Raw genomic sequence first — 72,089 nt, forward strand, 5'->3', positions numbered from 1 at the left:
TGTGAGGACACGCAATGCACTAATTGGGGTCCAAGTGCTCAGATGTCGTCATTGACACACAAAAAACATGAAAAACGTATTGTTCTATTGATATGTTAGCGGGTTCCATAACGACCTTTTGTCAATCTATTGACCATACCTCCCAACTTTTTGAAGTTGGGAGGTCGGGACGTTCGCGCTCCCGAAAAGGGGGCGTGGTCTCAAGAAAAGGGGGTGTGGCCTCACGGGGTGACACGAACTCCGGCCACGCCCCGTTTTCGCCGCTCGTCGGCGCTGAATAGACGCGTCTATTCTCGGCAAGCTGGGGGGGCTCCCAACTGTCCCCCCCACCGCGGGACAATGGCGGCCCCGGGCGGGACGCGGGAACGTCCGCGAATATCGGGACGTTCCTGCGGAAAGCGTGACAGTTGGGAGGTATGTATTGACTGTTAACATATGATTTATCCCCAAATGCTGACATTCGGTTTAGAGTTAGGGACCTACTTACTGCAGTTACGGATTTTTTAGAAAAGTGAGTCCTGAGCTACTTTTTGGCTTTGAAACAGAGGAAAAATCCTTCCATGGTAAGTGACCAGTAACGATCTTACCTCTGTGCGGGTGCCAGTGTACACTTCCCGGGGGATTTGGGCAGGGGGGTATATTTGCCGGGATGGAATTAACCTGCTCGCTAGGCTCTGAATAGTTGCAGCCTAGCGAGCATGGCTGAATTACCCCCAAAGTGGCTGATGCATGCAGAGTTACTGTGACATGTGGGCCCGGACTATTCTCTGAAATATTCATTCCAAACATTCCGGATATAATTATTTTCCTATTTAAATGACACTGATTATCCCCAGCCTTGACGGCTTTCTGGCTGCCCCCTCTGGGAGCACTGTGTGCCCTGGTTAGGTGGCTGGTCATTGTCATGCTCTCATGACACTAATACCCCTTTTACACCAAAAACCCTGGTCCGACCCTGGTCTTTGAACGCTGGAGTTTCCAGGGTCTGACCCTGCTTTATACTGCATTTACACAGCACTTCGACCTGGGTCGGACCAGGGTCTGCACCATTTACACTGGACCTGGGTCAGCCCTGCCTTGTCATTACAAATGGCCTGCAGCAGCAGCACCACATCACCCCCTGCACATCATCACCCCCCCCCCCCCCTGCAGCATCACATCAATCCCCCCCTGCACATCATCACCCCCCCTAGCAGCACCCCCCCACCTGTACATTATCACCCCCCTGCAACATCAAATCACCCCCCCCCCCCCCCTGCACATCATCACCCCCCTGAAGCAGCATCACCCCCCTGCAGCATCAAATCACACACCCCCTGAAGCAGCATCACCCCCTGCACCTTATGACCCCCCTGCAGCATCAAATCACAGGCTGCTGAGGGGGGAGACGGAGGGGATGCTCCCCGCTGCTGTAACTCCCCCCTGCAGCCGCGGGGCCGGGAGTGGGGGCAGCGGGAATCAGCAGTGCAGGTGGGCAGGGGACATCATCACCTGTAGAATCATATCATCACCCCCCCAGCGCGGGGTCCAGCCTCCAGGCAGCGGGGTCCGGCAGTGCAGGCGGGGGGTCCATCCAGCGTATACGAAGTTGCCGGCGGGGTCCCCCCAGTGTATGGGAACTAGTAGCGGCAGTTCCCAGCCGCCGCAGGGACGCTCGCTGGTTACTTCCCATACGCTGGAGGGACCCCGCCGGCAACTTCGTATACGCTGAATGGATCCCCCGCCTGCACTGCCGGACCCCGCTGCCTGGAGGCTGGACCCCGCGCTGGGGGGGTGATGATATGATTCTACAGGTGATGATGTCCCCTGCCCACCTGCACTGCTGATTCCCGCTGCCTCCACTCCCGGCCCCGCGGCTGCAGGGGGGAGTTACAGCAGCGGGGAGCATCCCCTCCATCTCCCCCCTCAGCAGCCTGACAGTTCACCCCAGGCCCTTAGCAGCCGCAGACACCCCTCTCCTCCTGCAGCAGCTGGGGACAGCTTCCCCAGCGCTGCATGCCGTGCACGGACCCGCTGCGGGTGCCTGGACCCGCAGCGGGAACATTTACACCGGCCTCTACACGGGTCCTAACCGTGTTCTACCCAGGTCAGGACCTGGGTAGAGGACCCGTGTAAATGGACACGGCTTGACCCCATTTACACCGCCGAAGGTCCGGGTCTGACACGCCACTGAACCGGATTTTTCAGCGGTGTAAAAGGGGTATTAGTGTATTTGTACGAGGAGGCCTGGAGCTGTAGTTGTTCAATTGTTAATTCAGCTCTGACAAAATGGTACACCACATAGAAATGTACTAGCAAGTTTACCAGGTGACATTAAAACTAATGCATTTCCTAATATGCATTGTTGTCTGGAGAACACTTGTTAAGTACTTAGCAGTAGGACAGACTATTTCTGGGCATGCAATCTTTTGTGGTTATGCTCCAGGAGACTCTGGGTGACATTCTATGCTATGCGATTTTCTGTTTGTGGCGTTATTTAGACCACAAAATGGCGATATCGCATTTTTCTGCGAAATCGCCAATTTAACGTGATGCGTTAAGGGACAGAAATCGCATATTTTGTGCGTAAAGGTATGCGGACCAAAAGTGCGAGATTAATTCGCACTTTTATCGCATCCAGATGTTTTCCAATGCAAAACTATACAAACCGCTTATTTAATGCTATGCGCATTTGCAAATCGCACTTTTGCGGTGTCTATTTATCGCACTTTTTTCAGACCTGGTTCTGTTTGGCGCATTTGCACACACCTCATTTTGGTCAAGTGCGCACATGGTTAATTTCAACACAGGTGCCTTCATTATCAATCCCAAACCCCCCTACCTTAACCCCAACATTAATAAGGACACCTGTGAGGGTTTAATTCATGTAGATTTGTATGACTATTTTAAAATTGGTTATCTGTCATGTGTCCCAATTGGAGGGCAAACGCAGGAGGGAGGAAGGTGGGCAAAAGATGCTGGTTGCCCCCCCACTACTGGGTACCCCACGTATGTATGGTGCTCACCTGTACCTGGACTACCTGTCGGACCAACAGGTTGTGGGGATGGTTACGCTGAACCCCATTACCCTGTCGGAGTTATATGAGCAGGTGAGAGATGCTTGTGCCCATTTTGTGGGTGCCAACTATGTAGTGTCTGTCCAGCAATAATGAATGTGTGCCCTCTACTATTTGTCCACAGCCTCCACTCAGTCTGTGACCTCATGGGCCTTGGTGCTATCACAGGCCACTTTGTCTAAGAATTGTACTGTACTGTTACTTGCTATAAAGAAGTTGTTGCAGACATACATCACCAGGCGTAGCTTTTCTGGTAAGCACATGTGGCCTGTACTCCAAAATGTACCAGTGTTGTAAGTGTACTCATTAACAAATAATTGACCAGTACCACCGCTTTCCACCCATATTTAACCTAACACCAGTCCACAACAGATGCACATGGTGGTGCTGACCTATCCCTTGCTGATATCTACCTTCTAAGTACTCTTGGTCCATGTAACAATTAAGTTTTCTGTGAAACATGGCTCACTGGTGTTGTGGAACTACATGTTCCAGCATGCCCTGACACACTACAACCATTACAGTCCAAACCATGAGTGTCAGAGCCTGCTGGAAAATGTACATCCATAACCTTTGGCAGCCAAGGAGTTATACCACACTACTTTACTGCAATCCCATAGTCATATACCATTACAATATGTTATAAATCACACATTAATTTATATAGCGAAAAAGACACAAACACAATGGAATGCGGTTTGCAAATTTTACTTGTTATGAAGTAAACCATTCTGCAATGTAACATGTGCAAAATACAAACTGTGGGGCCATGTAGACAGATAGTTGGCCTTTTTTAATGTAGAAACACTGATGTAGCAGCTACCTTCGGCCAGCATCAGGCAGCCCTACACCACTTTTCGAGGCGGAACTAAGCCCACCACGGGTCCTCACACTACGACGGGGTGGGGAAGTGGGGGAGACACTTATTGGGGTGCTGGAGACACTGCTGAGGGTTGAGGTAGTGCCACCTCCCACATTGCCTTCCTGCTGCTGCTGTATTTGTGCCTGCATAGCTAGGAGGGCATTGGTCTGCGCTGTGCATGTGTGGGTTAGGGCTGTAAGACTTTGTGCCAGGCTCCCAATATGGCTATTCTGCTCACGTATTGCAGAAGTTAGTTCTGCAAAACGGCTGTCAAGACTGTTGGCAATGCGCACTTGAGTGCCTACAGCTACCCTTACACTACGGGCCATTTTGCGCAACTGCAGGAAGGTGTCACGCATGTACCCCTGTATATTTCCCATTTGGAGGCTTTGGGAGGCCATGAATTCAAGCTGCTTGTCCTTGAAATTCACCAAGGAGTTAGCTACTTGGGAAGCAGTAGCTGGTGTATGGGGTTGCTGGGTGGTTGGGGGTGGGTTGGGTGGCACCCCACTTGGGGGAAGATCACTCTGGGACGAGCCCGGCATTTCTTCCTCTGCCGCAAAGGTGTCGACCGGATCAAGAATGATGTCCATTTCGTCTAGCACCAGTATTGAAGAATCTGTTTGGTTTGACCCTAGTTGTATAGCACCTGTGGATACAGAGAAGAGGTAAGTACTCATGCATATATAGGCCACACTGTCCTCTATACTGTTTTACATAGGCCTATAGATGGCTGACGCCCATACCTAGGGGTGTTATGCACTTACACATGTACCCCGATACTGCATGCAACAATGACACTATTAATATGTCACATGCCTAGCTCAGATTACACTCATGTCCGTTGCAATGTAGCAGCAGGAGCAGAATGTAGTGTGAGATCTTGTTGATGTGATATGGGTGTGTGTACTGTATGTGTAATGGGGTGTTGTTTAGTCATTTACCTGCTTCCACAGATTCTGCAGCAACGGGCCTTCTTCTCTTAGATGCTGCAGCACTTCGGGACGGACAATCTGTACAAGGAAAGATGGCCAGGCATTATGGACCTTGCAATGGAGATGCATTTTCAGAAAACATGCAGTGAATTCACAATAATGGACAATACCCAATAGAAAAGGGCAGCATTATATCTGGACCACCCTTTGTTTAGTTTTCAGGCCAATCTTTTATTTCAGACTTAGTAGTAAACTAGTGTACACATGACAACTATAGGATATTCGGTGGTTTGTAGGCATGCCAGCTAAACCTCCATTACACCACAGGGTTTTTGTACACATACATGTTAGTCTGCTGCAAAGAATGGTGCACTGTTAATCAATCAGATTAGTTGTGGAACTACAAGGGCCAGCATTATCAGCAATTTCAAAGCAGGAGCAGCCATTTTCTTGTGCATGACCTTGCTGGGCTATGTAGTTCCACAGCAGCACTTTACAAAGCATAACAATACAAGTGCACATTACAGGTATAATACATTGGCATGTATGTTACAGTTTGCATGGGGTCACACTTACCAGCTCGCGGTGGCGTTTGGGCCCTGTCGGTATCCGCCACATGCATCCCAGGCAGGACCTCAGGGGGGATGATGCGCTTCAGCTTCACCTCATATGCATTGTAGCTGACAGTGGTGGGGCTTCCTCCTCCAGTCCTGGTGGCCTCCTCCATCTCCAGGGCCATTTTATGCTTCAACTGGCGTTTTATATCGTTGAAGCGCTTCTTCACATTGCGCACCAGGCGCTTGTGATTACTCACAGCGTTCACCGCCTGGGTGATGTCCTTCCATATAGCGCGCTTGCGCTGGGCAGTGGTTTTGTAGTTGCTTTTGCCAAGCAGCCTCTCGTACACTGGCATGATAGCCCTCACAAGTGCCACATTTTCCTCATAGGAAAACCTGACCATGCGGCCACTTTTGGTGCGACCAGCTACCACCTCCTCCTCCTCCTCCTCCTCATTTTCTGCACCAGCCATGTCACCCTCCTCCTCCTCCATGGCAGTGTCTTCCTCCTCCTCACCAGCATCTTCCTCCACCTCTGACATGTGGCCCTCCTGCAGCTGGTGTGGGGTATGGTCTAGGGCTTGGCTGTAGGATGGGGATGCCAGCGGATCCTCCACCTCCTCCTGCTGGGGCTGGACGGCCAGGGTCTGAGCTGAGGCTGGCCTTGCTGTGGCCATGCTGCCTGCCACACTGCTGCCTCTCCCACTTGTCTGGCTGCTGCCAGTGCTCCCTCTGCCAGTGCTCCCTCTGCCAGTGCTCCCTCTGCCAGTGCTCCCTCTGCCACTGGTTCCTCTGCCAGTGCTCCCTCTGCCACTGGTTCCTCTGCCAGTGCTCCCTCTGCCACTGGTTCCTCTGCCACCAACTCCTCTTCCTGCACAAACGCTTCCACTGCTCCTCTCCATGCTCCTTACTTCCTATCAAAGAGTGAAATGGCGCCAATGCCCCTTTATATAGGGGGTGTGATGCATAATGGAGGGGACATAGGTGGGCCAATAGGTTTGGGGGTTCTTAGTCATGCGGAGACAGGTTTGTAAATCGCACTCCGGTTGGTCCAAAACTCGCACATGACCAGCGGAAGAAATGGCGCGTTTTTCGGACTAAAAATCGCACTTTTTTATGACTAAAATTCGCCGCAAATCGCAACTCTTCGCACTTTTCAGCCTCAAATGCGCATCACATTAAATAATCGAATTTGGACTGAAAAGTGCGAGTTAGAAAAATGCGATTTGCGGCGATATAGTGTGCGAATTAAACATGCGCATTTAGCGCATAGCATAGAATGTCACCCTCTGTGTGCTGACATCCAGAAAAAGTGCAGAACGTTTTTTTCAATATTGATAGTGCAAAATAATTACCTTAAGCTATACAGGGTCTGATGTGCATGAATATTCAGAAATATAGTACCTTTAGCATATACTTGCCTGCTTTTGAAAACTAGTTTCAGGGAGTTTATAGTTGGTAGTAGAATTTTGCACAGTGCTCCATTGAGGGGGCGTGTCATGTTCCACCCATAGGCCGTGTCCAGTTCCATATATGGAGAGATTGTGAAAAGAGATTCTAAACGTGGCACCTAGAAGCGTGGCTGTGTACTGCTACTTCTTAGAGGAATCATTTAAAATGACTTATATCCAAATGTAGATGAGCCCCAAAGCAGTTAGTAAGAGCTACTATACTTGGTAAAATGCTGGGGAATGGTGCTGATGATTCAATGTAATTGTATCTATCTCTCATTCCTATTTCCCCCAAAAAATGTAACAGTGTAGTGTGGCTATGTGAAATGAGGGAGATTGCTAGACTAATGAGGGAGATTGCTGCTATTTCAGGGGGTCTCCTGCAGAATGCAGGAGGGTAGGCAACTGCTTTAGCTTGTAGTCATAATGTCACAGTTTGTGATCTCCAAATAGATGAAATGTCTACATTAAACATTTCAGCCATGTCAAACGCCAACATTCTGCAGGAACCAGCAGTGGAAAGTTAGGCTGCAGAAGGGGAGGTTGATTTAGGCACTATGGGTAAGGGTTAGTCTTATAATTAGCACCAGAAGCAATAAAAGATCCACTGGAAGTCATCCTGATGGGATTGATACAAAATCCCGTCGGTCAGAATCCTGGCATTCCAAATCCCGATGCGGGCATCCCGACTGCCGAAATCCCGACAAGGGGGGACCTGGATGCGGGCTCGCTGCACTTGCCACGCAGGGGCGGATATTGGGGTATGAACAGGTCGGGAGGACGCGCAACGCGTCCCCCCGCGAGCCTCGCTGCGCTCGCCACGCTTCGGGCTGGCATGGATAGTGGGGATGTTTCAGGAACACATTAACACCCGTCATGTCAGGCAGGTTAAAAATGGTCAATGGTTCCCGCACAATGTAATAAGTGCTGACACAATGCTGACTGACTACGCTAACTATATGTACACACAATCGCAGACACAAGCTGACTACGCTGGCTGCGGGAACATTACACTGACTACATAAGTGGCACCGTGAAACTACACAAGTACCGCTAGCTCTTCCTGAATTGTGGGAATGGTCCCTACATAGAGGTGCTTGTAGCTCTATAGATATCCTATATGAAGACCTCAGAGAGCTTGAAAGGAACAAGCTCTTGGCTAAAGGCAGGGCTTAAAGTGGTCCTAGAGAGAGGTGGTGGATCTCATCTCCCTCTGCCACCGAATTTCCCCCCCATTGGGCAGAACCAGTGCCAGTGGTAGTTTTGTTTTTGGCAGGGTAAAAGTTGAACTATTTCCACCTCACCATTACATGTGGTGGAACTCGGTTGCCCCCCCCCCCCCCTACACACACACACACACACGCCACCACCACTTTAACCCCTGGTTTAAGGTAACACAAGGGTTCTATTCACCATATGCCTTTGTAATCTTCTTACCTGTACGGTAAAATGTTCCTTAACCTACAGATTTTTAGTGATTACAGCTCTTTTGTAGTCTGTGGTACTCATGATCGCTCAGCCTTTATTCAGATCTGAGCTCAGTATACATTTGTTTGGAAAATGGGCAAAACCATGTGCACTGCAGGTGGGGCAGATGTAACATGTGCAGAGAGAGTTAGATTTTTGTGAGTTATTTTGTTTCTGTGCAGGGTAAATACTGGCTGCATTATTTTTACACTGCAATTTAGATTTCAGTTTCAACACACCCCACCCAAATGTAACTCTCTCTGCACATGTTACATCTGCCCCACCTGCAGTGCACATGGTTTTGGCCATTTTCCAAACAAATTTGTACTGCGATCAGGGCCAAAATTAGAGTAGAAATGGTGATCACAAATATGTAAAACCCTGGAATCTATTGCTAAAACATAGTTTGTTGTAAATGTTTTTGTCTTTTGAAAATAAAAAATAACCCCAAATATACCCCAACCGAATAAAATAATAAACTATTTCTATCCACCGTTTAGTATCTACATTTTATGACTGTAAAAACATTTCTCAAATAATTTTAATTAGCAGAAATTTTATGCATCATAGCAAAGCAACTAAACAAATGTCCTTTAGCAACTTTTGTGGGATTGCTAAAATAAAAGTAAAAATATAAAAAAATATAGTAGCCAATCAAAAGAGTTCTCTAATTCTAGGCTTATCCTAATAGGGCCAATTCAGGTTGGGCTGGCAAGATGCGGACATCTAATGATTTCTCCTGCCTTCGCAAATAATAGTCAGTGAGATAAAGTCATTGAAATAAAAGTCAGTGAAAAGGGACTTTTATTTGCGTTTGCCTGGCCAAAGATGGGGCGCGTACCCATGGGAACGTCCTTAAAATGCTGGGCGTTCCCATTGGCGAGCCCCATTACCCCCACCATCCACCCCTGGCCTATGCAAGTCGCCGAAGCCATTTGCATAGGTGGAACTGCACATGTGCATAATAGACAATGCCCATGCACAGTCCCCAAAACATCGGGACGGGGCGGAACACGCTATATAGCGAGTCAATCAGAATTCCCCTCCTATATCCTTTATAAGAGACACCTACAGTATGGGTTACACAGGTTCTGTGGCTGGCTAAATTCAAATGGTTTTAATCAGCCACAGAACCTGTGTAAATAATACCCCTTTTACAACAAAAGTCCCGGAACCGACCCGGCATTTGGAAGAAGGATCCAAGCCGGGTCGGATCCGGGATTTACGCCGTTTTCACTGCGGTGCCCACCCGTAGTGTAGACGGAGGTGGCGCTTGGAGATGACATCATCTCCAAGCGCCGGGACCGCGTGATCCCCGCCGGAAACACCGATCGCTGTGCTGCACCAAGGTAAGCTGCTGGGCTGCCCCCCAGCCCGCGTGCACCCCCGCAGCCATCGTCTGGGAGGTGAATGGATGCCACACACAGGCATCCATTCACCTCCTACGCTGCCGCAACTGCTGTCTGCAGAGTATAGCAGCGCAGGCTGTCTGTGCCCCCCCCCCCCCCCCCCCCCCTGTCCAACCTGCGGAAGCTGTGGTACGCAGGTTGCACATCCCCCATTAATGTAAATGGGGGCCGGGTCGGATGACCCGGCGTACCAATGTACACCGCCCTCTACCCAGGTCCTCGTCGTGTTCTACCCAGGTCCTCGTGTAAAGGGACACGGCGTGTACCATTTACACTGCTGCTGACCTGGCTCCGACCCACCAAAGACCCAGGGTTTTGTGGCGGTGTAAAAGGGATATAATAGGTGTCCCAAATTAACGGCATATTATACCAAGTCTATCTATTTTACATATTGATTACCTTTTAATTGTTATAAGCAAAATACTCAATGTATTCTGACAGTAGCAGAGCAAGCGGAAATGTCAAATGTAAAAGCACAGCAAAGCTTTAGGTGGAGGCTGTACGTATACAATGTACACAGAACACAGACTGCCTCATGGAAAGTTACTCAACTCTTTGTTTCACTGAAAAGTGAAATAGTCTCTGAATCCACAGACAAATATTTTGCATCGAACATGACGCATTGAACCTGAACCACAGACACACATAGCAACCTAGACAATGTTTTTTTGTGAAAGCATGGCCCCAGGCCTAGAGAGAGGGTGAAGGATAACCCATAGAGAAACATCACAAAGTCAACCTGATGTAACCTGACTCAGAGACGATACGGAAAGGGGTGTTTTGTACAGAGACTATTTTGCCATGAGACGCATTGCATTGAGGTCCATAATCCGCACCTGAGACAAGGTCGCAGAATGTACATGTAGGTATGTTTTGTCCTTACTGGGCATCCCATCGCACAGCACATAAAGGTGGAAATTTACTAAGATGTGTATTATACTTCACATGTGATGTTGCTATGGGCAACCAATCAGAATCTACTTATTTATTTAGCACCCTCTAGAACAGTGATTTTCAACCTTATTACCTTGCGGCACACTAAATAAGATTTTAAAATTGCCAAGGCACACCATGAGATCCCCACAGGGCAAAACACATTGGCCCCCATATAAAAAACAATCACACTGGTCCCCACAGGTGACAAAAATAAAATACATTGGCCCTTTACAAAAAAAAAGCATGTAAATAACAGTTGAACTGGTGGTGGCTGTAAACTGGTTTGGGCATCTCTAGATCTGGGGGCACACTTGAGAATAGCTCAAGGCACACTAGTGTGCCACGGCACAGTGGTTGAAAAACACTGCTCTAGAAGATACGAGACAGGATCTGATTGGTTGCCCATAGCAACATGACATGTGAAGTAAAATACACATCTTAGTAAATTTCCCCCAAAGTCTGTGCAGCCCGTGCTTTTAGTACTTGCCTCGAGGATGGAGTGCCCTTCCTGTGCTAGTTAGCAGCGCATCAAAACAATGGAACCACATAACAGTAATGTCAGTAACGGCGGTTGTGGTCATCCAAATGAAGCAACACTTGAATTGCTTTGTTGGGCATCATCTAAAAGTGAGACGCGGCATTAGCTTTTTATTATATCAGTCATATGATAAGCCTACTAAGGTTAAACAAACTTCCTCTAACAAAAATGTATTGGAGGTCCCGGCCCATCTTCATCCAAGAAGGACCACTGCTATCGGGAGCACTCACTTCAAGTGCAGTCTGCAGCAGTTGGACCATCCGTTCTGTAGGACTTTGGTGAACTCTATTTGATCTGTCAAATTTTACATTGTTCAAAGGTTTAATCCCATGTTTTCATATTGAAAATTCAAAATTCATGTGCTTCGTGCTGGGCTGCATTTCAGATTTGATAAATCACTTAAAGTGGTTGAAAAGGTTTCTTAGGAGCGGAATTTGGGCCTAATTCAGACCTGATCGCAGGGCAAATTTGTTCTCAAAAAGGGCAAAACCATGTGCACCGTTGAGTTGATCCATAGTCAGATAAGTACATCTATATGTTCTTAAAGACAGTCACATGATGAGATGAGGTGATAACAGTGGCGTAACTATAGCTCCGCAGCCCCCGCGGTGGCGGGGGGGGGGGCGCAGAGAAATTGGGGGCGCCGCCGGGGGGGCTGCGGGGCTATAGTTAACCGCAGTCTGCGTCTCGCCCGGCTCTCTGTCGGGACCTTCCTGACGTCACGGTCCCGGCCGGCTCCTGCTGCAATGAAAACTGACAATTAGAAAATGGCTGCCCCCATACTGCAGACAGTTTTCTGTCTGCAGTATGGGGGCAGCCATTTTCTAAGAGTCCGTTTTCTTTGTAGCAGCAGGAGCCGGCAGGGACCGTGACGTCAGGAAGGTCCCGACAGAGAGCCGGGCGAGACGCAGAACGCGGGTAAGAAGGGGGGGCAGGTTAGGTGCGGCGGAGGGGGCGCCCCCCCACGTGTGGCGGGGGGGGGGGCGCTAAATAGTTAGTTATGCCCCGGGGTGATAATTCTATCTCTGTGCATCTATCCTTTTTGTCTTATTACATTCAGGTTAAAGAGCTTATCCTAATCCTCTACAATTGCCGCTGCATCCCATGTGCATACCATGATTGCGCATACCCATGATTGTGCCCGCGTTGCCCCCTTCACTGGAATGAGCTTCCTCGCTTTATTAGACTCTGCCCAACCTTGCAATACTTCAAACGTTCACTGAAAAACCACCTATTCCTCAAAGCGTACCCTCCTGCATTACCTAGAACCGAGGCCGCTCCCCCTACCTGCCGCCTCATGACCTGGCAATCCCTGCCACACTTTTGCCTACAGGCCTACTTGTCTGCACCTCGTGTTTCCTGTCTGTCTGTCTATCCCCCTGCCTCTAGACTGTAAGCTCCCTCTTACCCACCTACCATCTATACCCGCATCTCTTCTCTCTTGTGTTCAGTCATCTCTGCCAATGACAACTTGCCCCATGTAACTTCCAGACTGTTCCTCTGCTTCCCTGCATCTCAGCTGTATTGTGTACTAAGAATTGCGCTGATAATTGTTACCTGTGCTCTGCTTTAGTTCTTCAGTTGCTGTTATATTTAATCCTGTGTACCCTGTACTGTACTGTTCTAATGTGCACTATGTACGGTGCTGTGAATCACTTTTGGTGCCTTAAGTTATAACTAAATTGTAATAATAATAATAATAACATTAATAACTTACACCTGTGGAAGATAAACTTCACTTTTAATTAAGGTCTTTCATAGATCCATAAGAACTTAATTAATCAATTGAGGGGGGGAGTTATTCAATCTATGGGGGATGCGAAGCTGCCCGATGTACCAACATCAGGCAACCCGGCTTCGCATCCCTGGGCTATCGCCATTCTGGGATGGCGACAGCCCATTGTAGCCTATGGATACACATCACACTTTCGAGCGGGGCAGTGCGGTCAGAGAGGTTACGGGAGGGTCATGCATTCACCCCCAGGCTTCCGGGTCAATGCTTTGCAGGGACAGGCTCCTTTCGGAGCCCTGTCCCTGTGCCCTCAAAATTGATACATTCTGCCGGTGTGATCGCATTTTACAATGCGATCCTGGACGGTAATATTCCACCCAGATCGCATTGTAAATGCAATAATGGTAAATGTGCCCTATTGTTACTCTACTTACTAATATCCCCACAGTTTCACCAGCTAAAGTTTTATTATAAACTATACCACTATATTGAAGTTGTATCAGTTCTTCTAGAGTTTAAGGTACAGCTAAACAATACATAGATCTAGAGTTCAAAAAGGGGGTGGGAACAACCCAATAATTACTCAGATTTAGTAATCATGGGCCTAAAAATAGAATTTGGCCATGAGGTAGGATGCTTTCACAAACCTTTTACTTCTACCTTCTGTATAATTTGTCTCTATTGCAACAAGGGAATTGTCATTCCCCTGTTCTCCGAACAAGTATATAACATATACTATTAACCAGGGCTTAAAGTGGTCATGCAGAGGTGGGGGAACTCATTTCTCTATGCCTTCTAATTGCCCCCCTTGCAAACTAGAATGCTTTTCTGTCAAAATTACTGTGCAGGGCCAATGTGGAGGTTAAAATGTTCCACTTCACCATTAGAGGTGGTGGAACTCAGTTCCACCTCGTTCCCCCTCAATTTAACCCCTGCTATTAACACTATTTGGGCTGAACTACACAATATTAAGGCCCAAAGAGATCTGCCTGCTTTTGGCCCAATCAGGTTCATAGTCCAAACTTAATTCACTGAAGTGGGTATGATCGTAATATCTTGGTTCCAACGCCTTTGTCACGTCTTTTCACATAGACTCAATCGCCTGGCTGAAGACCGTATGGATTGAGGTCTGCTTGTGATTCTGGGAGGGAAAAGAAAGCTAAAAAAAAGACATGCGTTAGTCTGGTGATCAGTGACTTCATATAAGCAGTTAAATCACTGTGCGTATGCTGTAACTATTGTGGATAGTTACTTCCTAATCTAGGCATGCTACCATATGGAGACAACCCTGTCTTCCTGTTTGGGGTGGTTCTCATGCTAAACAGAGCTAACACTTAACGTTCTGGTCATGATTTCTACTCAACTGCTAAATATATATATATATATATCGGTGCAGACTAAGTCGTATTTATAGCCTCCTGGTTTGGGTAGCTGTACATAGTCCATCTGTAGCCCCTGGAAAGGAAAGATGCTCCTTGGGATTGTCCCTTTTCCTGGATTTGTTATGCCACAAATCCAACATGCTTGTCAATAGAAACCTGGATCAATCCATCTTTCTGCTACTAGATTCCTCATCTGATCTTTTCTGACATGTGTCTGTCCATGTGCTACCTGGCACATTACTGTAAAGAGGCTTCTTGGTAAACACAATTTCCCTTCAGACTGACATAGGCCTGTATCTCTGTCTTGTGTTGTTCATTTCCTTTTCCAATAGGCTTTTTCATTCTAGCTTGTTCCTGAAATTTCTTTCATGTTTGTAGATCTGGCATCTTTGCTTCTTCTTTCTCTTGAGTTTGCGCTGTTTATGCAATGGTCTTTATTGCTTCTTTTGCTGCTTTCTTTGCCAAATCATTTCCTTTAGTTTCTGAGGTTTGGTTCTTTGTGTGGGCCTGGATCTTGATTATTGCCACTTTGTTTGGGCCTTCCGGGGCCCTAAACAAACTTCTTGTTAAGTCTGCATGCTGAATTGATTTTCCTGTTACAGTCTTAAAGTGTCTATTTTTCCAAATATGGCTGAAGTCCAAAGCCAAGCTCAAAAATATCTGGAGTCTGTGTATATGGTGGCTGTGGTTCCTTCCTCATAAAGCAATGCTTTGTAAGTGCCACAAGTTCAGCTGCCTGTGCTGATAGGTTTGCTGGTAGGGCTTCTGCTTCCACAACTTCTATCTGTGTGGTGACCGCATATCCCGTATAGCAGGGGTGGGGAACCTTTTTTGTGCCAAGGGCCGTTTGTATGAGGAAAAAAATCCTTCGGGGGCCATAGGACTGGCGGCCTCCGCTGAATAGGACTGGCGGTCTCTGGCTGCTGTTGATTAAAAGGAATCTCGCAAGAACTACCGACCTCTCGTGAGAATCCACCTGTACTTGACTCCCAGAAAAGCCGCCGTGCGGGTGGGCGGGCCATTCAGACCGGCTACGGGGGCCGCATACAGTCCCCGGGCCTGAGGTTCCCCACCCCTGCCTGAAGATCCCCATCTTCATAGTATCTGGACCCATCAACATAGAGTTCATGCTGGGCATTAGGCAGGGCTGTATCAATGACATTGGGCAGAGGCTGTGTTTCCTGTTCCATAAGAGCCAAACAATCATGAAGAATAGAAAAATTTGAGTGTGCATCTAATGTCTCTTCTTGATCAGCTGCTGCTTCCGCATGATGATGATGCACTCCATTCCTACCATTCCCTCCTTTTGAATCTTCTGATTCATCAATCATAGCTGGGAGTAGAGTGGCTGGATTCAGGTGGTACATCTTTTGATGGTGACATTTGTTTCACTCAGCAGATCTACTTCATCTTTGGTAAGTCTTGCTGCTGACAGGTGTTTTGTTCTGACGTTGCAGGATTTCAGCCTCTGCATTTGCTACTTGAATGCAGAACGCATGATTTAGGATGATGTCTGTGCTTTTGTACTTCAATATGGCTGCTGCAGCCACTGCTCTGAGGCATGTTGGTGCTCCTAGGATAATTTTATCCAGTTTGGCAGAGTAATATGCCACCGGCCTGTGCTTGGTTCCATGTGGCTGTGTGAGAACTCCAAGTGCATGGCCATGCTCTTCATAGCAGAAGAGGGTAAATGGTTTGCAGCTGGACTGGTGTCCAAGTATTGGTGGATTCTGAACGTCTATCTGTGGGTGTACTATCGCTGGTGCATGGTATGGAGGTGGGGTAAGGAGCCTGTATGCCCCATCTACCCCTCCTCAGTCTGCCACATTTATTTTCAGTGTCTTGATGCCCCTTCTTAATTATCCAATTTATATTTGACTCATAAAACCTTTATAAAACCTTTGCAATAGTTAATGTATCAGCGGCAGGGAAACCTTGCTCGGTACCTGTTTCCTAGAACGGCACCCAGATTTTCTACGTAGGGCACCGTAGGGAAATCGCATTATAGCGGCATACGATGTGATTTTTTTATGTAATTTTTTCAATGCTCTTTGTGCCCCACTATATCACATCGCATTGCATCGCACCTCCCGCAAAATCGCATTCGATTTTATAGGGAGTGTGATGCCATTACATTAGCTATACAATGATATGATTGTATGACCTAAAAATAGGTTTTACGCACCCCCCCCCCCACTATCCACGCCACCCCGAAGCGTGGCAAGCGCAGCGAGCCCCGCGAGGGGTGGTGGAACGCGTCCTCTGACTTTTTAATACCCCCACTACCCACGTCGGCGTGGAATTGATTTTATATAGTGTGGCGAGCGCATGCGGATTACATGTATTCCACGTCCCCTCGTGGGGCTAGCTGCGCTCGCCACGCTTCGGGCTCGCTGCGCTCGCCACACTATATAAAATCAACTCCACGCCAACGTGGATAGTGGGGGTATGAAAAAGTCGGAGGACGCGTTCCGCCGCCCTTCACGGGGCTCGCTGCGCTCGCCATGCTTCGGGGTGGCGTGTAGAGTGTGGGGGTGCGTAAAACCTATTTTTTAGGACATACAATCATATTATTATATACCTATGTAATGGCATCGCACACCCTTTAAATTAGCATGGGATCGCATGCGATTTTGCGGGAGGTGCGATGCGATGCCCTGGGACACACATAGCAGTGAATAAATTACATGAAAAAATCGCATCGCATCGCACATCGCATGGCACTAAAAAGGCCCATGCGATGGGATGCGATTTCCCTACGGCAAATTGCCTAGTGGGCACCGTTCTAGGAAACAAGTACCCCTTGCTCTTCTTAGGACAGAACCTATGCCCTTCGAGCCCACCCTGCCTTAATTTCTGACAACTTCTAGAGGCGGTCAATTCCCTAGGCTTGCTGTATCTGTGCTCCCATTGTCTCAGTAACATTTATGAGTGAGTGATCAGCTCCTCCTAGACAAATCCTTATTGGGATACAACAGTGTATATAACCATTTACACAGGCAGCCTCTTTAAACATTAAAATAATTTTGTCAGTTTTTTCTTCTTCTGAGCATGCTGTGCCACTGCACATTAGCCTCTTACTCCCCTGAGAGTCCTTGCATTCTAGCAGGAGATAATATCTTTCTGAACTTAAAATACTAAAGGCTTATGGACAAATGATGTACCTTTTGATAAGAAATACAATTATCTGGTAAATTTTCTAGACATTTGTGCCACGGCTGACCAACAACGTTTCAGGACAGTCTCATCAATATGACAATCAACTATTAGAGAATATTTGTCATGTTCGCCCACAAATATAAATTCCTGCTTATCTAATACAGCTAAAAATTCAGCTCAATTTATAGTCTTATCCCTATCATACCAGAATAATGCAGAACACTTACAACTTAGACATGTCTTTTAAAACCAATTATACACAAAAATGCATTTTGTTTTGACAGATCATGAGTTACTATAGATAACGTATATCATATACTGGAGTGAAATAGAGTACCAGTTTAGCAGACAATAGAAACACACAAATAACTGATTAGCGTAATGGTGGTGAAATCAACCAATCCAATTACTCACCCGTTTTCATCAGTATTTGTGGATCAAGAGTCCGATCAACTGTTTTCTGCTATCTTCACTCGCGGTAATATGCATCAGTTATCCTGGACATCAGCCACCAAGTAATGTGGAAGATAAACTTCACTTTTAATCAAGGTCCTTCATAGAATCCGTAAGAACTTGATCAATCAATTGAGAGACAAATGAAGTGCGCACACACAGGTTTTGATTCCAACACACGTCTGGTCTTTCGTTTATTTTGTCCAGGGATATATACATGCATATACAGTTTCCATACTTCATATTAAGATAAGTAATACATGAGAGTCTTACCGCGTCAGAACGGACGGGAACCTGCCCGTACGCACCGATGTTATTGGTGAATGTAAAAGTGACATGTATATTTATATTAGTGATAGGAAGTTCTGTCCATTGCTTGCAGTGTAAATGTGTTTCAAAAATGCAGCATATATTTGTGTGTTTAGTAATGGTCCATTTAAGCTGCAATGGTTCCAATTGAAGCAATGACAAGAGTGTTATTAATGAGTAATGAGTAAAGGAGTGGATTGTATTGTGTTCAGCTGACATTGGTTGAGGTGCGCCCGTACTGATTGGGCATTCCGAATGCCTAGCGCATGACCAAGTGGTGTCCGCAAAGCAATACTTGCTTTTGAAGACCGCATGTTTCCTGACTTTTTGTTCGTGTACATTCGGTGTGCTGTCCGAATGTACGCATACCAGAATTAGTGCACTCCCTCGTGTACGCCCATGTTTACGCCCAGTTTAGCCCACTTTGAAACTACACCCCTGTGTAGTTCCGAATGACGCCCATAATACGCCCATAATTCACGAGTGAATGCGGTGCACATTTCTGTACGGTATTGGTGAGAACAAGTACGAGACCTTGCGTGGCACATGCGCATAGCGTTGCCCACGCATGCGCAGACGGCTAAAAAAACGCCATCCGAAAGAGTTCGGGTAAGTACGCACAGACCAGAATAAGGCCCATAGAATTTGACGGCAGATAAGAACCACTTGGCCCATCTAGTCTGCCCCTTTTTTTAAACATGTTACCTCAAACCATATTTGATCCTTATTTTTTTGTAAGGATATCAATATGCCTATCCCAAGCATGTTGAAATTGTACTACTGTATTTGCGTCTACCACCTCTGATGGTAGGCTATTCCACTTATCTACTACTCTTTCTGTGAAGTAATTCTTCCTCACATTTCCCCTGAATCTTCCTCCCTCTAGTTTCAGTGCATGTCCTCGTGTTCTGTTGCTCCTCTTCCTGTGAAGAATGTCTCCCACCTGTACCTTGTTAAAACCCTTGATATATTTGAAAGTTTCTATCATGTCCCCCCTTTCCCTTCTCTGCTCTAAAGTATACATATTAAGATCTTTTAGTCTTTCCTGGTACGTTTTGTGATGTAGGCCATGCACCATTTTAGTTGCTCTTCTTTGTACAGTCTCTAATGTATTTATATCCTTCTGGAGATATGGCCTCCAGAACTGAACACAATACTCTAGGTGAGGTCGTACCAATGACCTATACAGTGGCATTATTACTTCTTTCTTTCTACTGCTGATACCTCTCCCTATGCAACCAAGCATCTGACTTGCCTTTTTAATTGCTTTGTTACATTGCCTACCTGCTTTTAAGTCCCCTGAAATAGTGACATCTAGATACCTTTCTTCCTCAGTAGTTTCCATTATAGTGCCATTTATACTATATTGAGTCTTTGGATTTCTGAGACCCAAGTGCATGATTTTGCATTTTTTGGCATTAAACTGTAGTTGCCATTCTCTTGACCATTTCTCTAATCTACCTAGATCCTCAATCATTTGTTTTACCCCTCCTGGTGTGTCTACCCTGTTGCATACCTTTGTGTCATCTGCAAAAAGGCACATTTTACCCATTTGCAATATCACCAATAAAGATATTAAAAAGCACCGGTCCAAGTACAGATCCCTGGGGTACTCCACTTGTAACCTTTCCCTCCTTTGACTGTACTCCGTTTACTACAACTCTCTGTTTTCTGTCCTGCAGCCACGCTCTTATCCATTCAACTATCTTAGAATCCAATCCCAAGCTTTCAAGTTTATTTAACAGTCTGCGATGTGGGACAGTGTCAAAAGCTTTACTAAAGTCTAGATAAGCTACATCTACAGCCCCACCTTGATCTATTACTTTAGTCACCCAGTCAAAAAAGTCAATAAGATTTGTTTGACATGATCTTCCTCCAGTAAACCCATGCTGTTTTGGATCCTGTAAATTGCTGGTTTTGAGATATTCTACAACACTTTGTTTTAAGAGTGTTTCCATCAATTTCCCTACTACTGATGTAAGGCTCACTGGTCGATAGTTGCTTACCTCTTCCTTGCTTCCACTTTTGTGCAGTGGGACTACATTCGCTGGTTTCCAGTCCTCTGGGATTACTTCAGTAGCTAGTGACTGGGTGAATAATTCTGTTATTGGTTTTACCAGCTCCCCTTTAAGCTCTTTTAGTATCTTTGGATGTATCCCATCTGGCCCCATTGATTTATCCACTTTCAGTTTTGAGAGTTCTGTGAGGACTTTCTCCTCTGTAAATGTACTTGTCTCTCCCTCAGTTTTCTGACTATACTTGCAACTTAACTGTGGCCCCTTCCCCTCTCTTTCAGCAGTGAATACTGAGCAGAAATAATTATTAATATTATCTGCTATTACATTGTCCCCCTCAAGAAAACTTCCACTCTCTGTCTTCAATCTAATTATTCCACTTTTTGTTTTTCTCCTTTCACTTCTATACCTAAAAAAATGTCCCCCTTTACCCACTGACTGGGCCATTTTCCTCTTCAGCCTGTGCTTTTGCACATCTGATTACCTTCTTAGCCTCCTTCTGTCTAACAAGATACACCTCTTTCTCCTCATTCTGTTGCGTCTGCTTAAAATTCTTAAAGGCCAACTTTTTTGCTTTCACAATACTTGCTACTTCTTTTGCAAACCACAATGGCTTTCTTTTTCCTGTGTTTTTCCTAACTCTTTTGACACGAAGTTCTGTTGCTTTTAGAATTGCACTTTTTAATTTTTCCCACTTATCCTGCACTTCTTCCAAGTTCTTACACTCTGCCAAAGAATCCCTTACAGAGTTTCCCATCTTTACAAAATCAGCCTTCCTAAAATCTAACACCTTTGTTTTTGTGTGCGATGAGTCAGTCTATGTCTTTATTTTGAACCATACTGCTTGATGGTCACTGGATCCCAGATTTTCACCCACATTTATGTCAGATATTCTGTCACCATTTGTAAGTATTAAGTCTAATATTGCGTCCTTACGAGTGGGCTCCCTCACCAATTGCTGAAGGGATGCTCCTTGCAAGGAATTCAGCATGTCCCTACTTCTGGTGGAACTTGCAACAGGCAGCTCCCAGTTTACATCAGGTAGATTAAAGTCTCCCATGATTATCACCTCTCCTTTTAATGCCATTTTATTGATGTCCAACAATAGGCTCTTGTCTAGTTCCTCTTCCTGACCTGGTGGTCTGTAGATCACCCCTATACGAAGAATCGCCTTCTCCCCTGTTTCTATGGTCACCCAAATGGCCTCCGTTTTTTTCTTCAATACTTTGTATTAAGGTAGTCTTTATATATTTTTTTCACATATATTGCAACCCCTCCTCCAATTTTTCCCATTCTGCCCTTTCTAAATAAAGTATATCCTGGTATAGCTATGTCCCAGTCATGATTTTCATTGCACCATGTCTCTGTAATAGCTACAATATCCAGTTCATCCCTTGTCATTATTGCAATTAGTTCTGGGATTTTATTTCCTAAGCTCTTAGCATTTGCACACATAGCTCTTAAAGTTGTGTTTGTGCTTCTCCTGCTGCTAGCTATGTTCATCTTTCTGCCTATATCTATTCGGTTTAGATCGGCATTATCTTCTGTTGCAGTGGATAGACTTCCTGTTCCATTTGCCTGCAGAGACAATACCTCTAGGTTGATTCTTTGTTTCAGGGTCCTGCTCATTCTCCCGTGTGGTGTCTGTTGGTACCTTGGTACCAAGACATTTCTATGCTCTGAGACTTTCTTCATGTTATCTTGATAGTAAAGTATGTGGGGGGGGGGGTCTATAACTTTACTGGTTCAGGACTAAGAATACAGAGTGTCAGCATCTATTATAACTCCTAAAAGAAGAGACAAAATGGCTTCTCTCATGATTATTATATTGTTGTCTCTTTCACACCAAAAAAAAGCTTTGTGTCATCACTGCCAGGGGAGTCTGTGTCATTGAAAAATATTTGGTACACCCTAGGATTTCTTGGGCAGCATTTTTTTTTTTCTTGCTGACAGTATACCTTCCCAGGACAACACACACGTTCTGTCTAACCCTGCTTGTGGCATCTGACACGCACCTGGTCCCCAGACCAACAATAACTGGTGTCATGAGTAAATTTGTTACAATGAAACATGTGTATCTCTGGGCAGATATAATTGTATTTGTTGTGCCCATAGCAATATTTCTGAAGTTTATTCAAGGAACTGGTGATGTAGACCAAAGGCTCTCTGTTTCCAGGCTTCCCACCCTCTATTCCTTAGGAGGATTGTTTAGGGTTTTGTGTCGGCTATGTTGCGAAGGGAAAGAAAGGCAAGTCACAAGTACGGATGCAATGGATTAGTTGAGGTGGACTCACTTTGTTGGCTGTTCCACCCAGTATCATCATCCAAAGTTGTGGGTAGTCAAGGTAGAAGATCAGTAGATACCTTTTGTTGCTTATGGGAGTTTTATAGTTGTGTTTGTACACTTTGGGGTGTTCTGTCTGCAATGTCTGTTGTTTGTTGTGTTTGGGCAAATTACCACAGGTGAAAAAAGGGAGGTGGCCTCAAGCTTTAATGACCATGGCTATTCAATTGCACTACCTTTTTTCACCCAACAGCTTTGCTAACTCCAGTTAAACTGAGTTTACAAATCTGCCCTATTCCAATATAACGTGGGAAGTGGGCCTGGTGTGTTCTCTTAACCGTCACTCTAAGCCGATTCAAACTATGTATGACCAAAGGTCCAACCTCTATTGCATGAAATAGTTACTCTTTTTTTGGCTAAGAAAACCCCTCAGACATCTCAAAGAAACCCTGGAGGACCGAATTAATAAAGCCAATTTAATTTTCAATTTTGTAGAAAAAAAATTCCCCTCCTCATTGGACGTAATTCATGTTGGTAGGCAATGCCAATGTGCACGCAACTGAGCATTTATCGATAGAATGCGCATGCACCAATGTGCCTTTACAATGCTGCTCGCAGTGAGAATTCCAATGTAGAGTGGTTGAAAGGAAGGGACAATTTGGAGGAAGAAACAGGTTGTCAGACATTTTCGAGGCACGTATCTGTCATGTACATAGAGAAATATGGCACCAGCCTCGCTACTGCCACAGATGGTCTATGTCAGTGGTTCTCAACCTCGGTCCTCAGGGACCCCCAACGGTGCACGTTTTCCAGGTCACCTCACAGATACACAGGTGCACTCACTGGCATATTTTAAAAGATCACAAGTGGAGCTAATTATTTCACCTGTGATTCTGTGTGGAGACCTGGAAAATGTGCATTGTTGGGAGTCGCTGAGGACCGAGGTTAAGAACCACTGGTCTATGTGACTATAGACTGACTCTGGGTGTTGATGTTCCTAGTTATTGCGACAGTGCTGTAAATCTGTATGCAGTTTCTGAGAACTATGCAAAGTATCCTGTGGGCATCAATACTATTTTCTGCGTGGCAGCTTCGCTTGCGATGTTAAGCAACTGTAAGCCTGAAAACATTTAGATGCATAGGCATGTATGCAGGGCAGGCAACAGGGGGGGTCAAAGGGGACACTTGTACCGGGCCCCGACCAGTTGAGGGGCCCCAAAGCTTTGAGGAACTCAGGGTCTGTAAGCATGACTGCCTAATCACCTGTCTGGCTACCCGTACTAATGAGTTTAATGACACAACACACCAAACCACACAACGCACAATGCTATGCCCTCCCATCTGCCCTTCCCTATTATATTGCATTGTGAATATTAATTATCTGTTTATTTCTATTAATAAAAAAATACATTCAATATGCAATGTAATAACAATCCACGTTCAGTGTTGGGGGGCCTCAAAGATATCAGTGTTCCGGGCCCCAAGATTTCTGTTGCCGGCCCTGCATGTATGTACACACATAAATTAGGACCAAACAAAACTTGTATAGATAGGCTTACATTGATTATTGCTATATAATAGATGGTAATGCTTTTTATATTCATATTTAATAAAATATAATGTTAAGCACCCCATTTCTCCCTTGTAAAAATGTACCTATGTATCTCCCTGAGCTGACGGTAGGCTCGATGATGCAATCGTGAAGTCCCACCCAAGGACAGCACACCTTGTCACAGGCCACACCCCACATGTATATAGATAGTGGCAGGTGCTCAATTAGTTTAGTAATCCCATTCAGGTGCATGGAAAGGACTGGTTACTAATACCATTCAGTGAGCTGGGAGAAACCATGTATTGTTACACACCCCACATGTATCTACCATGCAGGCCCTCGGAGGGGGCAGCAAAGCAGGAAAGTATGTACTTCCTCCTTATTCCTCGTTTTATACTTTCCCTTCAAATTTATTGTGATAACAAGTATTGCTAAACACAAATCCAAATGTACTTCAAAAATACAAATACAAATAAATACAATCCAACTTTATTAATAGCATAAGATGACATTCATATCTTTTTTTGTAAATAAGAGTTCATAAGTGGTGTCACTGTGTCTGCCCCAAATAACACGCATAGAATAATAGTGACACTGCTGTCATCTGAATGTGGATAAAATAAGGCTTAGGTGAGGGTAGCATGGAAACTGGGTACACACTATGTGATTTGTGACACCACCGATATTTGTTAATGATGTCATGTCGGTGGTGCTTCCAGACAAAGGATATGAGGCATACACACTGAACGATATTGTTAATAATATTGTTCAGTAATGTCGCCCAACTGAATACAATCATTGACAATATCCAGGTTTGGCTGCATGTTCAGGGGAAATGTCATTAACAACCCGTGGAAGGAACCAGCGTTAACAATATAGTGTGTAGACACTGGGCCAGTGGTGGCCAACTGGTCCTTGAGATCTACCACGTTTTCCAGACCACCTAACTGGTGCACATGTGTAATCCTTACTAACTGTCACATTTTCAAACATGCTGCATTCATTCCTAACCAACACATTCTACAGATCCACAGGGAGCCTGGAAAACATGAACTGTTGGTAGATTTTAAGGACCCACTTGGCCAGGCCTGCAATAGACAATAAGCATTATAATATTGTTAATAATACTGTTATCACACATATTGTTTAAATAAATTGCATAGTGTGTACTTAGCTTTAGAGAGCCATCACAATATACAAACTCTGCTAGCATAGTATTACAATAGAGTTTTCATTACAAAGAGGTATGGCTTTATATTAGGCCTGTAACAGCTAGAATTCAGACACGTTCTGTAGAGTTTTTAATGTGTGTACAAAAGAAATGGATATAAAGGAGTTTACCAAATTTTAATCTATTCATTACACCCACCCATACCAAGTACCCCTTTCAGGATTGTGGTCCTTATTCTGGTTCACTTGCAAAGGCAAGTTCCTTCTCTCTGCACAAGTTACATCTGCCCCACCTGCAGTGCACATGGTTTTATCCATTTGAGAAGAAATAGGCCTTTGCGAGAGAACCCGAATATGGGCCGTGATCTTGGCACAGGAGGCTGATCAGTGCAGGGACCACTTGGCCTTTTGATGATTAGTGTCTGGATGATAGGTCAATAGTCAATAGGTCAACAAGCTCTAGTTTGACAATGAAAAGAGGTCAACACTAGCAAAAGGTAGACATGTCAATGGGCGACGCATGAAAAGGTCCACATGAGTTTTTCACGATTGTGGACTTATTTCCGCTTAACGATCCACTTGGACTCCGACTGGGAATTGTAGAGTGCAGTGGTAGTGGAGCCAGGCACCAGGGCTGAAGCATGGTGGGCGAAGCACTACACTAATTGGGAGTCCAAGTGCTCAGGTGCCAACATTGACAAAAAAAAGTCAACCTTTTCTTAGTACATGTCGACCCCTTGATCCCCACACCCATGATAATTACATTCTCTATAGAGCAATGGACCCCAACAGGGAACTAGGGAAGTTAGGGTTTGGGATATTTCACACACTCCGGTTTTGACCGGATGGCAAAAGCCGCACAAACTTTGTCCGTATTTTTTGAAGGACAGCACCTTTCACAGGTACTGGTTTTTAGCTGGATTTAATAGTGTGCTTATAAAAAAAAGCTAAGCTTAAATAAAAAAAATACAAATATTTAAAAACATTTAAAATATATCTTCACCTGTTTCTTTCATGGTTGTCACATTCATTCTTGGGGCAGGGTTTTAAATGATGTCAAATTGGGGATGTCAAAAACTGGTGTGTGTGTGTGTGTGTGTGTGTGTGTGTGTGTGTGTGTGTGTGTGTGTGTGTGTGTGTGTGTGTGTGTGTGTGTGTGTGTGTGTGTACGGACCCCATCTCCTTTTGCACACACTGACCTATTAGGATGGGCTGGCTACAGCCCAGGAGCCATCCTTTTCAGTGCATAGATCCAGCAGCCAGGTCGTGGCTGGCCCGTGTAAAAGGACCCATGACCCCATATTATATACCCCATATTATATATTCGAAGCCCAGCACAGCTTTCTTGTTGCCTGCCATTTGTCTGTCCAGCCTTAACCTGATAGTGTGAAATAGCCCTGTGGCTGTGGAGAGGGTTAGGCACTTTGGCGGGGACGAGGGGGGGGGGGGTATTAGCGTTGGGTTGCGTGGTAGGGTGTAGTGGTTAGGGTTAGGCACTTAGGCAGGGGGGGTATTAGGGTTAGGTTGCGTGGTAGGGTATAGTGGTTAGGGTTAGACTTCAAGGAGGGTTAGAAGATGCAGGGGAGAGTAAGCATACTCACCTGACCCCTGTCGGGATTCCTTTGGAATGCCAGTGTCGGTATTCTTACTACCGGTCATCCGTATGTATCCCGTTCCTAGCTGTATGTTACTTCCTCTATTTTAAAATGGGTTCCCTTCTCTGTGGTCATCCAGGTGGGAACGCCAGGCTGTAGGTTGCCGCCTTAAAGCTAGAGTGAAAGACAGACATCCATGAGAAATGAGGCACTCATGTCTAGTCACTGGTTTCCAACAGCTTTCAGTCATGTTCAATGACAATCCACTGTACTCATTCTAGAAGTAGGACATAGTCCTGTATAGATTTAGGAATAGGCAGCCCAGGCACCACCTGAGACAGCAGGCATTCACCAAGGCTGCCCCTCACCACTCTCCTTGCCAAAGCTTTCAAAGTGCCAGGGTCAGAGATGAGTTTGACAAGGCGCTGCCACAACTGGGAATCACGCGCAGCATCGTGAGGCAACCCGCCCTCTCTTCTAAACCGGAGCTTCCCACAAGCTTTGTGCAGAAGGGCAAGGCATTCCTCCTCCTTCTCACCTGCCAGGCCATGACCCAGAAGAGCCACGAGTTGCCCTGCTGGGCAGTGACCTTTGCGGTTGCTAGCGTCCGGCAGTGCCCCATATTCCAGGAGCAACTGCACACTCTCCAGGTTGCCTTTCAAAGCAGCCAGGCTCAGCGGGGTGTCCTGGTTGCAGTCTCTTGCATTTACCATAGCGCCGCCCTCCAATAGTGCCTGTAGACAGCCCACCATATTTTTATAAGCAGCCCAGTGTAAGGGAGTGTTCTGGTTCCCATCCGGGGCATTGGGGTCAGCACTGTACTTCAGGAGAATCTTCACACAGGCCTCATCCTTCTCTGCTGCACAGTGCAAGGCCGTGCGCTGGTAATAGTCTAGAGAGTCCACACGAGCTCCGCTCCTCAGCAGCAGCTCCACGCAGTCTGCATCGCACTTCTCGCAGGCGCAGTGTAGCGGCATCTGGGAGTAGCCAGGACGGTTTAGATCAGCTCCCTTGCAGATAATAGACTTCACAGTGTCTCCGGGCAGTGGGTCTATGTCAGAAATTGATCTTATCAACCTCTCTGAGAGGGCGAACCTCGTATGCACTTTCAGTACCTTCCCGAGATACTCTAGGCGGCTGCGAACCTGTATCATGAACATATTGCAGTCCTTCCAGCAATGACAGTCCCAGCAGGCTCCACAGTAAGGATGGACATCTAATTATGATGGTTACAGACCATCAATGTTTTTATTGTGATGGTAGTGCTTTTACAATTTAAAGGTGGCTTTCTGATGCTTGCCACCATGGAAAAGTAAGGATTTGATGGTGTTCCGATGTTTATCCTTTTTAAAACAATCCTGACAGCTGCAACGCCCCAGGCTCCTTACTTCCTGCCTGTTGCTCATTGCATCACGGCACCAGGCATCTTGGCTTCATTGTAGACTCCTCTCTCCCAGGCTGCTGCTAGGCAACAGAGCACATTGCTAGCTCTGATTGGCTTTTACTGCCTTAGAGAGCCAATGAGAGTGCAGCCCTCCCCCTGCAGCAGCAGCCAGCTAAGCACTGTAACTATTTACATGCTCTAACTGTTTTACCAGTGACAGTGCAGAGTTTGAAGCACAGAAAGAGATCTTGTACATCTTCTGTGCATTATGAAATATGTTCTTATTCTAATGACCTCTAGCAAACTATTACACTTATACTTATGTTTTTGGGTTGTGAGCAGTAGGCTTTGTAAATGAAGCAGATAGCAGGGGCAAATGCAGAATTTCTGAAGATGGGGGTTTCGAATGTTTGATTGTTGCCAGCACGTGAAGGATGCATAATTATAGACTGAGAATACTATCCCTTTAAACCAGGATCGGCCCCCATGACTAAAGGGAGCGCAGGGGGGCAAAATGGCCCCTGGAGCAGGATAAGGGGGTGGGGCGCTAGGCACCCTGCAGGTCAACGGCGGAAACCTGGGTTCGGGGGGATAGGGGGGGGAGGCAGCAGCCAGGGTAGCTGGTCCCCTTCTTGTCACCTAGCCACGAGGAGGGCCAGTGAGAAAGGACAGGTTTAATTGAGGGGGGAGTGAGCAGCAGCAGGAACAAAAGCAGAGAGCAAGGGGGCTGAGCTCACTCATCACCCAGCTAGGACAGAGAATACCTCGCATACTCACCATTAGGCGGCCGCACGCCTGGTTCCAGCATTAATACGGCAGGGGCCATACGGGTTGCGTGCCAGGTAGGGTGAGGTGCGGATGGTAGCTGATCCCATAATGGTAAGGGGCGTGTTCACGTGAGTCACATGACGGTGGCTGGCATGGCCCATAGCGTGTAAGGGGCATGTTCACGTGAGTCACATGGTGGTGACTGGCACGGCCCAGGCGGTACCAACTTGGTAGGGGGCGTAGTCGCGTACCCACGGCGGTGGAACGGACACGTCCCAGGGGTACCACATTAGCAGGAACAGAGCGCACCGCTCCCCTTTCTATCCCTTTGCCCTGCAAAAGTGTTTGGTTATGATTATGGATTTGTGAAATAAAGCTGTGACCATTTTAATTGCCACAAACTATGTCTTCATGTTTCCATTATTTCGTTGACCAGAGCGGGGTGCCGGTAAGTCGCCCTTGCTATTCGACTTAAGATTTGAGTGCTATGCAATCTTTGCTAACTCTGTACTATTTACATACAATTCATGCAATCTACATTTGATTTGCACTATATAGTCATTGCTGCCCTGTCTATATGGGTTTCGTTTTTTGTGCTGTCCTGGGAGCGCGCATCGGGATCGCAAGGTCAAAAACCAGTGCGATCTTCATGCGATTTTGAGTATAAAGTCAAAATCTAATATCAAATCTCACAGTGTGTACAAAGCATTACACAGGTTCTGTGGCTAGGGGACATCATGCTTGAATTTGACCTGGTTTTAATCATGTGTCGGATTCTGTCCCTCCTCTCCCTGGTGACCAGTGTCACAGGCAGCCCCCCGAACAGGCAGGGCCGGCAACAGAAATCTTGGGGCCCGGTACACTGATATCTCTGGGGCCCCCCAACGACACACCCAGATTTTAATAACATTGAATGTGTTTTTATTATTAGTAAAAAAAATTATAATTAATATTCACTATGCAATATAATTGTGCATGGCAGATGGGAGAGCGCAGCATTGGTTCGTCTTATGGTTAGCTCTGTTGTGTGATGTCACTGGTAACCGCATAGGTGACCAGACTGAGGGGGGTTACTGGATTGGGATCCATGTAAGTTTCCTTCCAGGAAGCCAGGGGGCAGGCAGCACCTTAATAAACTAGCCATTTCCATCCCCAGAGCCCCTCAGAGCCTTGGGGCCCCTCACAAGCTTGGGGCCCGGTACGAGTGTCCCCTTTGACCCCCCTGTCGCCTGCCCTGCGGACAGGCATCCACCGGACCGGACTCTACAAGCTCCAGATTACAGAAATGAATGGAGCCTACCCGGTCCGGCATTCCGGGGTGTTGTCTGGTTCTGGTTTTTACCCATACCCCATTCTGCAGGAGACTCCCTGATATAGAAGCAATCTCCCTGATTTCACCTAACCCACATTATGCAGCTAGTACATTTTTGGGAAAAAAATAAAATTATATATATATATATATATATATATATATATACTTAACATCGGCACTCACCTTTCCTAGTTTTGGGGTGCCCTATGGCTTGTGACCACATTGTTTAAACAGACATTGTAGGGGCTCTGCACACACTAAATTAACTGATAATAAATAGTGGAGATTTGGTTCATGAATTGATCAATGCATTTAAGCCTGCAGCCCACTTCACGGGACCCTACTTTTCTGCAGGTCCTAACACTATAGTTGAAAATGGCTACAATAAACATAGCTATCACATCAATGTTTGATTCCAGGCATGCTACCTGGTCTGAAGCTCACAGCACACTTTGCTCTTATAGGTGAGCAGCTACCAACACACCTGTCACTAATCATCTAGGGAAATGGTTAACATAAGCTATGGAATCTTTGTTAAAAACAGGGTGCATGAGAGAATGTGACCACAATAAGACTAAGAATCAAACATTGATGTGATAGCTATGTTTATTGTAGCCATTTTCAGCGATAGTGTTAGGACCTGCAGAAAAGTGGGGTCCCTTGAAGGGGGCTGCAGGCTTAAATGCATTGATCAATTCATGAACCAAATCTCCACTATTTATTATCAGTTAATTTAGTGTGTGCAGAGCCCCTACAATGTCTGTTTAAACAATGTGGTCACAAGCCATAGGGCACCCCAAAACTAGGAAAGGTGAGTGCCGATGTTAAGTGTATATATTGTTTATTAGATAACAAATTTTAATTAGTCTTATTGTGGTCACATTCTCTCATGCACCCTGTTTTTAACTAAGATTCCATAGCTTATGTTAACCATTTCCCTAGATGATTAGTGACAGGTGTGTTGGTAGCTGCTCACCTATAAAAGCAAAGTGTGCTGTGAGCTTCAGACCAGATAGCATGCCTGGAATCAAACATTGATGTGATAGCTATGTTTATTGTAGCCATTTTCAGCGATAGTGTTAGGACCTGCAGAAAAGTGGGGTCCCTTGAAGGGGGCTGCAGGCTTAAATGCATTGATCAATTCATGAACCAAATCTCCACTATTTATTATCAGTTAATTTAGTGTGTGCAGAGCCCCTACAATGTCTATATATATATATATATATATATATATATATATATTCATATATATATATATTTAAATGGAATTATCAGCGGCATTCCCCTACATTGGTGATAAATCACAATGATCCATATGGCTACCTGCATTTTAAATAGGGTTTTTTCATGGCTACTTACATGGAAATACTTGTAAAACACAATAGGCGAACAAGCCCTGACATGTATCGGTGTCTTTACTTCAACAAGTACAGTAGATCTTAGGTGCCACCTCTCTGACATGCTTTTTTAAAAGTAGGCAAGTATGTTTAAATTGCATTTGGAATTTATTGCATAGACATATAATTTATTATGAATGTGTATTGTGCTGTGTTAGAAGAAAATAAATATCACAGCATTTATTTGCAAACTACTACATCCAATACTTCAGGCAGCAATGTTATTACCAATACCTGCTAAATTTCCTAAAAAATATATGGTACTCTTTACCTAGCACGGCGCCCGCGATTACAATCGCGGGCGTCGGGGGTAAAAAATCGCGGGCATCGCGGGTAAATCAAAAACGGGTGCGACGCGATGCCCGCGATGCCCGCGATTTTCCCATAGGGATCAATGTTAAAAGTCAGATTGGTCGCGATTTTAGCGTTAATTGGCTCAATGCCCGCGATTTTTACATAGGAAACAATGTTAAATGGGCCACAGAGCCCTAATAGTCCCCCTGAAGTGTGAAATGGCCCCCACAATTTTTAACGTCACCCCACGATCAACGTGAACCCGAAGCGTGGCGAGCGCAGCGAGCCCGCGAGGGGCGGCGGTACGCGTCCTCCGACCTTTTCATACCCCCACTATCCACATCGGCGTGGAGTTGAGAATAGAATAGTGTGGCGAGCGCAGCGAGCCACCGAGCCCGAAGCGTGGCGAGCGCAGCGAGCCCCGCGAGGGGACGCGGATACCTTCACAGTTATACGCGTCCCCTCACGGGCTTCACAGGTGTCCGTGGCGACGCGGACACCTGTGAAGCCCGCGAGGGGACGCGTTTACCTGTGAAGGTATCCGCGTCCCCTCGCGGGGCTCGCTGCGCTCGCCACGCTTCGGGCTCGGTGGCTCGCTGCGCTCGCCACACTATTCTATTCTCAACTCCACGCCGACGTGGATAGTGGGGGTATGAAAAGGTCGGAGGACGCGTACCGCCGCCCCTCGCGGGCTCGCTGCGCTCGCCACGCTTCGGGTTCACGTTGATCGTGGGGTGGCGTTAAAAATTGTGGGGGCCATTTCACACTTCAGGGGGACTATTAGGGCTCTGTGGCCCATTTAACATTGATACCTATGTAAAAATCGCGACCAATCTGACTTTTAACACTAAAATCGCGACCAATCTGATTTTTAACATTGGTCCCTATGGGAAATCGCGGGCATCGCATCGCACCCGTTTTTTAGTGCATGCGATGGTCGCGATGGGCGCCGTGCTAGGTAAAGAGTACCAAATATATAGTTAATAATGTTATCCAAAAATATCTTGCAAAGAAGCATTTAAGCATAGACATGCCCACATATGGAACTAGATACGTCCTATGGGCGGAGCATGATACGCCATGTTAAATTAATGCCAACTAATCTCCCTGTAATTAGTTTTCAAAAGTAGGCAAGTATGATTAATAATAGACTAATCACTGGGCCCCCGTGAGGAGGAGGAGGAGGAGCTAAATCACATGACTGCACATTGACAGGATTCTCCTGTCATTTTCCTTATCTTGCCCATTTACTGGGAAATGGGAGATATGGCCACTCTGCTGTGGGTGCGGGGGACTGCCCAAAGAATCGTGGGTGTTCCGGCACGTGGGGGGAAAGTAGGAAAGTATGATACTGTCCCAGTAACTACTAATTCAGAAATGATTTCTAATTAGAGAATTTGCATTTAGGGATGGCAACATGGCATTTTCTGGGTGTGTTTGAGAAAAGGCAGATGGGTACAGTTTTTTTTGGGATGGTCTATGACAGTGGTGGCCAACCCGTGGCTCTAGAGCCTCATGCTGCTCTCCCCCTTGTAAAGTGTGGCTCCTGCTCCCACTGCTGCCCGCCGCCCACCGTCCATCCCAGTCCCCCCTGCTGCCGGTTCCCTGAATCCCTTCTCCTTCTGAGGGGAGGAGAGTGCGCATCGCGCATCTCTCCTACCCCTTACTGTGCATCCTTGTGAGTGGGCCGTCCGCCAATCAGAGCTCGCGGGCCAGCAGCCAATCAGGAGCCGGCCAGCGAGCTTTGATTGGTGGACAGCCCAGTCACAGGGAAGTGAGGGGGAAGGAGACACGCGGTGTGCTGTACTGTGCTCTCCTCCCATCGGTGACATGACAGGAGGACTGCAGGGCGACAACAGACTGTCCTCTCCCTGCCCGGCAGCAGCAGAAACAATGGTGAGTGCTGCTGCTGGGAAATTTGCACTGTGGGGGCATAGCAGTTTGTGGCACTGTGGGGGCATAGCAGTTTGTGGCACTGTGGGGGCATACCAGCTTTTTGGCACTGTGGGGGCATACCAGCTTTCTGGCACCGTAGGGGCATACCCGGCACCGTGTGGGGGGCATATGTGTATCTGGCACTATTGGGGGAATATGTATATATGGCACTGCACTATTGGAGGCATATTTGTATCACACCCACCCAAGGGGTCAAAATAGACTACGCCCCTTTTCTTGGCGCATGCGCCTTCGGCACGGGCATGATGTCGGCTCTTTAGCTTGACTACCAATATATTTTGGCTCTTTACCTTTGACCGGTTGGCCACCACTGGTCTATGACATCAGCGATGACCGCTTCCGGCCTGGATTTTTAGCAGATTACTGGAAGCATTAGACTTGCGCCAGTGGAAAAAAAATCTTTAATTTTTCAGTTTTAGTGAATAGATCTGCGAATGCATCACTATTTGCAAATCTGCAAGGGGCGTTCATTCTTTCTTCCTATGCAGTGACTTTTCATCGCAGCCAAATGCTTTTTCTCTGGTGCGATGATTGACCACTCTGGTTCACAGACACAGCAGACTTGGGGCCAGATGCACTTAGCTTCAAAAGTGATAAAAGGGAGAGTGATAAACAGCCAGCCAATCAGCTCCTACCTGTCATGTCACAGACTGTGTTTGAAAAATGTCAGGCGGGGAGCTGAGACGCTGGCTGTTTATCACTCTCCATTTTATCACTTTTGAAGCTTAGTGCATCTGGCCCATTGTAGGAAAATATATTGCAACTGGTCATGTGCAGTAGGTCCATTCTCCCTTGTATAGCGCATGGCCAGGCTATGCAGCTGGAAACCATCCTTTGTTTGCCTATGGAACAAGTTAATACTGTCTTATCTCATCCTTGGCATGCCTTGCAATCGGTGACACTCCTCAGGGTACACTCAGAGGAGTGGGATGCGCTCACAGCCCACTTCACGTTGGCAGACAAGGATTCTGGAGCAGCAGGTATAGTTTCTTCTCCGGGCCCTTTTTGCACATGTGCAAGGCATATATGTATGTTTTCTTTCATTGATTTCTATTGATACATAGGCGTTTCTATAATACATGCAGGGTGTACAAGCATACCCTCCAACATGACCCATTCCATTAGGTACAAAATTCTCTGTTTCTGGACTTCCCTGCCAGTGGCAGTTGCAGATGTGAGGCTGCAGCACAGTCCAATATTCAAAGAGGGGAGCCACACCTACTGCCACCCCAAACATCACTGTCCTGGACTCACTGACAGTTGATGTGACCCCCCTCTTTGAATTTTGGACTGTGCAGGAGCCCCACTTCTGTAATTGCCACTGGTAAGGAAGTCCAGGAACAGAGCATTTTGTACCTAATGGAATGGGTCATGTTGGAGGGTATGTACAAGGCCCCCTGGGTCCAGGAGGACTCACACTTCACACACTGCACCCATATATTATACGTACCCCTCTGAAGTCCCAGGGCACAAATCACTAGAAAAATGGCTGCTGCGTCCATTTCTGTGCACTGGATATGTCCCTGGGAACAAGGTGCAGGCTCCATGTTCCTGGAGACATGCGCAGTAGACTCTGGCATAATGTCAGAGTTTACTCACCATCAGATAGGAGGGTGCCCACAGCAGATGCTGCACGGAAATAAATCCTCTCCTCTTTTAAAACGCCTCTGTTTTGATGCAATGATTCATTTCAATCACGTTGAAAGTTCTGATGGTGGAAGCACAGCCATCAATAAATGATTGTCTTTCTATGTGCATTCCTAGACAGTGAGAGCAGGATAGGGTGGGTGTTGCTAGGAGTCAGGAGGACTCTGGGGCTGACCCCTGCTGGGGCCCGAGGGACATGTATGTGTTACACGTCTTTTCTTCATCCACATTTCAATCCTGCGCAGATACTAATTGTGTCCCTCACACACATACTGCTAGAATTGTTGAGGAATATAGGTCAGTGGTTCCCAACCTGGGGTACACTGCAGATTATAGTGGTCATTGCAGAAGAAGAGGGAGAAGTCTCCCAATGGCGGAAGTAGTCTCCTGTTGCCATGGAGAGGGACCACGTTGCATCACTTCCGGTTCCCTCGAAGGCGTCATAAGCTTCTCCTTGCCTGAGCAGCAATCCACTGGGAGTTACCCGCGCTGCCCTCAGACATCAGCGGTCATCTGGCCCACGGGTGGAGGAAGCAGCAGCATTATTCCAACAGGCGTTAGCGGGAACCCCGGAGACAGTAAACAGCCAGCAACCAGGCACAGAGGGACCCGATTCCTGACCGTACACTACTACTCTGCTAATCCTTAATACACACACACTTATGGATACACATACAGCTCTCTTCCAATCCACTCGTAAGTACTGTGGATATCCCAAACTGAGAAGAGGGGGTACTCATAAATTAAAAGCCTAATCAAGAGGTACGTGAGAGAAGAAAGGTTGGGAACTGCTGCTATAGGTAACTCATATTTTTCTACCCCTCCTGCACTCCCATAGGCGTGCGCAAGGGGGGTGCCGGGGGTGCACATGCACCTCCTAATCATAGCTGAGGGATGGGGCTTTCCAACGAGCCCAGCCCCGTGTCTCTAGCCCCCTGGGAACCGGAGATACTGCCAGGCAAAGCTGGAACGCTTTCCCTATAGAATAACATGGGACCCGCTAATTCCGACCCCCACCCAGTTCAATGGCTGCCAGTTCCCCCTTCGGCATCACTGAAGCTCGAGGTTCATTTCAGTTGAACCCAAATCGCTGGGCCTTCAATCTGATACCAGGCGGATCCATATGGATTATTTGATTCCAGGGATATTGAGGTTAAACCGTTTTTTTTTTGTATGTGTGTGTGTGTGTATACTATGTGTGCGGGAGGGCATTTGCCCCTGGGCACTTGGGGTACAAGTGTCCCGTGCCCGCCACAGCCTCCTTCCCTTTTGAGCGGCTGACCAGATGCTGCCTGCCGCTGACAGGTAAAGTAGCTTCAGTGTGCGGCGTGCAGCATCCGGCCAGCGGCTCAAAAGGGAAGGAGGCTGCGGCTCCGGTGGGCATCTTATAAGAAGAGTGCACAGCGCTACCCGGAAGTGCGGATTCACGGGAGCGCTGGTGTGCAATGCGCACCCCCAGCAATGAGCATGAAACTCCCCTTGTCAACGAGCATTTAACCACCCCCTTCCCAGGGAGCATGTGACTCCTGGCAAAGAACATTTCACATCCCCCCCCCATGGCATAATCTGTAATGGCCATCACAGTCTGAGGCGTAACGTGTAATGGGCATCATGGTGTGAGGCGTAACATGTAATGGGAATTACACGTACAACGTGTAATGGGCATTATGGAATGTGGTATACTATGTAATGGCTGTGTGATGTGTAATATGCATGTAAGTATGTGTTAATTTTTGGCGCGCGCCTTCGACGTGCACAGTCCCTATTGTCCCTGTTTTAATAATATTTTTTTTAAGCCCTAACATAATTTGTAATGGGCATTACGGTGTGTGGCATGTGTGATGGGCATTATTGTGCGTGACATTATGTCTAGTGTGTTTCATTATGTGTAATAATAGGAGATGATGAACACGCCCAGTAGATAGTGATGGACACGCCCCCTCCAATGGTGCACCCCCTAATAAAACGGGCTGCGCACGCCTATGTGCACTCCTAACCTCCTCAGCCCGCAGCCTCATACAAACTCCACTTGCTCGCAGCCTAACACTAACCTCCCCACCTCCGCAGCCTGACCCTGTCCTGCCCTGTCATTTGTCCTGTCCCCACTGTCATGTCCCTGCCACCCCTGTTCACTTTGTTCTGGTCCTGTCATCTCTGTCCTTACCTTCTCCCTGGCAGCTCTATCAGTGGCGTAACTAAGTTTTGGGCACCCCCCCGCCGCCGCCCCGCCAAGCACCCCCAATCCCCCTCCGCCCATGCAACCCCCCCCCCCAATCCCCCGCAGCCTTACCTATAGCGCTGGTCCCGGCGGCTCCGTTCTTCTTCTGCTGACAGTTTCAGAGAACTGTGTGCTATATGGGGGCGGCCATTTTGTGGTGGTCCTCAGCAGAAGAACGGGACCAGCGAGATAGGTAAGTCTGTGGGGGATTGGGGGGGGGGGGGGTGTAACTATAGCACTGCAGCCCCCGGCGCCCCCACATGCACAGCGCCCCCCCCGCGGTGGCGGGGGCTGCGGTGCTATAGTTACGCCGCTGAGCTCTATCCTGACCCTGTCACATCTGTACTGACAATTTCACCTCTATCCTGCCGTCCCCTATCTCCTGTTCCCACTGTCATGTTCCTGTCACCTCTGTTCTGTCCTTGTCACCCATCTCTCTTGCCCCCCTTGTTCTGTCGTGTCCCTGTGACCTCTGTCCTCGTTTGGCCACCTCTGTGTTGTCCCTTTCCTTGTCATCTCTATGCTGGTCTAGTTACATCTGTCTATTGTATTCATATGAGTCCCAGTGTATGTGTGTTCTTTTTTCACCACTGAGTGCCAATGTGGGGGGGCCAATATAAGATTTTGCTATGGGGCCCATTAAGTTCTAGTTACACCCCTGACAGTACATATCCGAGCTTCTAGGTGTGAGAGAGATAAAGAGATAAAATACCAATCAATCAAATCCTGTCATTTTTCCAACAGCCAACAGTTAGGAGGAGCTGATTGGTCCCTACACACATAGCGATTATTTGCCTTTTTCTAAGCAATCTCATTAGATCGGGTTCTCAAAGTCGGTCCTCGGGACCCCACACAGTGCATAAAACATGAGCAGGTCTCCTCACAAAATCAAGTGAAATAAGTAGCTCCACCTGTGGATCTTTTAAAATGTGTCAGTCAGTAAGGAGTGCACCTGTGCACCTGCCGGGTGACCTGGAAAACATCAACTGTGTGGGGTCCTGAGGACTGAGTTTAACAACCACTGGCTTAGAAAATGCCCCTACATGGCTGTGTGTAGGGCTGATAGCGATGCGCGGCCCTGCGTGTCGCTATCGCCGGGATTAATATCCAGCACGCTGGTTATTATTCGGGCAAGGACAGAGTCCTCACCGGAGAAACATTGGGTCTGACAGATCGCTCAGCACACAGCGCTGACACATCACTGGGTGCTGAGTGATGCTGAGCGTTCTAGCATCGCTCAGAGCACTCACTGCGACATCTCCCCGAGACGGGCTACTTTAGTACATAGATCCCTTTATCTCTTTCCATGGTTTAATAAATATCCTCCATAGTTTATACAATTAGAAATCCGACGTGACAATAAGTAAAAATAATACTTTCAATATGATGCAATTTACAAAGGAATATGCCAGTAAAAGATGAATAATCAAAATGCATTATTGTATCTGTAGACAGCCAGGATATTGCCTCAAGCTGTTTAAAGTAAAACTCATATTATTTTGCAAACTGAAACCCACAGCACCTTCCTAGCAATGATTTCTTTGTTACGTCACAATGACTCAGGACGTACAAGGAGATTTGACACAACTTCCCCAATCACAGACAATGTGCCAAGGTGGGGAACTTCCATTCCTGCACAAGATGAGTCGTCAAAGGATTTTCTCCCAGTTTGTTAAAATAAAAAAAGAGGAATTGGACAAACCGTAGCTTTTTTTTTTAACTTCCGGTCTGCATACCACCCCCTGTCTGGATACCACCCCTGCCTGCAAACCGCCCCCTGCCTGCATACCACCCCCTGCCTGCATACCTCCCCCTGTCTGGATACCACCTTTGCCTGCAAACCGCCCCCTGCCTGCATACCACCCCCTGCCTGCATACCTCCCCCTGCCTGAATACCACCTCCTGCCTGCATACCACCTCCTTCCTCCATACCACCTCCTGCCTGCATACCACCTCCTGCCTGCATACCACCTCCTTCCTCCATACCACCTCCTTCCTCCATACCACCTCCTGCCTGCATACCACCTCCTGCCTGCATACCACCTCCTGCCTGCATACCACCTCCTACCTGCATTCCACCTCCTGCCTGTATACCACCTCCTGCCTGTTCACCACCCCCTGTCTGCAGACCACCTCCTGCCTGCATACCACTTCCTGCCTGCATACCACCTCCTGTCTGCATACCACCTCCTGCCTGCACACCACCCCCTGCCTGCATACCACCTCCTGCTTGCATAACACCCCATGCCTGCATACCACCCCCACTTGCTTACCACCCCTGCCCGCATAACACCTTCTGCCTGCATACCAATTCCTGCCTGCATACCACCCCCTGCCCGCAAACCTCCCCATGCCTGAATACCACCTCCTGCCTGAATACCTCCCCATGCCTGAATACCACCCCCTGCCTGCATACCACCCCCTGCCCGCATACCTCCCCATGCCTGAATACCACCTCCTGCCTGAATACCACCCCCTGCCTGCATACCACCTCCTGCCTGCATAAGTAAGTCTAGACATAGGGGGGTATTCAATGTCAGGGGCACGGCTGTCGAGCTAGCGCGACAGCCGTGCCCCTGTCCCGTTCTCGGTTAGCTCGCCTGGAGCACGGCAGTCGGGATTCAATGTCCCGGCCGCCGAGCGGCGAGAAGGGGGCGTGGCCACGAGTTGCGGTCGGGAAGTGACGAGCTGCAGCCGGCAGCTCGTCACTTCCCGGCTGTTCTCGGCAGAATGAGCCCAACAGCTAGAGATGTCGGGCTCGTTCTGCCAGGAAACCCTGTTCAATGCTGTCGGGGAAGACAGCATTGAATAGGGCCCCGCAGCCATCTCCCCCGTCGGGAGATGGCTGCGGGAGCTCGAACGAGATTGCATACCCCCCATAATCGGCAGCTGCGAACAGGGGAAAACTATTTCATGATGAGTAATTGTGAATGATTTTCCCCGTGTGCACGGCTGCAAATGCATTCGCAGGGGGGGAGACAGTGGCTGGGCGGTGTTCATCTGATCACTGGGCTCAGAAAAATTGCAGCCTAACGATCAGGTCTGAATCAGGCCCTAAGTGAGTTTCGTCTGGGTTCTTGGTTTCCTCCCCAATCCAAAAATATACTGGTAGGTTAACTGGTTCCAAATTAAAAAATGAACCTTGTGTATAAAGCCCTGTACAAGGGGCGACGGGTGCCCCGCGATGAGCGACGTGCTTAAGCACAGATAGCTCAACACACATGTGACGCACCAGCAATGTGCGCGGAGCGATCTGTGGGTGTGGTATGCGCCCAACAGTTGTGATTCCAACGGTCAGTATATCGACATCAGAATCCCGACCGCTGGTGCTCTGACACGGGGGGGGGGGGGGGCACAAATAAGCTTTGTACAGGCTCACTGCGCTCCCCACAGATTCTGTTCTCCCTCTATGGGGGGCATGGCCACCCACGAGGAGGTCCACGGGTAGTGGTTTTGCGTTTGACTAAGGATATACATTTCAAAATAATTTATAAAATTCCATGGAAAATTGAAACATAACTGGAAATCAGTCCCGGGTCCCAAGACTCCTAGTGGCAGCTCTGAGCTAAACTGAGCGGTGTATAAAGCAGTGAGAAGAGTGAAGAAAAGTTACCCAACCAATAAACGGTGAATTAACATTTATCAAGTGCATTCCATAAAATTATAGGTAGCAACTGATTGGTTGCCATGGGCAACTTCTCCACTGGCTCACGTCTCCACTCTTTATTGCTTCACACAACTCCCAATTACCAACAACATTTTCCATCTAGAAAACATATAAGATTTTCACAGGACATATTTTAATAATCACCTTCAATAACCCAAAAGGACACACTACAAAGGATACACTACCAGAACATACTGCATCTGTTACCAGAATATACCCAGATACTGTGATAAGTGCATCTGACATACATCTTACTAAAAGTTCTATATATATAGAATGACAACAATTGCTAATAATGGTTCATGATCAATGATGCTATCTGTACTTGTAATTCATGGCAGGGAAAACCATAGATGACTTACCATGCTGTGGGGCACAAGCGGGCACATGTGACAGCAGTAGGTCAATCAAATAAGGGGGCAGATATAAGGTATGTGTAAGGAATGGGATAAAAACAATGCTACGTCACCATCAACAAAGCCATTGATGCCACTGGGAAACATCAGATTTCTGCCATCGACGGCAAAGCAACAATGTTTACTAAACATCGATGGCCAATGCCCATTCCTATAGAAAAGAGAGATGTACTATGCATTTGTCCCTATACACATATTTAGAACAGATTTTGATGCAGTCAAATAAAACACCATTGTGAGGAACAACAATAGCTTGTTAGAAATATCCCAGCCTTTTGTCCCCAGGGATTTGGTTGTGTAAGTAAAATGATCTATACAGTTTCTGCAAGAAGACTTTTACAGCACCAACAGTGAAGTCCTGTGTCAACAACTAGAGGAAACTATTTACCAACATCCCAGGGAACACTGTGTACCTTCAGCTTGATCTGTTTGTACACCACAACCTGCTTCCCCTTGCATGTATCCAGGAAGGGGAAATGAAAGTTATCAGCACCTTTCAGTAACTGAGCATCGCTGATTCCCATAGCAACATCTGGGGGAGGGACTGATGATGATGATGTCGTCCTCCCAACCAAGGCTCTGCTCGGCACTTATTAGTGTGAGAGTAAGGCTGGTTTCACACACTCCGGCTCCTGCTGGACGGCGAAATCCCGCACGGCCAGGGAGCCATGCCGCACACAGTAGATTATCATGGAGGGGATGGCCACAGCCCGGCAGCCGTCCCTTCCAGTGGCGGGATCCGGCTGCAACCGTGCGACCGGGTCGTGGCCGTCCCGCGTGAATGGACACAATAGTGTCCATACACAACTAATGTGTGCGGCACGGCTCCCTGGCCGTGCGGGATTTCGCCGTCCGGCAGGAGCCGGAATGTGTGAAACCGCCCTTAGGGTGACCAACTTATCTCTTTAATCTGGGACACATATTAATTACACAGGTTCTGTGGCTGGCTTTCACCTGGTTTTAAACTGCCACACCTCAAGACTCCATTTCACCTGGTTTTAAACTGCCACAGAACCTGTGTAATTAATATGTGTCCCGGATTAAAGGGATGAGTTGGTCACCCTAGTGAGAGTGTCCGAGCACTTTTCTTACTTTCCCATCCACATGGACTCTGATTGGAAGCGAGCCATGCCAGGGGATGCAGTAACTCATTCAGGCCACATGCTCAGGTGTCGACATTGACACCTTTCCCAGTGTTGACCTTTTTGCTTGCCTCAACCTTTTCCCAGTGTCGACATTGTGCATGTCGATCTTCTGATGTCTACTTTGACATTGTCGATTTAATAAACCACACCCCATAAGAGGACCCAATCCCAGGAGGTCAGAGGATGGATGTCATTGCCAGGCTCCCCTCACATTCAGGTACCATAGACGCTAGCAGGAATTGGCAAAGCATAGGCTGTTTTAGGGTTTGGCGAATGTTAGGCTCAGGGCAGGGATATAATTAGAAAGGATTTGTTCTGTCAAGCCCTATAAAATCTTAAAACAAATTTACCAATGAGATCTGTCTAATCCCCAAACCCAGCACTGGCGTGTACTGTTTACATGTGCATGAACTACAATATGTTTATCCTCATAATTAGCCAAACACAATTGCTGCTTGGATAAAACAGACAGATAGTTGACATATAGGCACAGATTCCTCATAGAACAAGGGCCCCTGTGCTGCAGGGCCCAATATCAGATACACAGGCTGCTAGGGGTCAATTTATATGTGTGATGTCCAATCTTGTGGAAGATACAGATTTCAAAGACTGGAACAATGTAAGGTCCATACACAGTCACACTGGGTAATTTTGCTCAATGTGTATGTACAGCGATGATGGGGAAAATTGCTTGGCTGAATATCGCTCAGTGCAAACACTTTGAACGATTTTTGCCCTGAAGAGCGATTTTCCTGGGGGTGGACGACTTTCCATAGCAGGACGCTATGGAAAGCCATCCACCATGTTGCTCATCTGCTGGTAATACCAGCAGATGAGCGGCGGTGGCCAGCGATGATGCAGGAGCACATATCACTGATCATCGATGCCCCATACACACTGGGCGGCTTTTGAGCTCAAATGACAAAACTGAGCTCAAAGTCGCCCAGTGTGTTCAGTCATTTACGGTTATGAGCTATAGAAATTAGCTAAAACTATTATCCAAAAAGAATGTATTTTTTATTTTCTTTATTCTTTCAGTTTGACCCAGCAGTGGACTTTGGGTCCTGAGTGATTGCATGCAGTCACCCTTCTGCTTGACTGAAAGGCAAAGGCGTTGAGAGATGGAGGCGGTCAGCATTTCTGGAAACGGGGGAGTGTCTCCATTGTTTTCCGGGAGTGGCAGGCAGATGCCTGATCGCAAGGCTGCAAATTCGCAGGCAGGGCAATTATTGATAGACTGCGCATGCGAATGGCCCATAGTACACAGTCCTGTGATGAAAGCAGTGGCGTAACTAAAGGGCCGCAGCCCCCGTGGTGGCGGGGAGGCGCCGGGGGTCTGCGGGCGCTGTTGTTTCTTCGCCAGCTCCCCACTGCTTGTGGGTGCAGCGGGGAGCTGGCAGGGGGGTCAGTGCGGCGCGGGGGTACCTGTGGTCAGGGACTCAGGAGAGCCTGGAAGTCCCTGCGGCGCTGATTATGAGTTGCCGGGGTCCCTGCAGTGAAGTGGAAATACTACGCTACCGCCGGGCGTCGGCGCGGGAAGCACTTCTAACTTTGAAAACACTGGCCGCGGCCGCACACTGATTGGCTGAGATTCAGCCAATCAGCATGCGCCCAGTGTTTTCAGAGTCAGAAGTGCTTCCCGCGCCGCCGTACGGCGGTAGCGCAGTATTTCCACTTCGCTGCAGGGACCCCGGCAACTCATAATCAGCGCCGCAGGGACCTCCAGGCTCTCCCAAATCCCTGACCACAGGTACCCCCGCGCCGCACGGACCCTCCTGCCAGCTGCCCGGGGGGGGGGGTCTTGTCTTTTAACGGGGGGGGGGGGGCGCGACGATATTGTCCCGGCGGGGGGGAGCAAAATTTTATGTTATGCCACTGGATGAAAGCCTGCTTCTTTTTTACTCGCTGGCCGATCGAAAGGTGATTGACATGCAGCCGGCATTTGGGGGTGATAACTGGCCCTTTTCAGGGAGTGTCAGGGAAAATACAGGCGCGCCCATGCATTTGGAGGTAGGGTCTGTGAGGTCATTCAGTGGTGAATGGTGTGCAAATGCATTTGCAGGCGAATCCCCAATCCAGCTACTTTTTGCAGGCCGTGCTAAGCCATTTCCAGTCTTACAAAGGGCGGGATTTCACTATGGTGAGGCCCGTATACTTGAACACAGGGCTCCAAAAATGATCAGCTGTGTGATCAGGTCTGAATCGGGCCCATACTACTGGCCTTGCGAGGCTCCCTCCGCTGACCTGAGGTTAACATCGTGATCATCGGTCACAGCGCTGGGATCACATGTGCAGCAAGGAAGTGTCTGACACCCCGGGTTGGTAAAGATGCGTGTGTGTGTGGTTTAGCAAATCCGACTCCTGCTAAATCAGCCCTGTAATATGGAAAGCTGGTGGAGAACATGTAGTTTGGGGTCCACTTTCAGTTCTCTTGGTCAATAGTTTTCTCTTTTTACATCAATGTGCCATCAAAGTGCATTCACACAGCTTGTACGGTAACTGTAGACAGTCACAATATTTGGTTGCCATAAGGAAGAATTGCTGACTTTTATGCTGCTCTCTCTGGGAAAGGACAGTCAGCTCAGATAAGCAGGGGGTGTGGCCAGCGAGCGAGACGTGACAAGAGGTGGGGCTCATTTCATTCGCGTTTTCCAGGCCACACCACCACGCCTTTATTACAGGCACTGCACAGCAGGCAGTGGGGGAACAATGACACTATGCAGCATGAATCGTGTCACCTGGTCCCCCGGACCCACCCTGCCGAGGGAGGGTTGCGCCAGACTGCAGCTTTTGCGTGGGACTTGCCCATCGTTCTGGTGGGCCAGGAGGTCAGACCTGATATTTGGAGGCTTCAGTCCATTCTGGGAGGATAGGCAAGTATTCATAAGGATGTGTGTGCTGTGTACAAAGGGCCTGATTCATATACAGACACATACCTCCCAACTTTAGAAACTTCTCCGGCGGGACCTCTGCTTGAGCGTGAAGTTGCGCACCCTAAATGTATGGGTGTGGCCTGGCGGTAAGGGGGCCTACAAATCACTTCACTCCCGCCAGGCCATGCCCCCATTTTGCCGCTGTGGGGGCATGGCCAGAGGCTCTGCCTAGGGGAATAGACACTGTGCGCATACTCAGCGGGTGACAGGGAGGACTCCCAACTGCCCCCGCCGTGCGACATGGGAACGTCCCCCCAAAAAAGGGACATTCCTGCGAAAAGCGTGACAGTTGGGAGGTATGACGGGTGCATGTTTCAGCAGTGAGCAATATTTATGGTACCGTGAAACCCATACTTGCATCTCTGCAAACCCAATGGTGTTTGACATTGTGTACAACATCACTAACACGTGAGAAGCTGTTTGTGATACCTGGGCGTTTCAGGCTGTGGACTGGGAGGTGTCCTAATGTGAGGGCAAAAAGGCAAAAGATACTGTACCAAGTGATTTTTTTTTCTCTAAAGATCATACTGTATATCAACATGCCAGGTCACACGCCCTGCTGTTTGCTTTGCAAGTCTCTGCATTGCATTCCTGTATGCTGTACATGTTGGGTCTAGTCCTGACATGTCCACTTAAGCACTGTCTAGTATTGATTTTGTCCCTTGTGAGGTGATAGCATGGAATATTCCCTAATTCTGGATAGAATGAGAACCTGCTCTTGTCTAAAGGCCCCCATACATTAGTCCGACTTGTCCTAAGGACAAGTCGGACCTGATTTCACCCTGCAGCTCCCCGGGAGGGGGACACACGATTAGGCACTTGATGTGCCATGGTTTGCATATGATAAATCGCATGGATTTATCATATGCGGTCCCCAGGGAGCTGCAGGAGGAGGGAGCCGTGCGGGGGGGGGGTCATCAGCGGGCGGGGATGCCGGCTAATAGAGAGCCGAGCAGGAGGAGGCTGCATAGGGAGCCGGGCAGGAGGAGGGTGACAGCGGGAGCAGCGCGCTGGGCAGGGAGGATGACGCTGGCTGCCGGGCAGTGGCGGGAGCCGGGAGGAACACTGATAACTTGAAAAATCGCTGATTGGCTGAGAGAGGTCTCAGACAATCAATGGCTTGCTAGTCATCTGTATGGGCTTTTTTTTTTTTCAAGTTAGTGTGTTCCTAGTGTGCCCGGCAGCCAGCGTCATAGTCCCTGCCCAGCGCGCTGCTCCCGCTGTCACCCTCCTCCTGCCTGGCTCCCTATGCAGCCTCCCCCTGCTCGGCTCTCTATAGCCGGCATCCCCCGCCCGCTGTCATCCCCCGCACAGGCTCCGGGGCTGGGCTGCACATAAGATTTAGCAAATCTTATGTGCAGCCCGTCCGACCTCCCGACCCCGATCCGATGCGCATCGGATCGGACGGGGTGTCTGCAAGTGCGATTTGGCCCGATTTCACGGCCCGATTCATCCGAATCGGGTGAAATCGTGCCCAAATCGCATAGTGTATGGGGGCCTTAACCTACCTGCTGACCTAAATCTCCTGAGCATCTAAACAGCGCAAGTGAGACCCTGAATCATATTGCTGCTGAGCGATCTGAACAATGTCACAGTACCCACCTGCAATAATACACTAAAATGTTAGGAAGTCTGGATCACACCTAATATATAAATAATATATACTTAGGACATAAGGGCACCACATACTTGCCTTCCCTCCCAAAATGGCCAGGAGGCTCCTGAAAATCTGGTGGCCCTCCCGATGGGCAAACATAGAACACAAGTGGGTGGACTGGGTAGGACCCAATGATGCTTAATTGCATTTAAATTTACAGCGCTGTATAGCGGAGGCAGAGCCACAGTGATATAACCGCATGGCCATGCACGTGATCCATCCACCTTCCCATCGGCCATGCCCCCAAAACACAGACCAAGCTTCCCCCTTCCTGAAACAAGGGTGCGAGGCCGAGGCACATTTTTGCCACTGTGGGGCATGGGCAGCGCTCTATGAGCACTTCTTCTATATACTGCTAAGCAGAGCAATGAGTGACGCGGTAACTCCCAAATGCCACAACACCGTGGTACACCGGAGGGCAGTCGCAAAACATTCCCCCAAAAATCAGGCAGTTGGGATGCATTAATTTCCATGATAACACAAACATGTTTTTTTTGTTTTTTTATAAGATTTTGATACATATAAAGAGATTTGGCAATAAAATGTCAACAAATTATTTATTTACTTATTACCAGTTATTTATATAGTACATGTACATCTACTAGATTGTAAGCTCCTCCGAGTAGGGCCCTCTTCCCTCCTGTTGTCAAAGCCCACTTCTCTTCACATTTCACTCACAGCTCTCCTTTACTCCAACACTCAGTGACCATCTTCATACTCATCTCCATCATTGGCCTCAAGCCTCTAGTTGTATGTTGATTGGGTCCTCACTACTTACATTTAAGCTGTAATGTGTATTGAACTGTGGTGCTCTTTATTTGTACTGTATTTTTGTTATTTATTCAATGTTATGCCAAGTTTTTGTCTCCCTGTATTGTTCCTTTGTACGGCGCTGCGAAACACTTGTGGCGCCTTATAAATAAAATTATAATAATACATGTATATTCTGCAGCACTGTAAAGTGAATATTTGACCATTCACCTCCGTCCCTGCCCCAGTGGAGCTTACAATCTATATTCCCAATCACATGTACACACACACAGACATTCTAGGGTTAATTTTGTTGGGAGCAAATTAACCTACCAGTATATTTTTGGATTGTGGGAGGAAACCGGAGTACCCGGAGGAAACCCACGCAAGCACGGGGAGAATATACAAACTCCGCACAGTTAGGGCCATGGTGGGAATTGAACCCATGACCTCAGTGCTATAAGGCAATAATGCTAACCATTAAAACTTCCTGTCATTATTACATAAATAAAATATAATAATCATCATTATCATCATTATCATCAAATCACACATTTTATGTACTCTCCTCCTACATTAGAAGTGCACAAAGTTGTACATGGGCTCATTATTCGCGGCAGAAGTTCTTCATTTTCAAATATCCATGTCAGAAGCAACCTTCACTGTCTTATTTGCTAAAGAGAAGCATCTTGAATTATCTCTGGGTGCAGCAGTAGATCACAGCGGGAGTCTACACCTAAGGTGCCTCCTGAGTCTTTTGCATATTTTAGCATAGCCGCAACGAACAAAGATACAGCGACAATGCATACTTGCCTATTTTTTCTCCTTCAGAAAGGGGGGTGGGGGGCCTGAGCCGCAATCATGACGTAAAAGTGGTGGGATGGGCGGGGCTTATGAGGGAAGTCCATTTTGGCTGCCTGGCCAGTGAGATTGGGTCATTTGGTCCCTATGGACCCCTGTGGATGGGCGGGGCTTGAGAGGGAAATCCATTTTGGGGGCCTGGCCATTGATATTGCGTCATTTGGTCCCTGTGGATGGGCTGGGGGGCTGGCGGCAATTCAAGGACATGCCCACTTTTCCGGGAGGGTAGGCAAGTATGCTGTAGTGTCCACCTGTGCGGATACCATCGGGATGCGCGCACAGTATAGCCTGGATGCATGTGCACACTCAAAACCTTGTCTCCTTCCATCTGATGCTGGCCCAGCATCCATCTCTGAGCCCCTTCTCTTTTTAGAAATTTGGAAAATGTTGACAACCTAAATACAGTACTAAGTAACAAACATTACAGGAAACAGCTACTCTATGGAAAGGTGACCTTGAATATTTTAGGGGCCTATAATATTTATGAAATTTGCTGAACTTCAATCAGTTTTTCAATTACCGGCACAGTTTATAAATAAAATATCACCATAACAGCTGAGTGATAATCAGGTGCTTCAGTGATATTGCCATGTAGCTAGAAGAGGACATTTACCTCTGATTTAATGAAGTAGCAGAATTTGCCTACTCTCCCAGAATGGCTCCCAAAAAAAATCCCTTTAGGACACCCGGAAAAGTGGGCAAGTCTCCCGTAAATCTGATCGTCCCCACCATCTCTCTCTCTCTGGAACCAATCCTCCCGATATGCAATGCCAGTAATCTCAGCATTGTATAGTGGGGATATCCACAATGACGTGACCACTGAAACCACATCCCTGAACCAGCTTCATGTGACTTGCCATTAGTCAGCATTATCCGGATGGACCAGCCTGCGCCTGAATGTGCAAGCGCAGAGAGGGCCTGATTCAGAAATGTAAGAACTGGGGCGCCTAACTACTGCATCTGTGCATGCTGATACATGCCACCTTCAGTGCACCATCCGCACTCGCACCAACCATAGGGCTGGTATAGTTTCTTGGCCTGTGGCTCTGTGCACCAGAGCAAACAGCTGATATCACTGACGCACCTGTCACACTTCTATATCGAGAATTTCTTGGTGCCCACTTCAGGCCAACTTCCAGTCACTGCACAAGAGGAACACACAGTACTTTGGCATCCCATCTCTGACCCAATTTGAGCCATACACAACAGAGCCTCTCATGAGTATACTTCTGGTAATACACACATGCTGACTTTATGCACAGTAGCAAATAATGACTATGACTACCAGAATACATGGTCTGCATGCGCCTCTGTATGAGGCCCATACAGAACATGCCCCAGCACTGCTCAACATAGAAGAAAAGAGTTTGGGGGCAGATACAGTGGGGCAAAAAAGTATTTCGACAGCCACCTATTGTGCAGGTTGACCCACTTAAAGAGATGAGAGAGGTCTGTAAATTTCCATCATAGGTACACTTAAACTGTGAGAGAGACCGATTATTATTTTTTTGTGGGGGGGTTTCAAATTATATGATTTGTCAACAATTTATTTGTATATTGTTGCGGAAAATAAATATATGGACACCTACCAATCCAGCAAGATTTCTGGCTCTCACAGACCTGTTATGTCTTCTTTAAGAAGCTCTTCTATCCACTCGTTACCTGTATTAATGGCACCTGTTTAAACTGGTTATCTGTAAGAGACCTGTCCACACCCCCAAACAGTCAGACTGCAACCTCTCCACCATAACCAAGACCAGAGAGCTGTCTAAAGACACCAGGGACAAAATTGTAGAGCTGCACAAAGCTGGGATGAGCTACTCGACAGTATTCAAGCAGCTTGGTGAGAAAAGATCAACTGTTGCCGCAGTTATTAAAAAAATATAAGAAATACAAGATCAGTGACAATTTCCCTCGACCAGGGGCTCCGTGCAAGATCTCACCTCTTGGGGTATGAGAACGGCGAGGCAGAGCCGGCCCTAGCCTAAATGATGCCCTAGGCAAGATTTTGGCTGGTGCCCCCTAGCACCGCCACTAGTTCCGCCTCTGACCCTTCTCCCCTTTGCCAGCACCGTCAACCCTCATCATAGCAGTCATCATTTTGGTGCTCCTACCCGCAATATTTTAAATAGAAACAGTGCACACATTCGGTGTGCAGCCCAAACAGGGGTGTGTTCTTGCTTGGAAGGGGCATGGCCACCCAATACTACCCCCAATTCAAATTGTGCCACACAGTAATGCAACAGCTGCTGCTGTCACTTAAGGGGAGGGGGCCCAGGGCCCCCACTGGGCCCTTCCATCAGACTTTGGCCTGGGTAATTTGTACCCCCTACCCCTTTCTCTGGGCACCCCTGATAATACCACACAGTAATGCCCCTTACACATGACACATAGGGGGGAATTTACTAAAGGAAATTTGTAAAAAATAGGTGTATTTGTATCTAGAAATACACTTATTTTTGACATTTACAATCCCGAAAATACGGCAATTCGTATCCGTATTGATAGCACATCAATACGACTACGAATTGCCATATTTTCGGGATAGTAAATGTCAAAAATAAGTGTATTTCTGGATACAAATACACCTATTTTTTTACAAATTTCCTTTAGTAAATTCCCCCCACATTATTAATGTCCTTATAACCATAATGCCCCTTACACATATGCCGAACACTATTGCACAACCAACCCACCCCCAGACAGCACTCTAACCAGCCGCTAACACTGTGACCTCTGCCTCTGCTTGGATACAGATGTTTCCTCATACATCTTGCCTCAATAGGCCATGCAGCTCCTGGCCAGTTCTGCTAACGTTGGGTGCATTTTTTGCTGAAAATTCGTATTATTTGCATTGTTATGACCAGCACACAAAAGGAGCTTCCAATGATTAAAATGATATGCGGCATGCCTATATTCTGTGTGTGACTGTGGCTGTACCTGCATACGGAATGCTATGTTACAGTGATTTCCATGAATACACTATTTCATAAGCAGATACAGCCTCACTCACACATAATATAGGCATGTTGCATATCATTTTAATCAGCAGAAGCTGCTGATGCCCCTAGGCATTCCAAATGCCCTAGGCAATTGCCTAGTTTGCCTATGCCTAAGGCCGGCTCTGCGGCGAGGAATCAGCCCAAAACAACATGGGGGGGACCTGGTCAATGACCTCAATAGAGCTGGGACCACAGTCACAAAGGTTACTAATATTAGTAAGACACTACGTCGTCATGGATTCAAATCCTGCAGTGCCCAAAAGGTCCCCCTGCTTAAGCCAGCACATGTCCAGGCCCATCTAAAGTTTGCCAGTGACCATATGGATGATCCAGAGGAGTAGTGGGAGAATGTCATGTGGTCAGATGAGAGCAAACTTTTTGGCATAAACTCCACTCGCCATGTTTGGAGGGAGAAGATTTATAAATGGCATCCCAAAAACACCATACCCACTGTGAAACATGAGGGTGGAAACATCATGCTTTGGGGCTGCTTTTCTGCAAAGGGGACAGGACAACTGAACCATATTAAGGAGAGGATGAATGGGGCCAAGTACCTTAAGATTTTGACCAAAGACCTCCTTCCCCTAGTAAGAGCATTGAAGATGGAACGTGGCTGGGTCTTCCAGCAAGACAATTACCCCAAACACACCGCCCGGGCAACTAAGGAGTAGTTTCGTAAGAAGAGTTTCAAGGTTCTGGAGTGGCCTAGCCAGTCTCCAGACCTCAACCCAATCGAAAATCTGTGGAGGGAGTTGAAAGTCTGTGTTGCCTGGCGACAGTCTCAAAACATGACAGATCCTAGAGAAGATCTGTATGGAAGAGTGCTACCTGCTACAGTGTGTGCAGAACTGGTCAAGAACTACAGGAAGGGTTTGACCTCTGTAATTACCAACCAAGGTTATATTACAAAGTAATGTATTTAACTTTTTGATTGTCCAAATATTTCAAAGGGGCAGGGTTTAATCATGTCAGCCTCCCCCCCTGCCATTTGGTCTCCTCTCCAGCATTTAGCAAAGTAGGTAAGAATGCTATGGAGATCATCCCATCTTCAATAGAACTCCCATCTTAGCAAATTGTAACTGCTTCCACTGTCCAACTAACCCATATAGAACGTGATATAACATTATGGACACAGCAGTAATTTACACAGCTTCTCACTTTGGGCGGGATGCTCTAAACCAGAAATGAGGTAAAAACCCTGTTATTGTTTTTTTTTTTTACCGCAATTCTGTATGCTCTGTCCCCGGCGATTCCCTGCAGAAGCCTTCTTACCGCAGCACTGTGTGAGAGATCTGTCACGGATCCCTCCCAGCATGCCCTGCGGCCGGCTCCGGCACTCTGCGCATCCGCAGACGGGCTCACGGCCACCTCGCAAGGGACAGCTCTTATCGCAAGAGCTGCCCCTTGCGTTAATAATCGCATATGTTAGAGCATATGCGATTATTAACAATGCAACCCAACGAAGGGGGGGGGCGTTAGAGGGCTGCGGATGTTAGAACACATGCCCTTTCTCTGTACTGTAACTTTTTGTATTATCCATCTTATGCAGTACAAATGAGGCGACGTGGTATAATGTGCTGTAAAGGTAGCGATAATAATACAGGTAGAAACTGACACACACTGGTACAAAGAGCACAGAGGGCACTCAGAGCTGTAAATCTAGAAAAATTCCAGCTATAAATGCAATGTACACAAGGCTGCGTTTCTCCCCGTGTAGCAGTTTCACTATGAAGGCAGACTGAGGACGTGTAGTGTCTTATCACTCCTCATACACAGCCTGCTGCCTTCCGTGCATAAGGTGAGGCAAGTCAAGGCATGTAATACACAACACGTCTTATCTGACAGTGCAAGTCTGGTCATTTTGGCTGGTATTTCCTGACACTCAGTAAAAGGTGCATTTTCTGTGAAGTTTGATCCTGGGGTAATTTCATGGGTTCAGTAAAGGAAACCAGCAGATAGAGATGTTTGTTATGTCTTTGATGTGTATTCCGTATCCATAGTAAATAGGATAAGACAAAACAAAAACATCTCATCCACAGGATTTGTCAGGCCAGTCATCAAGTGTTCTAAGGGGCATTTACCACAACCCGCCATTGTAATTCTGCACAATGTAAAAATAAATATTTCATGTGAATTTACTGAAACCCTCCTGCCAGGAGATGGACACCGGTAATGTTATCAGACTGCCTCCTGCTTTGGTCCCAGGCCCGTAACGCGCATTAGCGGGCAGTGTATGCGTCATCGGGGGACAACAGAGAGGGATCTGGAGGCTTCCTCTCCAGAGAAAAAGCATTTGATGGAAATGGAGGGACTGCGTCAGATATCGTCTGCGATCCCTCCATCGTACATCTGTGGGATATGTCATATATGCACGTGCCCCCTGAAAAAGTCAACAAATAATGGTAAATAGGCCCATACTTGGGAGAAGATTGATCACTCCTTCTAGCGAGGATAAGGGCTGGTGTTGTCCATAGTAAACAATCATGTTCTAGGTATGTTATCTAGAGCAGTCTATAAAGTCCTAGCTGGAATTTGATTGGCTGCTACAGGCAACTCCTTCATTTGTTCTCTTTAGAACAGTGGTTCTCAAACTGTGGGTCCCGACCTTCTCAGCATGGGGTCACGACTCCATGCTGCTTACCATCAGACTGATGACTTTTCTAATCTCAGTCAGTGATTCAAGAAGTCTGAAAAATCTGTTAAGGCTCCTATTGAATTATGTTGTTGTTAACTCATACCATTACTTAACTCTTATGCCTAGAAATAAATGACACAAACACCTTATCTAAAAATAACGACACTGACACCAACTGCGTAAGGTTAAAAAGGTCATAGCTGTTTATTTAAGTGGTATGACCCCTATTTGTATAAGGGATGGCAAAGAAAGCGCTTGAGACCAGCACTATAAACGCGAGTGTTGCCATGGTAGCGACCTCAGCGCCCGCCAATGGCCACACCCCTTCTTGTGGGTACAGCCTGCGCTGTGACGGACATACCGCCCCCTTCTATTGCATGACGTGGACCTTCCATGAAGGCCAACGCCCCCAGCCGGAACTGGGGACTCGCCCGCCGTCTTGGCAAAGGGGGGGGCAATACCGCACAGAGACCACCTGACACCCCACCTGCTTGCTGGTCGAGAGCGCCTTCTCGCCGATTGTTAACTAAAGCTATGGAAATAGAGAACCAAATTTGGTGTAAATGGCTTGATGCCAGGTAGCACAGAGAGAAGGGTAGGGAGGGTGGGGATCCAGACTCAAAGAGGCTCACTTCCTGTCTCTGATCACTGATATAACCCTCTCTGGCTGCCGCCCCCCTGCTACCTGATTGGCAGAACTAACTGCCACTCCACTACTATTTCCATAGGGCTTTACACAGATGCTTCTGCTGTACATTGCTTGTGGACAACAAATTCACAGGCTCTTAAATTCCCTCCAGCCTATGCGGCCCTCGCTCTGTCTGAATTGTCTGTTATTTTAGACTCCTCCCATCATGCTGTGCCTCCACAATGCTGCCATGTACTGTATGTGCTGTCTGATGACTACATATGTGATGACAAGTGCCCTGTCACTCACACGTATAGCAGAACCTGCCTAGGTCCATTCCTGACACAACCTGCCCAGGTCCATTCCTAGCCCTGGCCCTTAATCTGATCGGTGCGGCCGGATCCGATTATGCGGCCAGGACCGTGCGTGCGAAACCCTGCCTTCCATACGGATCGCCAACTCCATCTGTACGCGGTAAGAAGCTGGCCGAACGGACCGCACGTGTATTTTTCACGGAATACGCCTCCTCCATCTAAGGGAACCTCCCCCATCATTCGATGGTCGCAGACCATCGAATGCAGGACCGAGTGCTCCACCAGCTCCCGCAACCTCAGACCACACGGACATTTTTCCGTGCAAAAGCAGGGATCTGGGCGGGCAGCTGACATCCGGCGATGTCATATGTCCGCCCCCTACACGTGCGTCACGGCCGCATTACCATACGTACGCCCAGCGTTTGCATGGGAACGCCCATGAAACGCGGGGCGTATGCATATGGTAATGAGCCCAAATAGCCCTTCACGCCCCTCTCCACCCCCTGTTCGGAGTGTTCACATTTCATGCGGGATTTGGCCATACGCCCCGCTCGCACATGCGCAGAGACGCCTCTGCACATGCGCAGACACAAAACATCGGACGTGGATATATCCGCACCGACCAGAATAAGGCCCCCTCTGTTTAATGCTTATTTAGGTGTAGATGTTGTGATTAATAGTGGAGATGCTGCCTTTACAGGATAACTCCACAAAACTGAAAATGTTCTTACTCTTCAGTCGATCTGTTGGGTCACAGATGGTTGTTATGGTCCCATGTCCCATTTCTGTCCTTCTTGCCTTTTGGCTTATTTGAAAGATATCAAGTAGATAGAGGCTCTGGATGCCATGATACACGTGGCCTGACTGTGTGCAATCTGCGAGAGTAATACACGGAGTGGATGTGCGACTATCGGCCTGTGACTATTTGGAGAAACGTAGAAAAGGTTTTGTAGGATCCCTCACCACGTTCTAACATACGGGGACGCCTGTTTTGCTGTAAACAACACACGCTGTTTTGTCTGCATTCATTTGTGGACCGTGCCAAATGGTGAGAGTCCTGTAATTCTGCCGCTGTGTGTTTCAAATGTTTTATTAAAGTGATTATACTGCACCATGATGTTTCCTCTATCCTTTTGAGAGATTGCTTCAACCAAAGGAGAAAGAGTAAAAAGGAAATTTGATCCCCAGTGACGCGTATCGTCCCTCAATTTATGCGTGATTGTCTACTTGTTATGTAGACCAGGAAATCTGGTCCGAATTAACATCAATATAATAAGGAGTCACTACATTGTTGATAATATTACACTATTGTGGCCTTTTGTTTTTTCTTTTTCCGTTTATATCATCTTGGAAAAAAAATTGAATGTTTATAAGCGCCTTGGATACCTGCCAAAAACTCTGTGTGGTATTGTAAGTACAATCCTGCACAGTTTTGGTAAAATCAGTACTTTTTGACCTCTAAATGTGCCCATATACATGCAATTTGGTCACTTTTTATGCAATTGTGGCAATCAATCACATAAAAAAGCCTGCGAGTTGCACCATCGCATTGAAGCCTGCGAGTTGCACCATCAACAGGAGAGATCTGTCGGATTGTAGCCAAGCCAAGCAAGCTCGGCTTCAATCGCATGCAATATATTGTATGCAAAAGGGCCGTATACGATATATCGCATGCGATACTGCTGCCCGGAAAGATCCCCAGTGGCTCAAGGCGGGATGTCATGCGACTTCCCGAGGGGGAAAGTCGCACAAGTTTATGGCCAGCTTAATTCTGCCAGTTATACTCATGTTACTGTGGTTTACTTAGGGTTGGTTTTGGAACATTCACTTCAGCCTATTGATGCTCCTATGTCCATTTCTAGAATTCATTGGAACCATGCACATTATCAGGTGAGCAGGGTGGATCTAGATGCAGGTGTGCAGGGTGGCAATGTGCACCAAAGTTCACCCCTTGGCTCTCCTTCTTTACTTACTTCATAAGAATTGTGTCATGTGCAAATATAAATTATAACACCTTGTGTAACCTCTTATCATTCTATCTACTTCCCCTTTCTGTTTTCTGATAAATATGTCTCATTCTCCTGTAAAGCACAGCAACATGAGTATAAGGCTAAATTACACATAACAATCAATCAAAATGAAATCCTGAATAAATGTTCTCATAAAGCACCAATGTCGACATTACCAAGTCTTCTCTAAGGTGCTTTATAGTTGCTGCACTCCAGCAGTATTGCTGCATATGTGGCTGACTGATATTAGGTCTTATTTCTAAGTACATAGAATAACTACGCAGCAATATTATAAGAGCACAGACTCGGCAGCACAAGTAACGTGAGCAGCGGTGGGGCAAGACAAAGTTGCTAGAAGGCGCAAGCATTGTTGATTCATGGGGGAAGGGGAGGACAGGTCAGGTTTACCTTTGGATTATGGAGGCTCACAGCCCTACACGCTGCACAGAGGACACCAAGTGCCCCTCAGCCAGGGGCAGATCCAGGGTGGTGGTGATCACAATGTGATTATTCTCTGACGCCTCTGCACAGGCGGACAAGTCTGCTGCTTACTGGCAAGATCCTTCCAAGACCCGCCGCAGCTCAGCACACAGCTGTGCTGGGTTGTAGAGATTGGCTGCAGCCGCTGACAGGCAAGAAGATGGGGCGGAGGACCTGGACTACCACCAAAGGCCTCCAACACTCCCAGCACCTGGTAATTAATACCAGCTCCCCTACCACCACCCTCTTGGCACACTGGATGTATGGGCCAGCATTGCTAAAGAGGAAAAGGTTGGAGCACTTGTGAAATGGATAGGCCCTTTCTGTTAGAGCTTACATACTAAGGGAATAGGCCAAGCAATTGGTTGGTGGCATGTAAAGAATACTATTGGTAGATGTTGAGGAGATGAGTGACAAATTATAAGAAAGGCTGATAAAGTTTGATAAAAATCTGTGCCTTAAAGGGGAAAAGTTGGGGAGCTTGGCCAATAGTTTGACAATAAAAAAAAATATCAGGTGAGGGTGCAGAATCTTAAAAGTGAATGGGGGATACAACAAGTCTCAGATCTCGCATGCCATGCATCCCACCGCTCACAGCATGCATATTGGCATTTACTAAGCATGAAAATGATCACGAAAGACAGCTCTTGCAGTAAGAACTTTGCGATGATAGAGTAGTCGGGTGTAGGACCCAGAGTCCTCCATGCGCATGCATCTAGTGCCACGGAGGGTGCTGAGAGGGATACCTCTCAGAGGGGCAATGCGATAGAAGCTCATAGGCTTCTACTGGGCAATGCCATTTAAAGATGACATTGCCCACCGCATCCAAGCCCCGGAATCTATCACATCCTGAAATTTGGTGCATATGTGGTGGTGCGCAGCAAAACCTCCGAAAATGCCATTTTCGGAGGTTTAGACACATTTTTAAACTTACGGTGTGAGAGGAAGTGACCTGGGAGCAGTTTGAGGTAGAGCAGCAAGGCCAGGCAGCAGAGTGGACTGATATGAGTTGGAGATTTAGGTGAGGGACTGGTTATAGACCTTATACTTGATGGTGAGTGGTTTGAGCAGGATTCTGAAGAGGACTGGTCGCCAGTAAGGCAGAGAGGAGAGGCCAACGCTGGGCAGAGAGAGAGGAAAATAAGACGACGAGAGTTATTGATGATAGAAGTTTTGAGAGATGAGTATAAGGGTGTGGTATATGGCCCCAACAGTCGGGATCCCGACAGTCATTGGCCCGACATCGGAATCCCAACTGGCTGGACTCAAACAGCGGGGCGAGCGCAATAAAGCCCCTTGCAGGGTCGCTGCACTCGCCACGCTGCAGGCACGGTGTCTGGCTACACTCGCCACCTATTCTATTCTCCCTCTATGGGGGTCGTGGACCCCCATGAGGGAGAATAGCTGGTGCCCGTCGGGACCCCGAGTGTCGGGGTAATGACTGTCGGGATCCCGACTGTCGGGAAACTGTCCGGCACCCGAGTATAAGGGAGTCCAGAGAAGAGGAGATTATGTCTGCTTCCCATACACGGTGCCTGCAGATGTAAGACACCAGAAAGGCACTGTGTATGGGAAGCAGACAGGCAGCTGACATTCGCTAACCTCAGTTGCCCACTCCCCGCGTCACGGGAGCATTTACATGGGAACCTGGGTATTCCCACGGGCGCTGCCTCTCGCCACTCCCCTGCCCCCCCCTCCCCGAACGGAGTGGCAAATGAGTACTTTGCCACACATCCTCGAACAAAGCAGCTGCACATGCACATAAAAGTTTATGCGCATGGGCAGTCACTCACCATCGCGGCGTGGTGATCAGAATAACCGCCTACAGCTGCTGCTGCCACATTTTTACTATTAACCCATTTTGCTGATTTAACAAATGTCCTTCTTTGCATTGCAGGGGCAAACAACAATGTATTCTCTCTGTTGACCACTGTGCATTCTTGTTCCTATTCTAACTGAATGAGTTTTGGGACTTTGTTTTTGATGCCTTCTGCGGTCAGCTGAGCAAACACACCTCTTATTGGAAGAATGTCACTTTTTCTTTCCTCTAAGTCTGTATTTGTACAAAGGGATTTTTCGCGTCTCTGTTTACTCCTCTAGTTTTCAGTTTCTCTTCTTTGCTTTCCTCGTTTCAGCTTCTCACGTAAACATGGTGGTTTATTATGCAATGAGTCATTTCAGAAACATCACTAAAGTCAAGTGTACATATTACAGTAAAGCAGAAGTTATCTCGTGCAATGGCCAAGTTAGTCTGTTGCCATGGCTCGCACAGGAAAATAACCGTACACACCTGTGACAGTAAGGGCGAGGAACACTGTGTTTTCTACTTGCAGCTAAATACACAAATGCTGTTCATCTTCGTGGTCTTTTTATCTAGTCTTTTCTATCGGCAGATTCAGAGGTGGAGGCAATCTCATAACCACACAGCGATGTATCAGTGCTGTGTGCTAAACGATCGGTGACTCTCGCCACAAGAGGAATGTGGTAAAACCCAGAAAATTGTGATTTACCACATTTTCCCTTTACTTCATCCTGGCCAGGCTCCCAAAGCCATGGTATCCATTTACTTGCAACGGGAGTAAAACAAACCATAATAATGATAATACTCACCTGTCCTGCAGACTCTGGGGTTCTCCTAGGCTCCTGGTGGTCTGCCTTGCATCTTGTCTCTGGGGAGTGGGCAAGATGAACCGATTACATAAGAAATCAGTTTAGGTTAGGTAACCAATATCAATTTTCTTTTCATTTTGCACTTGCCGCCCAACAAATGACGGTCCGCTCCCCGGACCGCCGCACCCGGGTTCGTTCGCACATAAACATATATTCGCAGGCTATGTGGAAACACCCACATTATTCAGTGGTCACGGACCATCAAATGATGTGGTGAGTGCACGCATATCTAAAGTGACTCTCAGGCACTTAGATATGCGTACAGAGTTGAGAGGATTTCAGCTGCCCACGTCACGGGCCGATTAGCATGGGAACACCCAGCGGTTTCATGGGAACGCCCATAAAACACTGGGCATTCCCATGGGCCTGATTATCAGCCCCCCTGATGCCCCCTCACCCGCAGTCTTGGCTGCGTGTGCAGTCTATTTTAGCACATATGTGATTAGTATCTATTTGCATCATGTGTGGCGGGATGCACCACAAGAGGTGGGCATAACAATTTTCTATCTGATATGATGTCATATTTTCTATTTTGTGGTGCCAGGTATATACATGAAAGGAATATACTGTAGCATGTGATAAGCCCTCCCTACATTTTGCTAGCAACCAGCCTAAACAACCTTTCTACAAATCCCATCCTTGGTTCAACGCTGCCAGTTTCATCAGGGATGACTACACGCCTATAACCACCACTGTGGCTCCTTGGTTTTCATTGCTTTGTTCCTGGCAGCTCCATGTAACTGAAACCTGAACATGCACCTTGTTGTTTTCTCCATCATAATGTACACGTGGCCACCATAGGTAATAAAGTGCTGCAGTGACAGTCTGCGTAGCTATTTCTTGTAGCTCTCGCACAGTGCCACCTTGTGGAATACAGAAATAATACAGCTACACATGAAATGGAACATGCCCTGGCTGGGCAGTACTGATTAATATACAACAAAGATTTTATATACTCATAAACTACTCTAGCGTAAGACTGTCTTATACTGTAGATTCCCAGATGTCATATATGATTTTACTTTTAAATCTATTTTGATTTTTTTTTAAATAAAATATTTATTTTGAGCATTAGGTCGACAATGGGAAGGCCTACGGTCAAAAGGTCGACATGATTTTTTTGTTTGATTTTGTACCTAATGTCGACACAATCAACATGGTTCCTTGTCGGCTCGGTTGGCACATGAGGAGGTGTTATTCTAAGTAGGCCGTGGTTTGGGGGCGTGGAGATACTATGCATCATTGTAGTAGTAGTAGTAGTAGTACGTTTATTTATAAGGCGCCGCAAAGTGTCCGCAGCGCCGTACATAGCAAACAAAAAAATTACGAGGTAACGTACAGGGTGTGTTGAAAAATACAGTATAAATAGGGGTATAGCTGGTAGAACTAAAATCAGCATCAGTTCAGAAGTAGGTGTCAAAATTGTCGAGGAGACTGAAGATGAAGTAGAGGAAGGGAAGAACAGGACAGGAGCACAGGTGAGGTAAAGAGTGGCCCGGCCTTCACCATACAATGCCCACACTACCTGTATTGTAAAGCCTGGGGCGGGGCTACAATGATGCAATTCAGAGTGGGCGGCTGGGGGAGAAATTGGAGGAAACAATGGGGATGCATGCAGGTGTAAGCAGGCTGAAGAGGACTTGACAACTTTTCTGAAATGTAGATAGCCTCCCAGCCGTTCCTGATTTTCTGTCCCTGTTCAACTCTGTGTTGAGCCTGGTGGACACATTTCAATAAAAAATATAGAGTAGGGAGTCCCCATAGAGAGTTTATCGCCTCAGGTCTGTTATGCTGGGCGCTGGTTTTTTACATGCTGGCAAACCGAAGACTTTGGGTTTCCCCAGTTTCGTCATTGAAGCATAGGCAGCCATAATATGTGCTGTAAATTCTTTGTTCTGTATATAGAATTCTTTTTATTCCCCCATTAAACTATGAGGGATAAAGAAAATTTTTTTTTCTTTTTTTTATTAAAGGTGGTAAAAAATATTATTTATATGTTGGAAGAAAAGAGCTGGGAACTATGGCCCTTATTCTGATCGGTGCGGACTTTTCCGCATTCTTTCGGATGGCGTTTTTTAGCCGTCTGCGCATGCGTGGAGAACGCGACGCGCATGTGCCACGCATGGTCTCCGTACATGTTCTCACTAATCCCGTACAGAACTGTGCACCGCATACATTCGGGCAATAGGGGTGTGTTATGGGCGTCATGCGGAATGACACAGGGGCGTAGTTTCAAAGTGGGCTAAACTGGGCGGAAACATGGGCGGACACGGGGGAGTACACATATATTGGTAGGCGTGCATTCGGCCAGCACGCCGAATGCACGCGAACAAAAAGGGAAGAAATGTGCGGTGTCCAAAAGGTTACTTTTGCTTTGCGGACACCACTCGGTCATGCGCTAGGCAATCGGAACGCCTAATCAGGACGGACGCACCTCAACCAATGTCACCTGAACCCAATACAATCACATACTTTACCCATTACTTGTTAATTACACGCTTCTCACTGCTACAATTGGAAGCATTGCAGCTTAAAGGGAACATTACATGCTGCACTTGTCACACACTTTAACATTGCAAATAATGCACACAACTTAATAATATTAATACTAATACACATGCCACTTCTGCATGTCTAAATTAATACAGACATTTGTGGGGCCAAAATAACATTTATTAAACAAACTTAGGCAAAAAATGAAAATACATAACAAAACAAATAGTACCATACCAGGACCAAATAAAATAATAAAGAAAAAATAGCCACAGCACAATCATTGGGAACACATCAGGTGGCTTCACAACAAAAGTACAGCACCAACACTTCAAGTACAGCACACTGAAACAGGGCAACAGAGGAACCAAACATGACATTTGAACCGCGGGCAAAAGTGGTGACCCTGGGCACGGATTTGGACACAGGATGCTGACACACACAGCTCAATGGAAGATTTGGGAAGACATAACGGAGGAGATTAATGGGGACACAAGTTCATTTGCGAGCACGTTTGCCCCTGGCAGGCTCCTTGCCACGTGCAGCAGCTCTTCGGCCTCGTCCACGGCCAGAGTCCGATGGTGGCTCATGTGGAGCACGTGCTGGGGAGGGGGTGGATCTTCTTCCCCCTCTGGCAGCAGGGAGTGATGAGGATGGTAATGCACCCGAAGCGGGTGACATTAGGGCCCTATTGCTGTTAACTAGCTCCACCATAAGTTCATTATGGCGGAGGAGGAGGTTGTTTTGCCGCAGGGCTTGATCAGCCAGCACCTGCAGGCTACCAGCAATAGCTTGTTGGCTGCCAGCCATAGCTTGCTGGCTGGCACTCATAGCCTGCAGGCTCTCAGCAATACTCTGCTGGCTGGTGGTCAAACCCTGCAGCACCTCCTCGGCCCTACGCACCCGCTCGAATGCCGACTCTCCCTGCTGCACAATACTATCCAGCACACGGCCCCACATGGACAATTCAGCCGCAGACAATCCCGGCGGCTGCTGCACGGGCCTGCTACTGGGGCCAGGTGGCACAGACTCCACAACCTCCTCAAGAGAATCTTGACCAAGCGGTGGCGATGCTGTTGAACAAGAAAATTGAAATTACCACACATTCCATGCAAAATGTTAAACATCTACTTATGGCCTGGCAAATAATTACCTTCTAGAGTAGAAGCCATCACTTCCGCTGGGGACTCGCTGTCTATAGTGCTCACCCCCCGGACCTCCTCCACTGCTATACAGCACTGGGCCATCTCTTCCAGGGGGGTGAGCTTCAGCTTGGATGGCATGGGGCCAGCCCCAGAGGTCTGGCTGTGTTGCCACCGGTCGGTCAATTTCTTCTTGAGGTTGCCTTTGAAGTCGTGCCACCTGCAATCAAAGTGTACATATTAATACATGTAACTCCTCATGTTTGCTGTAGCACCCATTGCAATCTGAAACATAATACAACATGTGCCTACTGACACCAAACTTACATTATATTCTTTTTTCAAACCAATCCTTAGAAGATACAAAAACAGTCACCCTCCAATAACTATCAATTCAATGTCATGGCCTACATGTCTGTGCGTCCAAGCAACGTGAACACCCATTGGCCAACTCCATCTAATATTGAATGTAAACATTACTGGACTTGTCCTACTCAAATTTTAGACACATGTACTTGCCTCTTCTTAACGTGCTCTGCCTGACGAACTTGTGGAGCCACTGCATTAATCTCCGCCGTTATCTCCTCCCAGATCTTCCATCTCCTTGTGTGTGTCAACTTCACCGCTGGACACTCAATTAAATCACGTGCCCGGGTCACCAGGATGTCAAGCTCCCGCGGTTCATATGCCATGTTTCGTGTTGTGGGTTCCCGTGTTGCCCCACTGCGGCCACGGGCACGGGCACTGCCACTGCCACGGCCACGGCCACCGGTTGCTGTACCTGAAGTGCTGGGCTGACTACTCTGTTGGGAAGCCACCTGCTGTGTTCCCAATGATTCTGCCGAGGATGGCTCAGCTGCTGATTGGCCTGCTGTTGATGGGCCAGCTCGGTCTTCTGGGTTGAGGGGTACATAGGTGGTGTTGGCCTCCATACGGGCCAACAGATTCTGCACCACCTGCTCTTCCTCTGAGTCTGAGCCTGGCATGTTTGCAACAAGTGTTTGCCTTTCTAGGACCACTTTAAATACTATTTCTGTAATTGGCGTTAATCAGCTGCAAGCTGCGTTCCGTACGGCCGCGTCCCGTACGCCAGCGTCAACCGTGCGGCGCATACGGGCCGCCCCTTGGTGTGGAAAAATATTCCCAAAAAACCTGGCAAACTCAGTAAGTCTGATTTATTTGCTAAATGCAGATTCCAACACCAATGACCAAATACAACTGAGGTCAGACATGACATGTATATTTGAATGTACTTCTGTACTGTGCACTTGTTTGCTATGTAGTACAACTGACACTACCCATTCCATATGTCAATCCAGTCCACCACTTAGCCACAAGTAATCAGTGCTAGCATCCAAATCACATGTGAAAGCACTCCAAATTCAGGCTGTATGCTACTTTTCATTCCACCTCTGTATTAGGGGCCAGTAGAAGGTAAGTGTACACATGGCAGCATGGGCAAATTTTTGGAAAAGGTCTGCCACTATTTGCTATGTTTCTGTTGCATAGCTTTCATTATAAAATACCTGTTTACTACCGTGTTGAGTTAGGTGTTAGTGTCTAGTGATGCAGACTATTTCACCTGTTGCTTATACCCATGTTTGGTGAATGTTATAGATTATATATAATGTGTTTACATCTTAGTTTAGACTGTGTGTTTAGGATGGGGGTGCGATGCAATGGGTTAGCCGGATGTTCGGGCGCATACACGCTGTTAGTGTAAAAATGAACAATAAAGTTAATACCAAATATCACTCGAAACAACCAATGACAGCACATGATAGTTTGATTAGTGCCACTCCTAAAATGGCTTCCTACCAGCGTGCAGAACCCTTCTCCACTGCGGAGCTACTGGCGCTGGTGGGAGTTATGGAGCGCAGACTGGGGCAGGCAGGCCCCTTCATTACCAATCGCGACAAGCGCCGGGCATATGTTGCGGCCCGGCGCCGCATATTCGCCCGCACTCATGTGCGGAGGACCATCGCCCAACTGGAGAGGCGATGGTCCGACCTGCGGAGGCGGGAGCCGGAGCGTCTGCAGGCTCTGAGGCGGCGTCTGCAACGCTGTAAGTATTTTGTGCAAATACCTATAATTGACAGAGGCCAGGATTTGGTCTGCTTCACAATTTTTAAAATGGAGATGAACAAACAGGCAGCCAATCAGCTCCTACCTGGCCTTTTACAACTACAGTCTGTGACATGACAGGAAGGATGTGATTGGCTGCGTGTTTAACACTCTACATTGTATCACTTTTGAAGGCTAGTGCATCTAGCCCATTGAGTGTTTGCATTTTAACATTATTTAATATTAATATTACATGAGGTCAATTGGGAGTTTATGACATAGAAAAGCCATATACTATATGTGTGATATATAACACATATATATTGTGGTTATGAGATGTTCTTGTTAGACTTATTTCTATGTGAAATGACACTCACACATTTTGTATGTTTAACCCACAGCACGGGAGAGAGCAAGACAGGCCCGTCAGGAGGCCCAGGAGGTGGCCAGTGCGGACGCCACAGAGGAGGTGGCCAGTGCGGAGGCCACAGAGGAGGTGGCCAATGAGGAGATGGCCATTGAGGAGCCCAGACAAGCGGGGGCCATTGAGGAGGAGTCACAGGACCAGAGCTATGTGACAGAGGAGGATACAGAGGAGGCACAGGAGGTCGGGCAGGAGGTGGAAGTGGAGGAGGAGGAGGTGCCCCTACCCCTGGAGGATGTTCCACCACCTCCCAATGTGGAGGAGGACGACCTGGTCGAGCTGCCTGCCAGGGGTAAGTAGACATAATGCTTCATTAGTGAGTTAGGTACAGGTTGTTATGTTGCACAGCTGATTCAATTTGCCTATAATATAGTAAAGAGTAGTCCCAAAAAATGGAAAACAACAGACACACTTTGGTCTTATAGGCCCATGCTGCTAACGTGCAATCTGGATGCTCATGTAGGTGATGAGTGTTAATTTATGGATGCTCTTTGTATAGAAGCAACAAAAACACTTCAATGGAATATGGCCAGGCCTGATTTATACTGGAGTCCCATGTGGGCAGTTTGCATGGCCCCCCTCTAGCCAGTGTGCCCGTGTTGTTGTCATGTATTTTTGTAAGGTATTATGTATGATGGATTGAGCTTCGAAATTGATAGTTGGATGGAAGCGGATTAGTTCTGCCCTTTCACCTATGTGTCAAATGTGACAAGGAATCATGAAGTAATGGGCAGAGGAAGTAGCTGAGCATTTTCCTGTGGTATCTATTCTATCTATGCTATCTATTCTATGTATTCTATCTATCTATCTATCTAGCTATCATGCAGTTGAGCTATTAAGCAGTAACATGCAGGTATATATGTATGGGTCAATGTGGCATGTTGTAGTGGGTGTATGTTTTGAGTTGAGTGAGGAGTCTTTCGCCAGGACAAGTGTGAGTGATCCTCAAGTGTGGTTGTGTTTTTGATATATAGATTGTGAAATGTATATGTCACACAAGTGTGTGGGTGTGGTGGCAGCATCATGATCATATATTTGATGACATAACATACAAGAGTGGATAAGGTTTTTTTGGTATGTATGATTTTGCATGGTGTAGGTCATGGGTCTTCAACCTTTGGCCCTCCAGATGTTGTGAAACTACATGTTCCAACATGCATTGCCACATTTGTTCCTATAAGAGCATGCCAAAAAACCTCAGGGCATGCTGGGACATGTAGTTCCACAACATCTGGAGGGCCACAGGTTGAAGACCTGTGGTGTAGGTACTTAGGATTGACTGTACAAGGTGTACGTGAGTAGCATAATTAATGTTGTACCCCCTTTCTCATGCACACAGATTACCAGGAGCCACCCCAGGGAGTGAGAGGGGCTCTCATGAGCTTGAGAGAGGACCTGAGGCGGATGACGGCCCATGTGGAGGACCTCTGTGTCCTGCTGCTGGACCAGTGATAGGGGTCCTTTTTTTTTTTTTTTTTTTTTAAAGTTAATAATTTGTAATATTGAATAAAAGTTTGGGTACTTGTGAGTTATCTGGGCGCCCGATTTCGAAATCGGGTCGGATCGGGCACATCGCATCGCATCGCATGCGACCATCGGATGCGATGCGATGCGATGCGATGACCCGATTTTTCCATAGGAATCAATGTTAAAATGGACTGAGTCCATTTTAACATGGAATTCAATGGGAAAAAGGGGTTCTTTTCATACCCCTACTATCCAAGTGGGCATGGAGTTGGATATAAACCTGTGGCGAGCGTAGCGAGCCACCGAGCCCGAAGCGTGGCGAGCGTAGCGAGCCCCGCGAGGGGACACAGAATACCGTCCCCTCGCGGGGCTCGCTACGCTCGCCACGCTTCGGGCTCGGTGGCTCGCTACGCTCGCCACAGGTTTATATCCAACTCCATGCCCACTTGGATAGTAGGGGTATGAAAAGGACCCCTTTTTCCATAGGAATCATTTTAACATTGATTCCTATGGAAAAATCGGGTCATCGCATCCGATGGTCGCATGCGATGCGATGCGATGCGATATCGCATCGCATCTGATTGTATGCCTTAACTTAAGGCATACAATCAAAAAATCGGGCGCCCAGATAACTCACAAGTACCAAAGTTTGCACTTGTTTAAGAAGTTGTCTGTGTGTTATTTTAGTCTTTAACATTAAAAGTATAAAAAGCTTTTAACACACAAACATGTGGATGTTTAGATATGTACACAGCAAAAGGGTAGATAACATTTTTATCCCCATAGGGAATGTTAGGGTTAATGTATAGTGCTTGTAAGTGTTTAAGGATCAATTAGCTAAATAACAGATGACCAGGAGCAACAATCTGTTCTCAAAGTGGTTTGCTAATTGCATAAGTGTGTCATGTGATCTATGTGGGAACTCTGATAACAGTAGGCTTGTTGTATGCGTAAGTACACCGCATCTGTGCGTAGTGGCCGGTTCGCGTCCGTTCTGACGCGGGAAGGCGGTGCATACGCGGTCAGACCGTGCAGAATCGGAGTGTTTCCCCTGCACACGCATGGTTTATATGTCGTCCGTACACACGCCCTGTTCTTACAGAGTGAGTCCGTCCGAATGCGGAGGACACGTGGGCGTTTCTACGGACGATGGCCGCACGCTGCCGCACAGCGATGCGTGCGGGCCGCACCGAAAGAATTCGGGAATATCCGCACCGATCAGAATAAGGGCCTATGTTTGTTAGCGCTCAGCAGGGCCGGACTGGGACCAGAAATTGGCCCTGGCATTTTGAGCCCATAGGCCCACCCACAGCAGGCGGGACTCTTTTGCGTGGCAAAAAGGGGTCATGGTCCCATGGAAAGGAAGCGAAGCATCAGAAAAGGAGACATTACACATTATGGAACACCGTAATGCCCTTTACAGAATATGACACAATCTGGACCCCACAGGCTGCTCCCCCTGTATAATAACAGGACACAACAGGCCGCTCCCCTTGTATAATAGCAGGACACAACAGGATGCTCCCCCAGTATTATAATAACCGCACCCCACAGGCTGATCCCCTGTATAATAACAGCACACAACAGGTTGCTCCCCCTGTATAATAATAATAATAATAACAGGAACCCACAGGCTGCTCCCCCTGTATAATAATAATGATAACAATAATAATAACAACAGGACCCCACAGGCTGCTCCCCTTGTATAACAGTACCCCACAGGCTGCTCCCCCTGTATAATAATAACTAGAACCCACAGGCTGCTCCCCCTGTATAACAGCCTAATAGTTGTTGAGCATATTCTATAAAACTAGCAGCTTATTGGTTGCCATGGGCAACTTTTCCACTGGCGCACTTCTCACTTCTCAGCTCTTTCTATTGCTTTATGCATAGACTTTACTACATCATGCATAGACTCTACAGCAGAAGTGGGATTGTGGGCATGAACAGTGTGCACCAAAAATCAACATAGGATTGTGCGAACTGAGGTAATCAGTGGTACATGGGTTCAACTTGGGTGATATCTGTTAAATATGTTAAATATTTATGTTGAAAACAAAAGCTTAATAAAGAGGCCCCCTGGTCATGGATCTACACAGCCAGTTTGCCCAATAGTGAAGTCACTGGGACAGTAATCTTCTCCAAGTGATGTATCTATAATGGTGTAGAGGTGCACATTACCATTGATGTCTGCTTATTTCAATTTCTATGAATAAGAAAAACAGCACTGATAAAAAAAAAAAAAGGTATATGTCTCCCTGTAGCTAGAATAAAGGCCGGACTGGCCCACAGGTGTACAGTACATGGTGTGTGTGGGTGGGTGTGCAGGTGTGTGTGGGTAGGTGTGTAGGCGGTACTTGTTTCCTAGCACGGCGCCCCTCGGGGTTGATCGCATGCTTTAAGTTAAGGTACTTCACAGGTACACCTGTGAAGTTATGCGCGTCCCCTCGCGGGGCTCGCTGCGCTCGACACGCTTCAGGCTCGGTGGCTCGCTGCGCTCGCCACACTTTGTAAAATAAACTCCATGCCGACGTGGATAGTGGGGGTATGAAAAGGTCGTAGGATGCGTACCGTCGCCCCTCGCGGGCTCGCTACGCATCGGGTTGGCATCAATAGTGGGGTGGCGTTAACAGTGGAGGGCCATTTCACCCATCAAGGGGGGGGGGGTTTGCAATGAAAATGTGGTGTTTTGGGGCTTTTTACATTGAAATCAATGTAAAATTGGGTCTCAGGGACCATTTTACATTGATTCCAATGTAAAAATCGCGTCGATCGCATCACATGCGATTTGGTTGGCATGCGATGCGATCTACGCGATTTTTGCGGCCGCGATCAATACAATCAAAATCGCGGGCGCCGTGCTAGGAAACCGTGCTAGAAGGCCGCCATCAGGGGTTGCTATGGAGACAGTTGTCCCGGGCCCCACTGCTCTGACACAGGGTAGGGCCCGGGCTGCTCTGTCCCCCATGGCCCCAGCACCCACCCTCCATCACTACACAGCGGCACCCGCTAGCCGCCACCCCATCACAGACCCCTAGCTGTAGCTGGAGCCTGCTGCCCGCAGACAGTACAGCAGCACGCCAGCCAGGAGCCCCCACCGCGCGAAGTTAATGTGCATGTAACAAAGGTTATATAACTGGCATGCATGTATGATCTAATGCTTGTGGCGTGTGAGGCCGGGAGGAGGACCCGATTTTTGGGAGACTCCCGGCCATTCCGGGAGGGTAGGCAACCCTGCTATACATGTTCCAGGCAAGAACGTTACCAATGATGACAGGAAGCAAACCTTCTGGCTTCAATAAAATGTATGCGCTTGGGGCCTTATTCCAGTTTTACACAATGACACAGTTTGCAAATATCTGCCACCATCACATAAGCTTAGCTGTTAGCAGTGAGGATTCTCTCACAAGTGATTGATAGGAAAAGACGGCATTGTGGGCCAGATGCACTAAACTTTCTAAAGTGCTAACATCGAGAGTAATAAATGACCAACC

General features: G+C 47.3%; 2 protein-coding genes across 3 annotated transcripts; both read right to left on the reverse strand.

Annotated features, from left to right (window-relative positions):
* Positions 1 to 3,777: 3,777 nt before the first annotated feature.
* Positions 3,778 to 6,607, reverse strand: LOC146075365 (uncharacterized). The gene is made up of 3 exons (XM_083184523.1): positions 5,430 to 6,607; positions 4,863 to 4,931; positions 3,778 to 4,567 (listed from the first exon to the last, which is right to left on the reverse strand). The coding sequence occupies exons 1-3, from the start codon at positions 6,310 to 6,312 to the stop codon at positions 3,876 to 3,878; spliced, it is 1,644 nt and encodes a 547-aa protein (XP_083040649.1). The 5' UTR covers positions 6,313 to 6,607; the 3' UTR covers positions 3,778 to 3,875.
* Positions 6,608 to 24,616: 18,009 nt separating this feature from the next.
* LOC146075366 (ankyrin repeat and SOCS box protein 8-like) lies at positions 24,617 to 28,303 on the reverse strand. Of its 2 annotated transcripts, XM_083184525.1 has the most exons (2): positions 27,401 to 28,303; positions 24,617 to 27,036 (listed from the first exon to the last, which is right to left on the reverse strand). In XM_083184525.1, exons 1-2 carry the CDS (start codon positions 28,020 to 28,022, stop codon positions 26,969 to 26,971), a joined length of 690 nt encoding a protein of 229 aa, XP_083040651.1. In that variant the 5' UTR covers positions 28,023 to 28,303; the 3' UTR covers positions 24,617 to 26,968. The 2 variants fall into 2 exon arrangements, with proteins under 2 accessions (XP_083040651.1, XP_083040650.1); XM_083184524.1 differs by having other exon boundaries at positions 24,617 to 28,303.
* Between the last annotated feature and the right edge of the window lie 43,786 nt (positions 28,304 to 72,089).

Source organism: Crinia signifera, chromosome 4 (genome assembly GCF_055691185.1).
Source record: "Crinia signifera chromosome 4, ASM5569118v1, whole genome shotgun sequence".
Lineage (NCBI taxonomy): Eukaryota > Metazoa > Chordata > Amphibia > Anura > Myobatrachidae > Crinia > Crinia signifera.

Bases quoted from the DNA above. Each gene is read 5' to 3' on its own strand.
- LOC146075365 (XM_083184523.1), bottom strand. From the start codon at position 6,312: ATGGAGAGGAGCAGTGGAAGCGTTTGTGCAGGAAGAGGAGTTGGTGGC. The intron at 4,932-5,429 runs GTAAGTGTGACC...TTCCTTGTACAG, and splicing joins CCAAACGCCACCGCGAGCTG to ATTGTCCGTCCCGAAGTGCT. The intron at 4,568-4,862 runs GTAAATGACTAA...CTGTATCCACAG, and splicing joins TGCAGAATCTGTGGAAGCAG to GTGCTATACAACTAGGGTCA.
- LOC146075366 (XM_083184524.1), bottom strand. From the start codon at position 28,022: ATGTTCATGATACAGGTTCGCAGCCGCCTAGAGTATCTCGGGAAGGTA.